Source organism: Hyperoodon ampullatus (assembly GCF_949752795.1).
Source record: "Hyperoodon ampullatus genome assembly, chromosome: 2".
Lineage (NCBI taxonomy): Eukaryota > Metazoa > Chordata > Mammalia > Artiodactyla > Ziphiidae > Hyperoodon > Hyperoodon ampullatus.
In genome coordinates this window covers 60,084,389-60,156,477 of record NC_136915.1, presented here as the reverse complement: position 1 = coordinate 60,156,477, position 72,089 = coordinate 60,084,389, and positions in this window count along the sequence as shown.

Below are 72,089 nucleotides of genomic sequence, written 5' to 3'. Positions count from 1 at the left end.
AAAGAGGGACAGAAGAAGACATGGGGGACTCCCCTGGTGGTCCAGCAGTATAAAACACAGGGGACGCGGGTTCGATCCCTGGTCAGGGAACTAAGATCCCATATGCCATGGGGCAACTAAGCCTGCGTGCCACAACTACTGAGCTCAGGAGCCTCAACTAGAGAGCCTGCATGCTGCAAACTACAGAGCCCCCGCGCTCTGGAACTTGCGTGTCACAACTACAGAGTTTACGTGCCCTGGAGCCTATGTGCCACAAGTAGAGAAGAGAAAACCCGCATACCTCAACTAGAGAGAAGCCCATACACCACAACAAAAGATCCCTCATGCCTCAATGAAGATCCTGTGTGCCGCAACTAAGACCTGATGCAGCCAAAAATAAGTAAAATAAATAAATAATAAATAAAATCTAAAAAAAAAAAAAGGAAAAGAAAAGAAAAAGACATGGGAGGCTTCTTGGAAGAAATGTTACTCACAGTGAAACTTGAAAGATGAATAGAAATCTGTAGTGTGTGTATGTAGAGGGTAGAAGGTTTATGTGGTTAGAGGGGAAAGGTCATAAGCATTGTGCACCATCTCTGAGAGAAGCACTATCAAAATAAACAATGATCCACTATGCTTCTATAACTCTTTGCCGTTTAACAAAGCACTTCCTTCTTGGCTATAGACATTGACAGAAATAGAAAAGAAGTGACAGAATCTCAATCTCCAAATCCACAAGGAGCTACCTGCTGGCTTCGGACACTTCAGCAGGGCTCTGGAAGTAAAAATCATGCCGAAATGTAGATCTTAGAAATATAGATCATACAGACCTAGAAAATATATGGTATTTACTAAAAGCCAGGGCTATGGCTCTAGATCAATGAGTATTTTCCTACCCTAGAGAACTGGACTAAGCAAAAGATTCCTTTGGTGTAGACCACTGATTTTCATACTGTGTGCATTGGGGCCCCAGTGTTCTCAAGAAGGGCCACAGACAGAGTGGGACACTGAGCAGGCAGATGCCCAATACTTTACTCAATAGTTTATTGGTTTATGTATCAGAATTTTGCGTAACACTTTTCTTAAAAAGGGTTCTGCTGCTCTTTCAGAAAAAGTTTAAAACCATTGTCCCAATGCCTTATATATTGATTGACTCTATTTTTCAAGAATGGTATCTGGAATATCCTTAACCTCTAATAACATTTAGAAAGATAAAATGGTGGATACTGTTGTCTTAAGGTCTTTCCTGAAATCCTCTTCTTCCTTTGAGCAACCTCTCTCTATATCCAACCCCTCTGGATCCCCATTTCCATATCTTTTAAAATTTTTTTATAATAATATCCTTTTTTTTTTTTTTTGCCACACCACACAGCTTGTGGGATTTTAGTTCCCCAACCACGGATTGAACGCAGACCCTCACCAGTGAAAGCACAGAGTCCTAACCACTGGACCACCAGGGAATTCCCTCTCCATATCTTTTTGATTCATAACAGCCATTGCTAAATTCAGTGTGGTCTCAAGATGCTATTCTTTCCTGTGAGGAAGGGAACCTGTATTTATAACAAGAAATCCTCCAGGTGAAATCTGTGGCTTTGCACCATCTCCACCATCCAAGCCTCCTACTCTTTAGTTTATATTCAATGACTCTGGTAAGTTCCCAGGGCCTTCTTGTCCCATCTGGCCTTTTTCTGCCTGTCTAGCTGCTGCCTCTACCACCTCCTCTAGAGGAGGTGCCTGTAACTTTTGAGGCCAGCAGATTCACCCTTTGCTCCTATATTTGCCCTGGTTGTAGATTTTCCTCAAAAGATGTTTTAATTGTGCTTGCTACTGTTTATGCTTCATAAGCCAGTACATTAATAGGCCCAAAGAAAACTGATGTGTACTCAGCCATGTGCTCTCCTCCCAAACTCTTTTCTCTACCTTAAAATTACTCAGGACTATGTACTTTAAACAGTAGCATGCACATACTTTTCTGCCACTCCTTTCTACTGCTAGATGTACTTCCTCTGTGCTCACCCCATTCCTTTTATGTATGCTCAGCTGTGTTTTAAAAGTTCCAATCTGTTTCTTAATTTGCTTCTGCATTTTCTCTCAGCTTTTTTATTTTTGCAAGTAACAAAAACTGAATGCAAACTCTCATAAGTAAAACAATCTATGCAATTGGGAAGCCCAAGGGATGCTAACTTCAGGCATAGCTGAGTCTAGCAGTTTTCAATTCATGCTTTTTCTCTCTTCCCTCTTCCCTCTTCCCTCTTCTCTCTCTCTCTCTCTCTCTCTCTCTCATGCTCGCTCGCTCTCTCGCTCTCTCGCTCTCACTCTCTCACTCTCTCTCTTTCATTTTTCAGCTCATCTTTCTACTGTATTGGCTGGTTCTCAGGCAAACTCTCTCCATATGTCAACAAATGTGCCCCTTAGCACCTGTGATTTCAGAAGCAAAGGGACTTTTTTTCAGTAACCCTATCAGAAAAGGATACCAGTTGCCCTTGTCTAAGGCACATATAAATCCATGGACCAATCATGGGAGAAGAAGAGTGTCTACTGACCAGCCTAGACCCCCGACACCCACCTTCAACTCCCTCTCTCACCCTTGGCCTCATCACAGAGAAGGAAAGGGCTCTGCAATTATCAGTCAACCAGAATTATATGGCCTAGTGTTAAGGCAGTTCACAAAAAGAAGCAAATAAAATAAGAAACAGATATAAGAATTAGCATTATTTGTTGAATTGAATGTCTTCCTTCCCTTGTTAATCCTCTCACAGTTCCCTATTTTATTGCAAAATTTAAAACTTATTTAAGCTAATGCACTTCCACTCTGAGTTTCTGATATTCTCCCTCAAAAGCTTAAGCAGTAGCTTTAATTCTTATACCAAATTCTGAGCCTTTAATCAGCTGATTGTGTTTTCCCTTTGCCTGGAAGCAAACAGCTCTGAGATCCAAAGTGGCCTGGGTGCAATCCTTCTTAAAATTTCTTGCTTCATCTTTGGGTTTGCAATAAATCTGCTAATTTTATTTGGGGGGTGGGCATAGTTGTTTTACAATGTTGTGTTAGTTTCTACTGTACAGTGGAGTTCCCTGTAAATCTGCTAATTTTTTTCCCTCCACTCAGCCCAAGGGAATACATTCTTGATATAATATGAACCCCAACATTTCTCTATTTCTTGCTTCTTCTAGAAATATATATCAGGCATGGATGGATGGTTGATAAATGGTAGATGATAGATGGACAGACATATATACAAACAAATAAAGAGAACCAAATAGAACGGAAGCTATCCCACTAACCAGTAGTTGGCAATTACAATCCATACCAGAAGTAAGCCTAACCAGGCTCTAAAGCAGTACATTCCCACTCCCTAGCAACACCCAATGAGATCCCTTCCCAGTGCCAGACACTCTGCTTCTAGCCAATGCTCTTTGAAGCTCTTTGAGCAGATTTTCCCTGAATAGGGAAATGGAGAAATGACTCCCTATACCTTCCAAAGCCAGATTGCTCCAAATAAATGGTGGTTTTCCAGGTGATCTTACTGCATACATCTCCTGACTGAGCCCCAGAAAATAATCTCTCTTCTTATCATCCCATTAGTTAGAGGCCATAATCAAGATCATCTCCCAAATCAGGAATATTTTTCTCTCCACATAAGATATCAACCACCAGAAACTGCTCTAAGTCTTAAAATCCCTAAATGAACTTGCCTCCCAAAATTCAGTTCCTGATACATATCCTAACTCCCATTACATACTATGACTATGTAAATGATAGTCATACCTCTGAGAGGTAAGATCAGGCTCAGTCTGATTATATCCTCCCATGAACACAAGAAAGACAAGAGAGGCACCCTTCTTTTTACCCATACCATCTCTCTCTTAAATCATCCCTTCATCTCTATCCTGATCTACTTGATCTTTAAAGGGCCAAGAGACACAAACCAATAAGAGATACCACATGGGAATCACAGAAGAAAAATATAATAGAAATCTAAAAAGGAAGTGGTCAAAGTGAACACATCACCCAGAAAAGGGAGGCCTCAGGAAGTTTACCAAGGGACATCTCAGGAAAAATATTTGCCCCGTTATAAAGGTTTTTTCAGCAAAACTTACTGAGCAATCTAGAAGAACTTCCTCAGCCACCTTTGCTTTTCTACACATACAAACAAAAACTATTTTATTTAAACCCCAACATATAACAGTAATAAATATTGCATAGAGACCCTACAGTAATGAGGTAGAAAGTTTACTTAATTGAAAGAAATGTATGCTTACTTTACGCTCTTTGCTAAAGAAAAAATTATTTTTGTCAGTAATGTAGCCATTAGCATTCTTGAAGAAGATAATTTTGGAGAGGTAGAGCTCCATGTTCAAAAATGATTAATGCTCAATAAACAGTACAGAATGGAGATCAAATCAGTACATTCAGTCAGATCTTGTTTCAAATCCCAGCTTCAAATGGGGAATCCTGGGTAAGTTACTTAATCTCTCTGAGCCTCAATTTTCTCTCCAGTAAAATGTAAACTTCTCTCCTAGGGTTCTAGGGAGAACAAAGTAGAAATATGACACAGAGCACCCAATAGATAATAGATAATAAACAGTAGACTTTTATTATGTCTATTGCAGTTGAAGAACTGGAGAGTGGTAACACTTCCTTTTCTCCCTAGACCTAGTAAATAATCTTAAGTGTTAGAATGAACCATTAGCTCATTTAGAATCCACTGCCTAAACAAAAAGTCCAATTTAGCCAGGCAAGAGTTTACTCAAACCAACTCTACTATGAAATTTTATGTGGTAATATTTCACAGTCGTGCTATAATAGATTTACCCAAGTCCTATCAATCAACAACTCTTCAATTTCTCTATCCCCAATCTGAAGTATTTCAACAAAATGCAACTTCTTCTACCTTTATGTGTCAGCACTGTCTCTTCTCTAGATTACAAAATGACAGCAATAAACAGATAATTGTTTCTGAGTCACTCTAGCATTGTACTTTCTTAGTATATCAGCACTGGAACCAAAAACATGCTTGACCTCAAAACTTTTTCTCCAAGAAAATAATTAGAGCATCCAATTACTAAGAAATAATCAATGTTCCTGAAAAGTAAATTCTCAGATATTTTGCGGTTTTTCATTTTCTGCCCTTCAAGTTAAGAAAACATAAAAATAAAAGGAAATAATAACTCTATGTGACATAGTACTCACTAAAGATACTGAGAACATGCTCTCGAGTATAAGAAAGAAAAATTGAATCAGAGTCAAAAAACCTAGGGTTGAATCCCACCCTCACTGCTCATCAGCTTTCAACCATGTAAGCTCTCTAAACTTCAGTTTTCTCATCTGTAAAATGAGAATAATAAAATGTACCTCAGAGAGTAACATAAAAATTAAATGGAAAATGCCATCTCCATGCTTTCATATAGTAGGTTCTTTAAAAATATATATATATATATATAAAATGCCTAAATACTCCTGCAATTATCTCTCCTTCCTTAGTCATAAGAAAAAAAATTAAATCAGTTAATCACGGCATTTCCTAGTAGATCACTAGTTTTCCAATAGTTTTAGTGCCAGAACTATTTTCTCAAGCAAAACTTTATGTAGAAGCATAAAACATTATGTTAAAATACAGCCAGAAGCAGAGCTGCTTCTTTCAACCACCTACCCACCCATCCATTCACGCACTGAATATCATTGGTGTCAGGCACTGTGCTAGACACTGGGAATACAAAGAATAAGACATGGCTCCAGCTTTCAAGGATATTATCACGTTTACTGTCTTAGATGATGAATCTTAGATGCTGGTTGGTTCAAAGTGAAGGATCCTGGATAGCTACACAAAAACTAAGGTCAGAAGTAGGGGTACATGAAATGGGATATTTGCTGCAGACCCAGCATAATATAACCCAGAATCAACATCTTGAGTGAGACTGCTTAGAAACGAGGAACAAGTCTAAAACTTGAGTGCACAAGAACAGATGGAGAACAAGAAGTAATTACCATAGGAAGGCTCAACACTTAAGCCAAACAAGGCAAAGTAAGGATTCCAGAGGCAGACACTGGAAAGATCTCATGTGGTGATCATTTACTGCGGAGGGGTTATAATTCAAGGGGCATGGCTGCTTAAGGGTTGGGTAGAAGGAAGTAGTAAATGGCTTAGAGCCAGTTTGGATGCGGAGGTTATAAAAGTATAGGAAAACACATTCAATAATATAATATGTGACATTTTAGAAGTATAAGGTTCAGTAAGGTACCGCATCCTAAGTGAAACATTGATGATTTACAGTGTATTTAGAGGAAAGAACTGCATGAGTAAAATGGTTCAGATATTATTTCATGCAAGGCTTGTGAGACGCAACTGAGTTTATTTGGTCTGGAGAAGAAAGGGTTAGGGATGCCGTGATAGCTGACTTCAAATATCTAAATGGCTATGGAGGAGAAAGGAAATATATTCTGAGCAACACTACAAAAGCCATTCCCAGAGCTTTCACTATGATCTCTAGTCTCTTCTGAGATCCAAACAAATAAATCTAACTATTATATAAACTGAAAAATCTTGGTTGTCCACTTGAACTTTAAACATAGTTGCCTAAAACTGACTGTGTTATACTTCCCTCCAAAACTCCTACTCATTCTATAATCCATATCCTGTTTTATTGGCATGTCCATCTTAGCCACCATGAAAGAAACCTGGAAATTTCTATAGTATGTCCACATCAATTTAACTATTAAATTCTCTTCATTCTACTTCCTTCACATACAAAGGGAGTTTTCTAAAAAACTATGACAATAGAGTAGTTCCCTACCTAAAACTTTTGAATGGATCTCAGTAGAAGGTAGAGTAGACTTTCCCAAGGCACATGGTATCAAGTATAGTCTTATGGACAGGGTTTGCATGAGTGGGTAGGAGTGTCTCAGGTAGAGAAGTTTGGGAAGCAGTTTAATCAAAATCTCTCTTAATGATCACAGTCAACATTAGCATACTAAAGTCTGAGAAATATTTCAGTAAAGAATATTGTTCTAAATCTGTGCGATCAGTATCTCTTAGTTGTTTTTTCTTTGACCACAATATCTCTTAATTTTCCAAACAGTTACTATCCTATAAAATATATTTCAGTGAACATTGGACTATAAAATGAAATGGCCTACAAAGCCATTTGTAAGAGGTTTTCAACTTTATCTACTACTGTATTTATCGATTAATCAATTCAGGATATATTTATGGAACAGCTACAATATTATGTGCTAAGGATACAGTGGTGAACAACTAGACATGGTTCCTGCCCTCAACTATTTACTTATCATTTCCAAAAATTACAACAATTTTTATTTCTCCAAGCCTTTGCCCATACCATGCCTACTAAGTGGAATGCCTTTCACTTGACAAACTCTTCCTCATTCTTCATCTACTTACACCCTTAACTATTGCTCCTTGACCACAGAATGTATCTTGTTTATTTCTATTTTTCTATGCCTAGCAGTGTACCTGACACATAGTTCTATTCAATAAATTGTATTAATAAATAGATAAATGGATTAAGATATTAAAATGTCTTATTTTAATATTTTGAGAAATTACATTTTTGAATGAAAACATGTACTTTTGTAATAGTTACTTCAAGTGTAAAAATATTAATAATTTATTACTTTAGGGAGATGTTTATTAGTGTTTCTTTTTAAATTTTATCTTCTGACTTCTTACCATACTTGTTTGGCATAAGTTATAGGTACACCTGTCATGTTCATAACTGTACATGAAGTACTTATTTTCAAGAGTTTTAAAACTTTATGTTACATGGAAATTGAAGTAAAATAGCAATTTAAAAACTGAAGTTAAATTTTAAATGATCTAATCTCAAAAAATCACAAATATACTTGTAAAATTGCTTTGTCTTATCACTAACATACACTAAGCATCACAAATGTTCACCTTTTGGCATTTCATATGCTTGATGAAGCTAATTGGAACCAGCATGATTTGTCAATGGGTTGAGAAGTTGGAGAGGTAAATTATTTTTTTACACTAACAACAGTGAATATGCTAGTTTTTTATAGACCATATATGGTTAGAATGTTACCTAAATCTATTACAGTCAACAAATGGATCACTCTGGTGAACGGGGCCAAAAGAATACAGAAAATTCATAAAGACATATTTATATACCAGTGAAGATAAAGAAAGAGACATGGTATAAATGGGGAGAAATAAACTTGAAGAGGCTAAAGACTGATAAAAGGCAGGCAACTATAGAAGCTAGATGCCAGATATGTGGGGGTCATTATACCAGTCTATCTACTTTTGTGTATAAATTCTTCCATAATAAAGTTTAAGAGCAGGGAGTGAGGAAAGCAGGGAATGAAGCAAGGAAAGGAAGGAGGGAAGAAAAAAGAAAGGAAGGAGCAGAAAAGAGGAAAGTGTAATGAAAAAGGAGAAAAAGAAAACAAACATAAGGAAAGAAAAATATCTTCTAACCAAGCTTGACTGTATCATGGAAACATTTGGTTGGCCCATGATTCAGTACACTTGATCATGTGGGTCCCTTTTGAAACATAATAATGGCTAGTATTTATTGAATACTTCTTGTTTGTATGCTGGAGCTTTACATGAATTATCACACTTAGTCTTTGCAAGAACCCCATGAGATTAGTACTATCCACATTGATAGATGAGAAACTGAAAGTTAGAGAGAAGTGACTTGCACAAGGTCTCACAGTTGATAAGTGACTGCCAAATGTCAAGCCAGAAATGTCTGACTACAGGGACAGAATTATCACATGCTGCTGTATGTTTTATATACAGTTCATCTGCACATCTTGCTCTAACTTGTATTTTGATTTAGGTTGATCCAAGGCTGTCACGGTAAAGTGTTGTTGAGTAATTGGGGTACCTGGAACCAGACTGTAAACTAAAATATACTTCATAAGAGAAATCATTTTACTTTCAAATTAAAACCCATTTATATATTAATGGGCCCAAGAGAATATTTTTATTTATTTACTTATTATAAATTTATTTATTTTATTTATTTTATTTTTGGCTGCATTGGGTCTTCATTGCTGCACATGGGATTTTCTCTAGTTGTGGCGAGCAGGGGCTACTCTTCATTGCGGTGCACGGGCTTCTCATTGTGGTGGGTTCTCTTGTTGTGGAGCATGGGCTCTAGGCACACAGGCTTCAGAAGTTGTGGCACACGGGCTCAGTAGTTATGGCACGCGGGCTCAGAATTTGTGGCTCACAGGCTCTAAAGCACAGACTCAGTAGTTCTGGCGCAAGGGCTTAGTTTCTCTGTGGCATGTGGGATCTTCCCGGACCAGGGATTGAACTCGTGTCCCCCACATTGGCAGGCAGATCCTTAACCACTGCGCCACCAGGGAAGCCCAAGAGAGAATATTTTTAAATGGCATTACATTTAAAAGCTTACTGATGCCTACTGCAGATATTCTATTTTAATAAACAAGTTTTTAAACACACAGCAATGACAAATTTCAGTTCAAAATTGAAATGTGCCAGCAATACAGCATTACTTCTATATAACAAGTCTTAAATTATACTTTGGGTGCCCATTCCACCATGTGTAGGCACCTATGTTTTCAGATAATTTGAGGCCTCCCCACCCTCTCTCTAATACTACATCTACATTCAGAGCATTTCTGTAGCATGGCAGCATAGGAAGGAACTAGTGAAGAGGTGTATCTGATCCTTCAGTGCCATCAAAAATTCACAACGGCATCCCGTGAGATATTCCTGCCTACTCTTCAGTCATCAGTACACATGGATCTCTGCAGCTCTCCTCCATGTCAAGCTCACAAAGCTTCTTCAGGTCCTGTTTACTTTCTCTCGGTGGCTTCTCTGTCCTCTCCAAAGTTTCTTCACTACTCTGGAGCAATAAGAAACTCAAAGGGGCTACCTAAGCATTCCTGTTAAACCACCAAGCAACTATTTCAACTATACTGTGTCCCCTATCTGCTAGATAATGAGCATTATAAGATTTTGTTAGCTCCTTGCACTGTACCCAGAGACAAAGGTTCTCTTGTCTGCCTGTTATACCAGCCCAATCTTAGATCTCAGTCCAGGGTTGAGGTGAGTAGGACACAAGGCTACTTCACAGTGATCCACTAGCATCTAAGCTGTATTATGCCCCTCAATATAAGAAAACTTTCCCAGTCTCCAGGCGGGGGAAATACTGGCTCTCATTGGTAACACATTTTTCTGTGTACGCTGGTTTTACCAAGAGTCTGAATTTCAGACAAGTGTTTGATTCGTTGTTATTTTTACTTTCTGTTTTTCCTTTCCAAAGTAGAGAAAGCAGAATTCCTTAGCTGTTTAGGTTGGGTAAAGGTCTGTGGAATTCAAAAAAACCCATAGGGAAAAAACCGTAATTAATATTTCAAAATATTGCATACCACACAAGAAAAATATGTTTTGCTTTGTATATAAAATATATCTCAGTTCCTTTATCACAAAACTTTAAAAGTACATGATATTCTTAAATCTAATCTAGGCTCTTTCTGTAGGTAATAGAAAAGAACTGTAGAAGGAAAAATTAAAATTCAGTAACATACTCTTAATGATGGAGGTGATATACAGTATCATGATGTACTAACTCATTCTGCTGCTATTCCTGCTGTCCTAGTCAATTATGGGGATAGGAATACATGCATATTGCATGTATTAAATATTTTAATTATTGAATGTCTGATATGTGCCAAGTACTCTGCAAGGCACTAGCAATATAAAAATCAGTTGCGAAGAGACTTCTAGCTTCCACTCTGTGACTTAGAGAATTGAAGAGAGTATTCCTTCCATCATTATAATGAAAAAAATTGTGTTAACTTCAAATTTATAACTTTTCTCCCAATCCAACTGAGATAAGTTTTCTGAACAAACAAATGACCTAAAATCTGGAGATATAGGCAACTATTGGAAGAGAAGAAATGTGAGCACTTAACTTGGGTAAATGCAACCAGACACCAATAAAAATAGTTTACCTAGAATAATTGACAGGTAAATGAAAGCTGTGTGTGAAACTAGGGAACAGTGTGATGTCCACAGAGACTGCAGAAACTGAGGGAGTCTATACTCTTTTCCAGGCTCTTTCTCTATGAATACTATGGAACACTCACAGAGTAGATCAGAAGGATCCCAAAGAAGTTTCTTTTGTGGTTCAAACCCAGGAGAGGGAAACAGCAGCCATGCTGAAGGGGCAAGAAATTCTACACAGACCCTTCTCTCCTATGTCATTTACGGAACAAAAACCTTAGTCTGTGAGGAGTAGGGCAGCAAACATTGCCACCCTCAGGACAGTGGTAAAAACTCATTGCAGCTAGAGGAAGGGACAGAGGGGAGAAAAATCTACTCTTAAATAATGGGTAGTAGAACTGAGAAGTCCTTACCTCCAAGAACCAACAAGAATGCCTAAGAATGAGGCTTCATTTAAATATAAAATACACCCTATAGCTAAGCTAACAAGATTTGGCTAACCACAGAAGAATCCCAGGAGAGGGAAAGGAGAGAAAGAAGAGTAGGAAAGGAAGCCCTTTCTGAGGCACAACATAAAGGAACAACCTACAGCTTAAGGTCTTCCCAATAATGCATAACCTGAACCTAATCATGAGAAAACATCAGACAAACCCAAATTGATAGATATTCTGCAAAATAACTGGCCAGTACTTTTCAAAAGTGCCAAGATCATTAGAGACATTTAAAGAAAGACTGAAGAACTCTCAATATTGAAGGAATAAGAAAACATGAAAACTAAATAATGGATTAGACCCTGGAAGAGAAAAGGAACATTAGAGAAACAACTGATGAAATCCAAATGAATCATGTAGTTAATAATATTTTACCAAGATTAATTTCTTAGTTTTGGTAAATGTTCTATGGTTATGTAAGATTTTAATACAAGAGGAAGCTGGATGAAGTTAGAAGTTGCAGAAGTTGCAATTTTATAGAAGTTGGAACTCTTCTATAAATCTAAATAAATCTCAAATTTTAAAAGGTGAAAAAATAGATTATTGATTAGTCTAGGTCTCAATGAACTCAAAGTCTATTGGGAAAGAAAACACACAATACAATGTTATAATGTGATAAGTGTAACTAGAGATATAAGGTATTAGGAAAGCCAAGGACTAACTACTTAGCAGATGAAAGACTGTTTCTAGGAGAAAGTATTTGAGATGAGCCTTATACAATGCTACTGATAAGAAAAGGAAGCTAGAATTTCCAGAAAGAATTGTCTTAATGTATGAAAGACTACAGAGTGTCCCAGAAACTACAAGGGGGTTGATACAGTTGAAACAAAGGTGAAGTGGTAAAACTTGAAATACAAGTAAACATTAAGCCTTGACGAATGTTATCTTCTATCCTAGGTAACTATGAGTAACAAAAGTACTTTATATCAGGGACATGACAGAGGCAGTTATGTGTTTTAGAAACATCATTTTGACAGTATTGTGGAGAATAAAATGAAGGGACACAAAGTGTTTACTTACTAGTTCAGTGTTCATTCTTCCAATTTAACTTTTATCTAGATTGATATATTAACGCAACCTATGATATCAGTTTCATAGAACCTTAATAGAAATATTTGAAGCCTTCAAATGCCAACACATTAATAATCCTCATTCCTCAAGTGAATCAACCCAGAAATGTCTATCCTTACTACAGAAAATGTATTTAAAATTCAAATATTATGCCTACTTAATACATCAAAAATATTCTTTATATTTATTTTGACAACATAAATAATAATATAGCTAACACTATCATTTGTGTAGGCAATAATATTTATTGATCATCCACTATGTGCCAAGCACTATTATAGGTTTTGAAGATTTAATATTAAAAGAAAGATACAGACCAGAAATGCCTATTCTTCATGGAGCTCATGTTCTAGGGATGAGTGGTAAGATAGAAAAAATAATTAACTAAATTATATATTTATAGTATATTGGAAGGTGATAAGATCTATGGGGAAAAATAAAACAGAATAAGGGTGATGAGGAATGCTGGGAAGGAGGAGGATGTAAAATTTTAAATAGGGTAGTTGATTAGTCCTTATTTAAAAAGTGGTATTTTGTGGCCAACCCTTATAAATATCTGAGGAAGCAAGCTTTCCTAGTATAGGGAAAAGGTAGGACAAAAGCTCTGAAAAAGAGTATGCCTAGAATATTCAAGTAAGAACAAGGAGCTAGCTCAGCATGGCTAAAGCTGAGGGAGCAAAAGAGAGAGTAGTATATAATTTTGGAGCAGTAGCATGAGGCAAGGTCTTATAGGACTTGTCTGGCCATTTTAAGGACTTTGGCTTTTATTTTGAATCAAATAAGGACTATTGGAGGATTATGAGCAGAGAAATTAAAGTATCTGGATTATGCTTTTAAAAGAATACCCTTGCTTCCATATTGCAAATAGCCCAAATAGGGGAGGCAGAAAGGACAGAACCGTAAAAATCAAATAGGAGGCAGTTACAGTAATTTAGGAAAGAGATTATGATGACTTATACCAGTCATCATATAAGTATATGGGACTGGTGGTCCCACGGGAGAAGTGGTCGGATTCTGGATATATTATGAAGGTAGAGCCATCAGGATTTCCAGACAAATAGAACACGGAATATGAAAGGCAAATAAACTTCAAGGTTTTGACCTAGTCATCTAGAAAGACAAAGTTGACATTAACTGAGACAAAGACAACTGTAGATGAAACAGATCTGGAGATAAAGATAAGAAGTTCTATTCTGAACATGTTAAAATCAAACATATTTACTATTTCTACTATTAGACATCCAAGTGTATGTCTTACCAGCAATTGGATTTATAATTCTGGGGGTTTGAGGGAGTCTGGTCTAGAAATACAAGTTGAAGAGATATCAGTATATAGTATCTGAATCATGCATCTGAATGTATTCATGGAGGGGAAAAGAGTAAATGTAGATCATGTATTAGCATGCTTTTCCTGAAAAAGGCCATAGAGTGAATATTTTAGGTGTTGAGGGCCATTTGGATTCTGTCACAACTACTCAACTCTATCTATGCAACTCAAAAGTAGCCACAAATAAAACATAAACAAATGAGCATGGTTGTATTTCAAAACAACTTTATTTATCAAAACAGGCACAGGTTGGAGTAAGGCCATGGGTCTTAGTTTGTTAATTGCTGGTATAGATAAACAATAAAGAAGGATCAAGAACTGAGCTCTAGAACACAACAAATTTAAGAGGTCAAGGAGGAGAAGAACAAGGATCTGGCACAGGAAACTGAAAAGAAGTAGCCAAGGAGGTAATAGAAAAACCAAGAACAAGTGGTGTTGACAGCAAGAAGTAAAGAAAGTATTTGAAGGAAGAAAGGATGATTCAAGTCTATCAAGTACAGCTAATGATTCAAGTAAAATGAAGACAGAATTGTCAGCAATTTGAGGGTCACTGGGATCTCAGCAAGAACAGTTTTAGTAAAGTCATTAGGAGCAAAATCTAACTGAAGTGGCTTCACTATAGACAAAGAGTAAAGAATATAAGAATAGGGACTTCCCTGATGGCTCAGTGGTTAAGAATTCACCTGCCAATGCAGACGACAAGGGTTTGAGCCCTGGTCCGGAAAGATCCCACATGCCGCGGAGCAACTAAGCTTGTGCACCACAACTTCTGAAGCCCGTGCACCTAGAGCCCACGTTCTGCAACAAGACAAGCCACCGCAATGAGAAGCCCACGCCATGCAATGAAGAGTAGCCCCCACTCGCCGCAACTAGAGAAAGCCCGTGCACAGCAATGAAGACCCAATGCAGCCAAAAAAAATTTTTAATTAATTAATTATTTTAAAAAGAATATAAGAATATTAAACTCTTGCTGGGAGTTTTGCTGCAAAAGCAAGAGAAGGTGAGGTCAAGAATTTCTTGTAAAAATGGGACAAAACTGGAATATTTTTATGTTGATAGGAATGACCCAGTAAAGAGAAGGAAACCATTAGTATAGAAGAAGGAGGAGAGAATTGCTGAAAACATGTCCTCCTGATTTTGGAAAAAATAATGGAATATAGCCTACAAATAGAGATGCCATCCTTAGATAAAAGTGGGACAGTTCACCCATAATAACAGGCAGCAGTAAAGAAATGGTGGCAGGTAGTTAGGACTGACTGTGGGAGACTATGAAAGCCATGTTCTGAAAGTCAATAGCTGAGAGTGAAGATTGTAGAAGAAGGTTTGGAGATTTGAGGAAAGAGAAGAAGGTATGAATACTTTAAGGAAGTGGGAAAGTGGATGGAAAAGTATTGTGATTGACAAGCAGCATTAAAAGTTCATATAATATGGACTTCCCTGGTGGCACAGTGGTTAAGAATCTGCCTGCCAATGCAGGGGACACGGGTTCGAGCCCTGGTCCAGGAAGATTTCACATGCCACAGAGCAACTAAGCCCGTGCGCCACAACTACTACGTCTGCACTCTAGAGCATGCGAGCCACAACTACTGAGTCCATGCACCACAACTACTGAAGTCCACGTGCTCTAGAGTCAATGCTCTGCAACAAGAGAAGCCATCGCAATGAGAAGTCTGCACACCGCAACGAAGAGTAGCTCCCACTCGCTGCAACTAGAGAAAAGCCCACACACAGCAACAAAGACCCAACACAGCCAAATATACATAAATAAATTTACTTTAAAAATTTCATGTAATAAATTCCAAGTGAAAGCAGTCAGCCAGGTTCTTTTGATTTTTTTCCTGCCTTGTTCATCTACAAAGGAGTAAACAAACCTATGTTAAATTTAACAGGTACTCAAGTTTCACAAAAGTATATGGCATAAAGAAGAGCTAATACCTATCCTTCTCAAACTATTTCAAAAAATTGAAGAGAATGGAACACTCCCAAATTCATTCTCTGAGGCCACCATTTACCCTGATACCAAAACCAGACAAAGACACTGCTAAAAAAAGGAAAATTACAGGCTAGTATCTCTAATGACTATAGAAATCCTCAACAAAATATTAGCAAATCGAATTCAACAATACATAAAAAGGATCATACACCATGATCAAGTGGGATTTATTCCAGGCAGGCAAGGATGGTTCAACACTCACGAATCAATCAATGTGATACACCACATTAACAAAGGGAAGGAAAGATAAAAATCACATGATCATCTCAATAGATACAGAAAAGCATTTGACAAAATTCAACAACCATTCATGATAAAAACTCTCGTCAAATTGGTATAGAGGGAACATATCTCAAAATAATAAAGACCATTAATGACAAAACCCACAACTAACATCATACTCAATGGTAAAAGCTAAAAGCTTCTCCTCTAAAATCAGGAGCAAGATAAGGATGCCCAGTCTCACCACTTCTATTTAACATAGCATTGGAAGTCCTAGCTACACCGATCAGCCAAGAAAAAGAAATAAAAGGTATCCAGATCGGAAGTGAAGAAGGAAAACTGTCACTATTTGTAGGTGACAAGACACTATATATCAAAAATCCTAAAGTCTCCACCAAAAAAACTATTAGAACTAATAAATGAATAAAGTTGCAGAATACAAGATTAATATACAGAAATCAGTTGCTTTTCTATATATTAATAATGAACTATCAGAAAGAGAAATTAAGGAAACACTTCAATTTACAATTGCATCAAAAAGTATAAAATACCTCAGAATAAACTTAGTCAAGGAGATGAAAAACCCATACTCTGAACACTATAAAATATTGACGAAAGAATTTGAAAACAATACAAAGAAATGAAAAGGTATCTCACACTCTTAGATTTGAAAAGTTAATATTGTTAAAATGTCCATACTACCCAAAGCAATCTACAGATTTAATTCAATCCCTATCAAGATACCCAGGTCGGGGTTTCCCTGGTGGCGCAGTGGTTGAGAATCTGCCTGCCAATGCAGGGGACACAGGTTCGAGCCCTGGTCTGGGAGGATGCCACATGCCGTGGAGCAACTAGGGCCGTGAGCCACAACTACTGAGCCTGCGCGTCTGGAGCTTGTGCTCCGCAACAAGAGAGGCCGCGACAGTGAGAGGCCCGCACACCGCGATGAAGAGTGGCCCCCGCTCGCCGCAACTAGAGAAAGCCCTTGCACAGAAACGAAGACTCAACATAGCCAAAAATAAATAAATAAATAAATAAATATTTTAAAAAAAAAGATACCCAGGACATTTTTCAAAGAACTAAAACAAACAATCCTAAATTTATATGGAACCACAAAAGACCCAGAATTGCCAAACCAATCTTGAAAAAAAAGAATAAAGCTGGAGGTATCACCTTCCCAGATTTCAGACTATACTACAAAGCTACAGTAATCAAAACAGCATGGTACTGGCACAAAAACAGACATGTAGATCAACGGAACAAAATACAGAGCCCAGAAATAAACCCATGCACTTACAGTCAATTAATCTACAACAAAGGAGGCAACAATATACAATGAAGAAAAAACAGTCTCTTCAATAAGTGGTGATGGGAAAATCAGACAGCTACATGTAGAAGAATGAGATTAGAATATTTCCTCACACCATATACAAAAATAAACTCAAAATAGATTAAAGACCTAAATTTAAGTCCTGAAACCATAAAACTCTTAGAAGACAACATAGGCAGAATGCTCTTTACCAAAAATCATAGCAGTATTTTTGGGGATCTGTCTCCTAAGACAATAAATAAATAAATAAAAGCAAAAATAAACAAATGGGACCTAATCAAACTTAAAAGCCTTTGCAAAGCAAAGGAACCACTGACAAAACGAAAAGACAACCTACTGAATGGGAGAAAACATTTGCAAATGATATGACCAATAAGGGGTTAATATGAAAAATATACAAACAGTTCATACAACTGAATATCAAAAGAAAAAAAAACCCAATTAAAATATAGGTGGAAGATCTGAATAAACATTTTTCCAAAGAAGATATCACATGGCCAACAGGCACATGAAAAGATGCTCAACATTGTTAATCATCAGAGAAATTCAAATTAAAACCACAATATCACCTCACATCTGCAAAATGGCTATTATCAAAAAGCCTACAAATAACAAATGTTGGTGAGGACATGGAGAAAAGGGAACCCTAGTACACACTGTGATGGGACTGTAAATTGGTGCAGCCACTATAGAAAGCAGTATGGAGGTTACTCAAAAAATGAAAAATAAAACTACCAGAGATCCAGCAACTCCACTGCTGGGTATATATCAAAAAAGATGAATTAATTCAAAATATTAATTCAAAAGATACATCTACCCCAATGTTCATAGCAGCATTATTTACAACAGCCAAGATATGGAAGCAGCCTAAGTGTCCAGTAACAGATGAATGGATAAAAGAAGATTGGTATATATATTCAATGGAATATTAGCCATAAAAAAGAATGAAATTCTGCCATTTGCAACAATGTGGATGAACCTAGGGAGTATTATGCTAAGTGAAATAAGTCAGACAGAGAAAGATGAATATTCATGTTATCACTTATATGTGGAATCTAAAAAATAAAATAAACAAATGTATATAACAAAACAGAAACAGACTCACAGATATAGAGAACAAACTAGTAGTTAACAGTGGGGAGAGGGAAGGGGGAGGGGTGAGGTAGAGGTATGGGATTAAGAAATACAAACTACTAGGTATAAAAGAAATAAGTAACAAGAATATATTGTACATCACAGGGAAATATAGCCATTATTTTGTAATAACTTTAAATGGAGTATAATCTATAAAAATATCACTATATTGTACACCTGAAACTAGTATAATATTGTAAATCAACTATACTTCAATTTAAAAAAAAAGAGGTATATGGCAGAGTATTAAAAAGGTAAGAGAAATAACTATGTGCAGGAGGATGACTGTCATGAATCATGTCACTTTCCTTTTTATCTAGGAACGTTACATTATGAAAGCGTGAGGGACAGTGGAAAAGGTGGTAGGATCAAAGGATTGTAGGTCCCAGTAAGGCTGAAAAATTGTTAAATTTGGAGAATTATATGGAGTAACCCAGAAAGAGACGAAGTACTGACCAGAAAGTGGGATGCATGAAACTGAGATTATGGGGGTGTATAATTGCAAGTAATGATAAGGTCACTGCCTTTTTACCAAGACCCAGACCTTATTCCAGGCACTTGACATGTATTCACCCATTTAAATGACACAAAATACTGATGACCTACTTACTATCAACAAGCATGATTAAACCATTGCAACAAGGAGTAAAGTAGTAATTACTGACTTTTCTTCTCTGTGTCAATCCAGAGTTTTCTTTAGAGGCAGATCATCACAGTTCCTCCTATTTTAACCTTGGATAAGCAAGGACAACATTCTGGGGGATTTCTGTGTACCTCTAAAGAAGACACTAATCACTTCACAGCTTGCACAGAAGTATCTGTCTGATCTTTAAGACTTCCTGATGTTATCAAAGACAGTATTTACATCATTTATGAACAATGATGGTAAATTCTGCAGCAACAGTAGATTGGCTACTTGGTGATTTAATGAATCATCTTCCCTAAAGAAGAAATAAATATATCTTAAAACTTAGAGGAAAACACAAAATTCAACAAAATAACTAAAGAGGTTAATATACATAAAATATATAATTCATGAATTAACCTTCTTAGAATACACTCAAGTTTTTCTCTAAACCTACCAAACTTCAGAACACTGTTTACTTCTCAGTAGAGTGTCTGGAATTCAGTTGGAGCTTTGTAAGTATTAAATGAATGAGTGAACACAAAGTGGGACTGTCCTCTCTTGGAAACCAGTGACCATATCCAACATATATTCATTTTCATTTTCCTTATGATATAAAATGTGTAAGTCTTGTTTTTTCTTCCTCTGGGACTATACTTACACAAGTTATTCTCCAACTTGCATTAGGTAACAGCCTTGCTTCATGAATACAATACTGACAGAACTGTACTATTTATAGTCCCTTGGCTTCAAAAGACATTTCCCCTCTCATTAATTTGTTTCCTTTTGGTCTCAAACCTCACTCTTTATAGGATGATATGTAACAGGGACAAATCTTCCCCAGCTTTGCTCATGCTCAGGAGGAAGATGAGAGCCTGGAAAGCTATACTTCATATACCAAGATGATGCCAGCCAAGTCCTGGCAAGAGAATAATGGAACATTCTCAGATTAATTTCATGGTTATTTGTTCCATCTTAGAATCACATCAAGCACAGGCCCCCAAGTTGAAATTGTATCACTCTCTCTTTGCTGCCCAAGTAAATGAAAAATGAGCATATTCCCCACCCTCTAATGATAAATAATGACTTTTCCCTTCACAACTGAGATACATTTTATACCATCATCAGAGAAGTCTAATTACCAAACAAAATGATAAGATATATCAGGACACAGGGAGCTTAGATTAAACTCACAAGAAATAGGCATTTGCACCTTCACCATCCTTCAGACTCACTGCAGTAATAGAAAAGTGGCAACTGGAAGTTGCATCACGAGTATTCCATTAAATATCATTTGGATTGTAAATAACTTAAAAATCTAAACTACCCAGTAAAAGATTGTAAGGGAAAGATGCAAACATGTCAAGCTGCTAAAGGAGAAGTGACAAGCAGAGCTGGAGGGGAAAATAATAGAGGGACATTTACCGTGAATTGGGTAAAAAAAATGCTGCTGTGGGCCCACAAAGACAGGAAGCGAAGCATTCATTTTTAAGAATTTGACAGGGCAAATGTGGCTTTCACAAATTTTGATCTGTAATTATCCAGGTGGACTAATATTATGCTTTCTGCAATGGGGTCATTCTTGTAATCACTTTTTTTTACACTAATAGTCCCTTAACCATATGCGTGGTTTTCAGCATTTGGAGGTTTTCCTGGTTGTGAGTTTATTCCTTGTTTTAGGTTTTCATGACTCATTGAACTAGGTACTGAATCGAGACTTTGGTTCTAGATTCTTGTGTATTGAGATCAGCCTAGTCATTCCAGCATCAATAAAAGAGAAATGGTAATAATAACTTGTTGGAGACAATGGTGGGGGGAGATTGAAAAAGAAGGTTGAAGACATGGCATACAGAAGGGATTTAACATTCACTGAATCACAGTGTCCCTACCAAGAACCAGATATCATCTAAGTACCTAGCAGTTATATATATATAAAATCTTACTTTTTTCAACAACCACTCTGCCTGGTTGGTATTAGCATAATCCATCTTTAAATGAGAAAAATGAAGTTCAGAAAAATTAAGAAACTTACCAAAAGTCACACAGTAGGAAAGAGGTAAAACCCAAATATGAACCTATGTAAACTCATAGGCCTTATTATTCTCATTATCTCATATAGTTTTATTTGTCCTGTGAAAGCCATTATAGATCATAATAAAAAATGTAAAAATTACAGGCAGATTCAGGTTGGATTTTGCATACCCAGTACCTCTTAAAATGCCTGGCAAAAAAAGTATGCAACCAATTAATACTTGTTAAACAAGGAAGGAAGAAAGGGAGAGGGAAGAAGGGACAGAGGAAGAGAATCATCCTGCCACATTAAGCTATTTTAGTAAGATCATAAGTATAAACAGTTAAAGATAATTTTTAAGAAGTAAAACACATGTAAATATAAAATGAGCACATGGGCCAAAGATTTTATTTAACTCATTAAATGAGGGAACGAGTAAAATGTTACAAATGGCACAAAAGGGAATTGAAGGAACCACGCATATGTAGACCATAAAGAATGCTGAAATGAATTTGCTTAACAGATGTAAAAATGGTTAATGCCCACAGAGCAATAATCAACTGAATTTCCAGCGGGACACAATTTCCATTTCTATGGACAAGAATCATTTACTATTTGCATCACGCAATGCTAAGAATTGTAAAATAGCTCAAAGAAAATGAAAGGCAGTGATAATCCAGAAGGATACACAAGACAGGAGACCCTCAAAATCCTTTTTTGCCATTTTAGTCTTTCACAGTTTTTTCCTGACAAACTATATACACACACACACACACACACACACAGAGTAATTTCAGTTTTACAAAGTATCTCAAAAGTTTGTCTCAAAGGATAACCAATGTCTTGCTGATCATTACCATTAACTTGTTAGAAACCATTGGCTATCTATGAAACAAAAGTTCTTAGAGCTATTGTATAAATCTCTTCATAAGGGTATACCATTAAATGGAATATTTTCTCTAAAAATTTGAACTTGCAGAATTAAGCAGCAAGGAATTCTAATGCCAGAGCTAGAACGCAAACTCTGCCAGCTGTCATGGCTGGACAGCCGTTCTTTCATCTTGGGCTCTTTTACCACTGCCAAAGCAAGCTAATAGAGTTCACGTCTGCCTCCAGGTTTGCTGGTTGGAGTCTGTCATCCTTAACTTTTTTGTTTGTTTTGCTAGGTCTTTTTTTTTTTCTTACCATCTCTCTCCCTTTCTTCCTGCAGAGCTTATATGCTATACAGGTCTGTATTTCTAAAACCAGAACTCAGGACAAACATATGACTCACAGAAATGTGTTTTATAAGTGACTTTTCAGGAATATACGTCATCCACAGGTTTAAATATAAGTGTACCATTCCTTTAGAGCCTGATGTTAATGCCTAAGATTTAGAACAATTGAATTCTTAAAGTTTATTGCCACTGGCTTACTGGTTGTTACCATACAGATTTCTTTGTGGGTGGTGCATTAATCTCCCTGTTCATAGATATTTTCCATTCATCAGTGAACATTATATACTGAATGTAGTACATTATATCATTCAAAACCACTTAGCAATTTATTGTTTAGGAATGATTAACAATCATCAGAAAATATCTCCCCTGGGTTTAGGAAATATTTGATAGAGAACCTGGTTAAGTATGAAATGGCATTCACCTACTTAGCATGAATGTTTGTGCTGTGGTTTGTCTAGTCTTGCCTTCTACTTCAGATGCAGGAATAGTGTAGGTGGTGGAGTATCTCAGAATGGTGAAAAGAACGTCTGTTCATCTACAGCTTACACAGTCTAGAAAGAGGCAAACCATGGCCAGCACATGTCAGCACAATACTGAAAGTTATGTATGAGTGGCAATTTAAGGGCTTTTATAGCAGCTACTAGAGTGCTGCCCATCTAGGATTTTGCTTTGATGGTTTTGAAAAGGCACTACGAAACTTTATGCCAGAAATCACATTAGGCTATTGGCAGCATAGGTATTACTCTGTCCTAGAAAATAACAGGAGCACAATGCAAAGATGCTCTTCTATTTCACCACAGTGCTCTCCTCAGCACAACAGAAGACTCCAGCTTTTTTTGTTGAAGTGTGTCCAGATCTTTGGGTGAAAGATACTTCAAGTGTGTTTTAATTATGCATGGTAAATGAAAACAATGGTCCTTTGATAACTGAACACCTGGATGATAGGGAAAAACAGTTGCTACAACGTTATTTTTATTACCATACAATTTATATGCAGATATGTCCAAAAAGGATTTAAGATGATTCAAAAGTCATTCAGCTAGCATTTTGCTGAATTAAAATATGACATGGTCTCCCTTTGAAGAATCTATTTGGAAAAGAGAGTCATAAACTAACTAGGTAAAGTACTAAGGGAAGGCAGAGAAGGAAGAGATTAATTTGCTCAGAGATAATCCTGGAGGGTTTCACACAATTAATCTGAACCTTGAAGGACGAATCCAAAGACAAAGAGGAAGAAAGGCTTTACAGGATGTTTTCAAGTAAAGGATATACTGAGGGAATTACAAGTACAAGAACCAAGGGTATCAGAGGGCAGAATGGGGAGCTGGAACAGAAAGGGGAGTGTAATGCCCCAAATCCAAAGAGCATTATTATGAAGGGCATTAAATTTCATGTTAATTATTTTATACCTAACCTATTGGTAATAGAGAGACATCAAGATTAGAAAAGCAGGGGAGTATCTAGAAGTATCTGGAAGTAACAGATTCTAGAAGTCAGGTAAAGAAAAGATTTCAAGAAGGGAGTAGATAATGGTACCAAGGTCCACAGAGTGATCATGATGTGGTCTGTTGTATTTTACTGCTCAACATCTAAGGCACTTTTTTAATGTTGGGGAAAATCCTATTTTATGTGAAGGGTAAAGGGCCATGTATCCACTAGAGAAGGTAAAGAGCAGCCAGGGTTTCTTGAGACAAATGACCCAGGTTCAGGTAATTGGATATTCCACCCAGGATTTTCAGTCTCAAGTTGAGGATGCAAATGTATAGAAACAGCTCAGAATGTATACTCAGTGGCTGTGGAAGAGTCCAGTGTTCCCAAGCATTTAGCTGAAGTATGATTTGGCCTTGGTACCTGTTACTCAGTTTCCTTTGCTTCTTTGTACATTGCAAAGAAGTGAGATAAAACAGAACGTGCATATATCTCAATTAAGGAAGATGGTAAAAGGTTAGAAGAGTTTAAGACCAAGAAAAGATAATTACTTATGGAGAGTATGAAGAAAATGTTTGTTAAATAATACTCAGATTGAAAAATCAACATGAACATATGATACCAATCAAAAACATTTTACAAATAACGCAGCCATATTCTTCTTAAAGCCATTTCTTAGGAAAATATGTGACCATAATTTTGAGCCAATCCAGTGAAGACTTTTTTGCAGGAAGCTAAGACAGGACACTGTAAGCATTGAGATTTCTGGTCACCTAACTTTCTAAAACATAGAAATTAAAATCAATAGATTAATGAATCATATGTAATATATCTCATAATATTTTCTCCACTCAAAATGCCTTCACTCTTATCACCTAGAAAATGCCTATTCATTCTTCAAGAATCAGTACAAGTGTGACCACCTCTCTCTAGAGCCTTTCTCTACCCATAAAAGACAATACTCATCCTTCTTGTCTAGTGTTTTTGTGGCACCATGTTCAAGAAATAATTTAATACTTCTCACATGATAGATCATTACTAAGTCTACCTCCCATGACATAGTGTGAACTCCCTGGAGATAGGGATGACATGTTATTTTTTTTAACATGTTACTTTTTAATGGAACCCCCAAATCTACAACACTACCCAACATATAACAGGAGCTCAACAAGTGCCATTTGAGTGGGTTAATGGGTATATGAAATTTTATTGAATACCTTTATGCTAGTCAAGTGATTGATAGGATCTGACTAGTTCAAGGAAATCCCTAAGGTAAAGATTTTGAGCACAGATTCTCTGCAGTTTGCTAAAGAAGGATCCATACTGCCTCTGTGGTTTTGTTCTCTGAAGTTTTGGAAAGTGCAATAGAGTATGTTCTGTTAGTTCATATTAAGGACATAGTTTAAGTAAGGAATGTTACAATTGCGACTCTAACATCTTGGACAATAAATAACTTTATATATCATACAGAAATAGCATATATTCTACTTCTGCTGCAGTGACTCCTGCTTTATATCATAAATAGACTTCCATATAGTAGCAGATTCTGGATTTCTGAATATGAGGAGCTTTGGAGCCGCACTCTGGTTGGATGAGTTCATGTGTGTGTGGTGAGCAGAGAATAGGTTCTGAGGGACTTGCCTGAAGCTGTAACCACATTCCAAGAATATTGTTTTTATGCAGATTGTATGTTTAATGTGGGGTGGTTTGGGGGAGACATTAAAAATTGGGGAGGTTATTGCTACATCATTACCATCCCAATGGTAAAAAATAAACTGTCTCCCTTTGGGGACCATAACTTCCAAAATTAAAACCTTGATTACACTGATATGCTAACATACATAATAAGTGCATCTCATCTCTAAGGACAAGTATTTATTTTATCTTTAATCATTTAGAACAAAAGGAAGATTATGGAAAAGTATAAAAACATATTGACTAAAATATGCTTTCCCTCCATTATTGAGAAACATAACAGAGAGCTGGGTTATGAACACTTTCATGTGTATCGGTAGCACCTTGTACTTCTTTATATCCTACTTAGCACTGCCTGTTTAGTTGTTAGCCTCTCCTACTAGGTTGCAAGCATCTTGATATAGAAACTATGTCTTATTTATCTTTGTCTCCTTCATGCCTAACACAATCCTTGGCATTTAGTAAGCACTTCATAATTTTTTGAGTGAACAAACATATATAAGGTAGATGCCCTTCATCAAGTGAAAAAAGGTCAACACTGATTCTTTATAGAAGATGTACATTATGTGAATCTTTACTTGGCTTTTAATTTGAAGGCAAAATTAATTGTTATTTAACTCTGGATTCTCACATTACTATTTCATTGTTTCACCCTTTACATCGTATTTAATCACAGTGTCTGCCATATCTAATCAAAATATGAAGAAATTAAAATGTTCTTCCTCCCTTTCTTGATCAAAATGCTATGTAGTAACAGGAAAATAATTACAAATGGCATGCATTTGAAAAATATATGATTCATATTTGATTTCTAGATTTAGACATCACAAAATTTACAATCATAAAAGTCTACGTACTTGCCATAAATAGGTGGCTTCAGGACTCAAGTAAGAATTTGAGGTCAAGGTTTAAAACATAATTCTCTGGGGGCTTCCCTGGTGGCACAGTGGTTGAGAGTCCGCCTGCCGATGCAGGGGACATGGGTTCGTGCCCCGGTCCAGGAAGATCCCACATGCCGCGGAGCGGCTAGGCCCATGAGCCATGGCCACTGTGCCTGCGCGTCCGGAGCCTGTGCTCCACAACGGGAGAGGCCGCAACAGTGAGAGGCCCACGTACCACAAAAAACAACAACAACAACAGAAAAAAAAACATAATCCTCTGAAACCATAACCAACAAGCATGAATACAAAGTAGAAGTGACTAGCCATCTGCCAAAGTAGCATATCCCATGAGGTTTTTTTTTTGTGTGTGTGTGTGTGTGTTATGTGGGCCTCTCACTGTTGTGTCCTCTCCTGTTGCAGAGCACAGGGTCCGGACGCGCAGGCTCAACGGCCATGGCTCACAGGCCTAGCTGCTCTGCGGCATATGGGATCTTCCTGGACCGGGGCACGAACCCGTGTCCCCTGCATCGGCAGGGGGCCATCCCATGAGGTTTTGATCATCTATACCTGGCACAGTGACCCTCGGGGAGCTGATATTATAAAACCTACTGAAATAGTAGAGCATGGGCTACGACCACTGTAGACTATTCTGCCAGGTGCACTTCTCATGGGAAATGTAATAATGAAGCACCTCGTGTTTATATCTCACTCTCTTCTCCTATCAGTTAGTGTAGCGGGTTTCAAAGAGCATAATCAGCCCCTTGCTGAACTGATAAGCGGACATTCCTAAATCTACAAACCTGAGGAATGCATTTAGGACCCCTGGTGACACCCCTGCCATTCAGATCCCTGTAAACTCAGTCTAAATCTTTCCACAAACCTCTCTCTTACCATCTTACCTTCAATAGGTTACAGAGTCACTGGATTACTGGGTGAGGAGACAAGTGTCCCCTGAGAAAATAGCCAAGGCCCTGCTGAGACATGTGTGCTTTCTCACATACCACCACATTTGGCAAGGTGACAAAGGAATTTATTTCCTCCACTAAACCTGCTGATTGTAAATTTTAATGTTAATGGAAACTGTACTTCTGGGAACAGGGCAACCAAAAATCCTAATTGAATATTTCAGTAAATCCATGATGGTCATGAGGAAAATAAATAATTTCTGACATGTTAAACCCAGATCACTCAGAGTACAAAATGTATTGTAGCTTGTTATATTTCTTCAATATTTTATCTGTGGACAGACTGTGACTGACTACGGTATGCAGCAAACTACATTTCATAATTTTATCCTATGACTCATTCTCTCAACAAGATGGTTGCCTCTAGACAAATGAAATGGTCTTGAATTCAAGCAAACAGAAGCTTCACAGCTTCCAAGCAACACCACATTATGTTGAGCATAAAGCAAACAAGTTCCTTTTCTAGGAGTCCTCCAACGAATAGAGGCTGCCTTGAAGGGCATCCTTAGAGGCACTTGAGAAACTGCATGGCCATCTGTTCTGGAGATGCAGAAGAAATTACTGCATGCAAATAGAGGGTCACACTAGACAACTTCCAAATTGGCTTCTAATCCTAAATCTGCTATAAAAGATTATGTAGATTACAATTAACATAAGTGCCATTTAAAATTTCTCTTCTTCAAAATAAATATCTACATCAACTTAGAAGGAAAAAATTATATTAGTCAACCCAAGTAAAAGGGGCAGTAATTTGAAAGAAATCCTAAAACAAGATTCACCTAAGAAGAGAGATAATGAGAATATTCCTGACATGCAAAGATCTGTTTCCTAAGGAAGAAATGGCAATTCTCCTCAGGAAACACTGGCATTGAGGTTTCCTGCTCTTTAAAAATAACATAAATGTGTAGGTGTCTTTTTTCTTTATGAAACTAATGTTTTATTGTTAGATCTCCTTGGAGAAACATAATTTTTATGATTTTAACTGGCATCTGAAATCTATTTTGGGGGCTTAACAAGAGAAGCAACACTACCATCCTGTGGCAAAAGAGATTAAATTTATTTTTAAAAAAGGAATAGTTCCAGTCAGAGATGAAATTTAAATCCCCAAATAAAAGTTCTAACCAAATGCATATTCATTCTTTTAGCATTAGCATAGCATTTCTGTCTTTCATTAAAAAATCTGCAACTTATCCAATTTTTTGTAATTAAGGCAAAATTAATATGAAAAAGGAAACTGTTTAAGTTAGAATGTTAATAGTGGCTTCCTGTTTCCTTGTGCCTAATCAGTAAAACAAAAGAAAATATCTGAAGGCCCATAAAAGTATCAGTGACTTTACTTCAATAATGCAAGTCATATATACATAAATAAAGAACTCTAGAAAGATAATCAAGCAAAGAACAAAGGCTAGATTGTTTAATATTACCTTACATTTGAAGTACTTTTGCATGAATTATCCTAGTTGATCCTAACAACAACCCTCTGATATCATTATTAACATCCCCATTTTACTCTTGAGGAAACTAAGATCCAAAGATAAAAGTTTATTCCCAATTAGTTCACTCAGCCAGAAGGTGAGATCAGCTCACTTGTCTGTCAAGGTTCTCATGACAAATGAAGGAAAAATTGGCCCTTTTCTTCTGCAACCCTGCTAATACTTTGCAACTAACGTCTTAGAGCTTACTGCATTGCATTGTAATCGTGTACTTTCTCCCTCAGTTGGAAGTAGGATACTTGAACTTGGTGCTATTCATTCAGTAAATATTATCTAACTTTATCTACTCTGAATGAATGCCCTGGAGTGGCATTTCAAATACACACTTCTCTGCATCAGTGGTTCTCAAAGTATGGATCCTGTGGCAGCAGCTGCAGCATCACCTGGGAACATGTTAGATATGCAAATATTAGGCCTCTCTCAAGATCTATTAAATCAGATAATCTGGGGATGGGGCCCAGCAATCTATTTGAAAAAGTCCTCCAGGTGATTCCAATGCACCCTCAAGCTTGAGAGCCAATGCTCTACCCAGATCACCAAGGTGGCTACAGCTGTGTGTAGCCCAGCACTGCCTGCAGGATGGAGGCTCTCATTTTGCCAGCCCCTAGGGGCATAGACAGCTGACAGCTCTCAGCTCAGTCCTTCTCAGAGCACAACCCACAGAGAAAAGAGTGTCCCCTTACCCAAGGTCACACTTGAACATCACCTCATCCAGGAAGCCTTCCTTAAAAATATGTTCTCTACGTGGGTTGAGGGTCCCTGCTGTGTGCTCCCATGGCACTTTGTTGATTATTTCATCATAGAACTGTGACTGGCACATAAATGGCACTTGGCAATAAAGAATTATTTAATGAATATTACCTGTCAAGATATAAGTTGTCTATTGAAGTCTCTATTAATGATCTTCCTGTCTGGGCTGTATGCTCCTTGAAGGCAGAGACAATACTTCGTTTATACACTAATGTACAGCACCTGGCACACTATCAGACTGATCAATGCTGCATGAATACTTGTTGAATTAATAAACATTCTATCTTCTGTGGATTCAAAGATGAATAAAATATGGACCTATCAATGAGGAGTTCACACTCTAGTTGAAAAAAGAGATATGTGAATAGATAAATCATGGTTCCACCTGCTACCAGTTACAAAAGAGCCATGAACAAAGTGCCTTGCACTGCACCAGGCATAATCCCATCTCCTTTCCATTTATTTCAACCTTTTCTTTTACAGCTCAGCCAAAGAAGACAGGTCTCTCCCTGCCCTAAATTCCTATAATATGTGCTCTCTGCTTCACACATTTGACCCAGACAATATGTATATTGCTTAGCAGTGTTTAACACATATGCCCTGCCTACCCATAAAAACTTACATCAGAAAATATGTTTTTCTATCTCCAATGCCTATCTCAATAACTCAACAACTGTCATACAGTTTCAATTTAGTAGATGTTTGTCTATGGAGATTAAAAAGAAATCACCCCCACTCAGGGTTCTCTGTGAAATAGATTCTGAACAGAGATTTGCACACAGAAGAGCAACTGAGGAGTGTTTGCCTGGAACAACACCTGTAACTGGGTGACGCTGTCACAGCAGAGGCCTCAGCACATCCTACAAGGAGCTGTGGAGCCAGGATGGCCCTTCAGTGCTGTCCCACAGTGAAATTTGAGACTTTGTGTCCCCACATCAACCACTGGATGCAGGCTGTCCCCAGGGAGGGGAATAACCTTGGGCAAGACAACTCCCTTCTGCAAAGGATAATTCTTAGAGAGGGACTACCTGTGAACCGTCATCAGACAGTACTCATAACAGCTGGGGGAAGGAGAATTTTGGTCCTGTAGAGGGGATCTAAGCAGGGCACCTCTGCAACACTACTGTACTGATCAATTCTTTAGTTGTGAGAACTAATTATACATGTGGAGAGACATACTCACTGTTATTTGTACTTTGCTTACTGCTTGATGTACTGGATTCACATCTCCATTAGACAAATTTTGAAAACCAATTTGTCGCAATAATTTAAATAGTAACCACACTCAATAAATTCCTTTATAAAGCAACTTAAACTGCTGTTATTATAGCTGGGTCTCCAAATACTTTCCTTTAAACAACAAACATGCACAGACTCAAAGATTCTAAACTCAGCTTTGCAAGATATGCCTAACTTGATCTAAAACACCAACAGCACAGATATAAATTATTTCTTTATTATTCTCATACTTTTCAGAGTTATTGCTTTATTTATATTGAAAGTTTCCTAAGATTTCTGAATTATTTTCATTCCTTCATAAAAATCCAGGTTGCAGAATCTGGTTGGGACATAAGACCTGGTAGCTTATGTATAAATAATTCAAAAATGCCATGGTTGGGCTTCCCTGGTGGCGCAGTGGTTGCGAGTCCGCCTGCCGATGCAGGGGACGCGGGTTCGTGCCCCGGTCTGGGAAGATCCCACATGCCGCGGAGCGGCTGGGCCCGTGAGCCATGGCCGCTGAGCCTGCGTGTCCGGAGCCTGTGCTCCGCAACAGGAGAGGCCACAGCAGTGAGAAGCCCGCATACCGCAAAAAACAAAAACAAAACAAAACAAAAAAAATGCCATGGTCATTAGATTGAGCCCATTCTAATGTGAAGATTTACATGTCACAACATCAATTTTTAAAGTTTCTGCCAGTTGGTTTTAATTTTTTGAAATTTGGTATCTTTCCCAAAATGATGTGTTCTTATTTTGCATAGCTTATAATTGCTAACTCATTGTCCTTTTGTTATCATTATCAGTACAAAATACATTTTGTATTTTTTAATACCTGAATTTACTATTAGTGTTTTATTATAATTATCAGAGACATTTAGAGGACTCATCTTTATAGGCCATAAGGAACTGAGTGTTTCAGTTAGCTCTCCTAGTCAGGACACTTGTCATTTTGGAACACCATATTGAAATTTCTTTACAAAACTGAGTCTTCAACCCATGAACATGGTATATCTTTTTTATATATTTAGGTCCTATTTAATAATGTATTTCAATAAGGTGTTCTGGTTTTCTCCATAGTAATCCAACTTTTTGTTATATTCAAAAAACATTGTGTTGCTTTTGCAAGTGATATCTTCTTAAATTACATAAGATTAGTTTTGATGGGATATAAAAATAAAATTGACTTCAATATCAATATTATATATTACAGCCTTGAAAAACTCTCATTAATTTAAATAATTTATCTGTAGGTTAGTTTTGGTTTTTCAAGTAGACAATTACATTGGCTGAAAATAATTTTGTTTTTTTCTATGTATTCCAAATTTCTTTTTTTTTTGGCCGCACCACAAGGCTTATGGGATTTTTAGTTCCCCAACCAGGGATTGAACCTGGGCTCTCCGCAGTGAGAGTGCTGAGTCCTAACCACTGGACCACCAGGTAATTCCCAGATATTATTCTTTTAATTGACTTATTGAAAAGGCTGGTAACTAGAAAAATGTTGAATTAAAGAGGTGATATCAGGAATCCAAGTCTTCTTTCTGATTTTTGAGGATATACTCTTAGGAGTGATGTTTCACGTGAATTTTTGTGTATATCTTTATCAGCCTAGGAAGTTCTCTTCTATAATTTGCTTTCTAAGAGGTTTTCTTTTTTTTAGTATTGAATTAGTGTTACAATTTTCCATTATATTCTTGAGATGATTGTATCATTCTTGCCCTTTAAATTATTAGCATGAAATACATTGATTTTTTCTAAATCTGAACCAATGCTTATTCCTAGAATAAATCTAATCTCATAATAATGCATTAGCTTTTAATGAATTATATTCACTAATATTTATGTTTTGTGTGTTTCTGTGTGAAATAGGTCTATAATTCTTTTTCCTTTTTTTTCTCCCTCATTTTGTTTTGGTATCAAGGCCTTACTAGCCTCACAAAATGAGTTAAAAAGTGTTAGTATTTCCCAGTAGAATGGTATATTTGTCAGTTCTCTCGTAGCTGTGCCAATTGTTTTCATGTATATTTAAAACTAGATATTAGGTGCATGCAAGTTTAGAATTTAATATTTTCATAAGAGAAATTTTTATCAAGGCACACTAGTTATTTTTCCCTAGTAAGGCCTTGTTGTAAATTCCACCTTGTCTGACATTTAAATAGCAAGCAGTTTATATGAAAGCTTTTTGGTGTGGCATCAACATACAATACATATGAAATTCCAAAGTAAAGGGTACATCAAGTCTAGATTTTCAAATGATGGACCTGACAACTGATTCACATATTTAAAAACTATTTGCTCACAATAAGGATCAAATATATCAAAAGTAACCAATAGGTAGGATTTAACAAGGACGATTTTGAAGTTATTCATTGTACTGCTAGGAGTCAACCCTCCCACTATCACCACAGGCAGAAAAACAACGTTCGAAACAATTCTCCATGTATCTTTCATATTTCTAGGTGTCTAGGCATTAACAATCCATTTGTTCCATGACTATTTTTTTATGAATGTTTGCAAGGGGCCTTGGCAGGATAGAAACAATGACTCACGCTGGAGTATAGTTTTTTACATTAATGTATAATAAAGATATAGATATCTCCTCTCATGGAGATATTACAAGGTAATATAGATGTCTCCCTCTTCTCCCCAGAGAGATTTGTTTATAGTCCAGGGTAACAAAAATAACCTCTAGCAAAGAGGATGGGTAGATTTACCATCAGCCCCTTATAAGATTTTATAAGATCAGTACTCCTCAGCTTTGACACAGATCCACTGTGGGTGGAGAATCCACCTAGGTCTACTTCCAGATCACTTTCTGGGACTTGGAGGAAAAGGGAAACTGATGTGAATGTGGAACGTATGCTGCCTGCTGTGCTGTAAATAATAAACTCTAAATCTATGTGGGCTCATTGTCTGGTGATCAGCCAAAACTACTGAAGACAAGCTAGCATGTCACTATGTTTCTGTTTCAGAGCTGCCTGAGAGGAACTTAATGTCTGATAAAGGAGTTTGCAGAAGCTTTAGTAACTTGTCTCTTACAAAGGTATCAATACTTGAATCCCAAGGATAAGACATGAAATTTATGGTTAGAATGTTAGTATGGGATCATTTTTAAGGGTCCCTAGTCAAGAGAGCTTATTGCTAGGATAAGATGACCCTAATAGAAAGGAAATGTGGAAAGTATTGTCAGGGGCACATGATGAAAGGGCATCATCTGAAGAACCACTGCCCACTAAGAAAGTTGTAGTTCAATGGGCAAAGCAAGTAAGTTTCCACAGAAGCCATGACAGGGTCCCACAAGAGAAACACTGGTCTGAATATCAGTCGAGCCTATAGAACCAATTTATGATAAAATCAAATAAAAAATTTTATATACCCTTACTTTTCCAACTCCGATACAGTTTTCACAAAAACTATTCAATTACAACTAAATATTTAAATGAATGTGAAAGTGTTCATTAATGTTTGGAAGGGAATCTGCTTTGCAACTTAATATAATTTTTAATTTATTTTCTAAGAGTAAATATAAAAATTAAAGGGAGTAGAATTCTCACTAAGTAGAAGGGAAAGGATTAATCCACTTCAAACCACTGAGCATGTTTAAAAAAAAAAAAAAATAGGTGATGACAAAAGTAAAGTTGGTTTCATGATTAAACCCCATAAATCCTGACTGTTCAATATAGACAGTACATTAACAAGAGTTAAACTAGCTTCCTTTTACTTTGCATTTGCCTACTATAACTTTTACTAATCCTTTTTTAACCCTAGTTTGAAAATTTTTGTCTTTTACCTAAGTAACTGAATCCATTTACATATATTGTTTTGTAATTTTTTTCTTATTTTTCTATGTGATTTTATTTCTTCTTTCTTATGTTCCTTCAAATTGATTGAATTGTTTTCTTCAGTTTTTGAGTTTTCGCTCATTCCACTTTTTCCCTGTTTTGAAGTTAAGTTATTCACTCCACTTTACTCATTTTAATAGTAACTTTAGAAATTTAGAAATTTTAACAACAAAATCTAGAATTTAAGGAAAAAAGCATATAAGTTTAAAACCTCAACTAACATTTATTGAGTGCTTACTAAATGCCAGGCATTGTGTTAAACACTTTTATACAGATCATCTTATTTAACCCTCTCAACAATCATGTGAAGCCACTATTATTATCCCTTCCTACCTGATGCGGACATTGAGGCTTAATAAAAGGTAAATTACCTGCCTAAGATTATCTCATAAGCAGCAGAACAGGAAATCAAACCCAAGTTTTTCTGGAGCTCTTAAGTATTTTGCTTTCCATTTAACCCTCACTCTCCATCTCCCAAAAGGCTGTGAGAGAAGAATTATTGTCTCCATATAAGTTTAACAAATTTCCAGTCAATTTACTGTTATTTTTTTATTGCTAGTATGTATGTGTGTGTACTTGCATATAGAAAAATTGACTATATGCCATAGTATCAAGTATGATGCCTTGAGCATAGTTAGGGTTGAGTAAATACAAGTTAACTGATTTTGTGCTGTGTTGTTTCACGACATCATCTTACACCACATGCAGGGTCAGATTCTACTTCTTCATGCCCCCAGAGTGCGCAATGCGTAGTGTGTACTCCAGGAATCTTATCCACAGCGTATGTTTGTTACTTAATCTATTTCTATGTTTGTGATTCGGCTATGACTCTTTCAGTTCTCACCCAGATATTTTGTCTGCTATGACGTTTTTTAAATTTTTTTTTTATTGGAGTATAGCTGCTTTACACTGCTGTGTCAGTTTCTGCTGTATAGCAAAGTGAATCAGCCATACTTATATATATATATATATATATATATATATATATCCCCTCTTTTTTGGATTTCCTTCCCATTTAGGTAACCACAGAGCACCAAGTAGAGTTCCCTGTGCTATTCAGTACGTTCTCATTAGTTATCTATTTTATACATAGTAGTATATATATATGTCAATCCCAATCTCCCAATTCATCCCCCCCCCCACTGCCTTTCCCCCTTGGTATCCATAGGTTTGTTCTCTATGTCTATGTCTCTATTTCTGCTTTGCAAATAAGATTGTCTTTACCATTTTTCTAGATTTCACATGTGTTAATATATATTTGTTTTTCTCTTTCTGACTTACTTCACTCTGTATGACAGACGCTAGGTCCATCCACGTCTCTGCAAATGACACAATTCCATTCCTTTTTATGGTGGAGTAATATTCCATTGTATATATGTACCACATCTTTTTTATCCATTCCTCTGTTAATGGATATTTAGGTTGCTTCCATGTCCTGGCTAATGTAAATAGTGCTGCAATGAACACTGGGGTGCATGTATCTTTTTGAATTATGTTTTTCTCTGGGTACATACCCAGTAGTGGGATTGCTGGGTCATATGGTAGTTCTATTCTTAGTTCTTTAAGGAATCTCCATACTGTCCTCCATAGTGGCTGTATCAATTTATGTTCCCACCAACAGTGTAAGAGGATTCCCTTTTCTCCACACCCTGTCCAGCATTTATTGTTTGTAGATTTTTTGATGATGGTCATTCTGACTGGTGTGAGGTGACACCTCATTGTATCAATAGTTTTGATTTGCATTTCTCTAATAGTGATGTTGAGCATTTTTCATGTGTTTTTTGGCCATCTGTATGTCTTCTTTGGAGAAATGTCTATTTAGGTCTTCTGCCTGGCATTTAGTAAGCACTCAATAAATATTAGCTAATTCATTATATTCATTTAAAGTGCTCAGTACAGGCCTGATTTATGTAATTGTTAAACACGTTATGTCTTACTCTTTTTTCCATAAGTGTCAACAAGAAATAGTTATTAATAAGAAATAACATGCACAGCTATTTTATACAGAATGGATAAACAACGAAGTCTTACTGTATAGCACAGGGAACTATATTCAATATCTTGTGATAAAGCATAATGGAAAAGAACATGAAAAAGAATGTATATATATTTATAACTGAATCCCTTTGCTATACAGCAGAAATTAACACATTATAAATCAACTATAACTCAACAAAATTAAACCAAAAAAACCCTTAATTAAAATCATTTTCTTTTGACTTCCATTCTATTGTCCAGAAGCTTAGTCCTTTTTTTAAATGTTCTATAATTTCATCTTTTTATAACCTTAGATGTTAGTACATTTACTCACACGGTTATCATTTTCTTCTCTCATTATTTCAAACCACCTTGCATTATTTTTCTTATAACTGAAATATCTTTCAAAGATTCTTTAGTGAGGGCTTGATAACAGTAAGTCTTCTCTCTCTCTCACTTTTTTTGTATGCCTGAAAATTCCATTAAGACAATTATTTTCTCTCCAATCTTTAAATATTTTATTCCACTCCCTTATGGCTTCCCTTGCTGCAACTGAGAAATTAGTTGTCAAGCCAGCTACAGTTTTTTTGTAAGTAATCATTCTTTTTCTCTTTGGTTGCTTTAAAGATGTTTCTTTTGTTTTAAAAAATTAGAACTCTGGTTAGATACAAATAGACCTTCTCAATCTAGTCACCATATTTCTTAATTTCTCTTTACTATCTACCATTTCTTAGTCTCTTTTTGTTTCATTCTTTAATTTCTTCAGATTTATCTTCCAGTCCTCTAAGTTATTTAACTTATCCACTTTATTTTTAATATCAAATTCTCCATTTAATGAAATTTCTGAAACTTTTTTCAAATATGACTGATAATTTGTACAGTTTCTTGTTTCTGTAAGTTCAAAAATATTTGTTCTACTTATATTTGAAGAATATTTGGGCAGATATATAAGTCTAGAATAACAATATTCCAGTATTGGATGTTATGGTGAAATCTGTGGCCAGATTGATATATTTTGTACTTGAATAACTTAATCTCTTTGTGTGTATACACAAAAATTTTGTGTTTATCATTGGCATACATTAAATGTGAAAGAAAATGTAAAAGACTTTTTTCTTCATTAAAAATGTGTAAGATAATTGTAATAAAAAATTAGATAAACACATTATGGAAGTTATGACCTATGTAGAAGTAAAATATATGACCAAAATAGCACAAACAATGGGAGGTGGAATGGAAGTACACTGTTGTAAAGTTTTTACACTATTTATAAAGTGGTCTAATATTACTTGAAGAAAAATGTGATAAATTAAAGATGTATATTTTAAAGTCTAGATCAGCTACAAAAAAGTATATAGTTGATAACGTACTAATGGAGACAAAATAGAATATTTATTAAAATACACAATCTAAATAAAGACAGAAATGAAGAAAAAGAACACAGATAGGAAATTAAGAGCAGAAAGCAGACTTAAATCCAAATATATTGAAAATTACGTTAAATATAAAGAGTCTAAACATGCCGATTAGAATGCAGAGACTGTCACAATGATTAAAATCCTGATAGGGATTTTTCTGTAACAATTTCCCTTGGGATATGGTATGACTTTTTAAATTTATTGATTTCAACCTTTTCATTTCAGAAGATTTCTTGAACTATATTTTTCAATCTTTTTAGTTCTGTTCTTCAGTCAAAATAATTATGGGTAACTGGAATCTCCTTTGTCTCTCTTCCATGCATATAAATTTCTCTCCAATCCTATATTATTTTCCTATGGCTGCTGTAATAAATTATCACAAACTTAGTGGCTTAAAACAATACAAACTTGTTCTCTTATAGTTCAAGGGGTCAGAAGTCTGAAATGGGTTTCACTGGGCCAAAACCAAAGCGTGGGTGTAGTTGTGATCCCACTGGAAGTTTTAAGAGACAATCTGTTTTCTTGCCTTTCCAGATTCTAGACCTGCATTCTTTACATTCTTTGGGCCATAGTCACTTCTTCCATCTTCAAACTCAACAACATATCATCTTTAAGTCTATCTCTGCTTTGTTATTACACCACCTTCTCCTTTTCTGTCTCTGTAGTCAAATCTCCCTCTGTCTTCCTCCTTTAAAGACATTTGTGATTACATTCAGGGAGCATCAGGATAAGTTCCCCATCTCAAAATACTTGAATCATATTTGCAAAGTCACTTTGTCATATAAGTAATATTCAACAGTTACAGGGATTAGGATCTGGATATATTTGGGGCCATTACACAATTTACCACAAATTCTTTTTAATTACTCATTCATTTCCAATACATTTTTCTTGCTTCTCCCATTCTCACTGTGTTTTCAACAGTTTCTATTCTCTTATGTTATAAGTCACATGTGATCTTCATTTGAGGGCTCATTTTATTTTAGTTCTTCTTAAGATCTGAGCTCATGGATTTTAAAAAATTGTTATATAATATTTGAAGCCTTCAAAAAACAGTAGGATGGTTTTGAAATATTTGAAAATGCTTCATTTCTCATCCTATAAAAAGTAAGAATCTAATTTCCCTTTCTTTTAATGTAGATTGGACTTGTTGACTCACATCCAGATAGGGTATGGCATAAGAGATACTATTAGCTCTCAAACTAGGTCATAAAAAGCATTGTTGGGTCAGAGTCAAGATGGCAGCATGGGAAGAAGTGGAGTTCGCATCTCCCCACAACTAGGGCACCTGCGGGACACTGGTGGGGGACCTCGATGACCAAGGAGATGAAGGGACCCCCAAGTGAACCGGTAGGATGTGGGGGGACTAAGAGGGGAGGAGAAGTGGAGGCCGGACGGGACAGGCACCCCTGAGGGGAGGCTGAGGGGGGGAGGGGTTGTCACGCCTGGAGGGACACTCGGGGGCTCAGACCAGGGGGTAGTGCACTGAGCGTTTCCCCTGTCCAATCGCCTGGGAAGTCTGCACTGCTCTTCAGCCAGGTCCTACACCCTCAGAGGCCCACTCCAGGCCATGTAGGTCCTGGGGGTGTAGGAGGGAGGCTGGGGGAAAATGGGAGAGGCAGATGGGAGGGGCCGTCCATAACCGGAGGAGCAGAAGAGGAGCAGAGGGCAGCTGCCACACCCACTCAGGCACGGAAACCTACTGGGCTCCCAGGCGGGTTCCCCTGCCCTCTGAGACCAGAGGCATGCCTGGGCCCCTTCTGTTCTGTTGTGCCTAAGCACCACATGCCACACCCCCCAGGGCCTTTTCCAGCCCTGTGGGTCCTAAGCATAGGGCCTGCCCACCTCAAAAACCACCCACTGCCTAAGTACCATCCTCTACAACCAAGGCCTATTCCACCTTTTTTTTTCTTCTCCTCTTTTTTACTATTGTGGTTATGTTTTACTCTCCGGTTGTTGTTTCATCTATATTTTTACTGTAATAATCTTTCCAACATATCTGTTACTTTGCTAGTCTAATTTTATTTTTACTCTTTGTTATTGCTCTCCTTTTATTTTAAATATATTTTTTGCCACCCCCCACAGCTTGCAGGATCTTGGTACATGAGCTGGGGGTCGGGCTGAAGCTCCTGCAGTAGGAGCTGCAACTCCAAACTACTGGAATAAAGAGAAACACAGACTCCAGGGAATATTCATCGGACTGAGGTCTCCCAGAGGTCCTCATCTTGGTACCAAGAGCCAGCTCTACCCAACAGCCTACAGGCTCCAGTGATGGAAGCCTAAGGCCAAACAACCAGTGAGACAGGAACACAGTCCCACTCATCAAAATAAATAAATTTAAAAAATGAGAGGGCAAAAAAATATGGCACAGATGAAGAACCAAGATAAAAACCAACAAGAATAAATAAATGAAGAGGAAATAGGCAATCTACCTGAAAAAGAATTCAGAGTAATGACAGTAAAGGTGATCCATAAACTAGGAAATAGAATGGAGACATGGACTGAGAAAATATAAGAAATGTTTATCAAAGATCTAGAAGAACTAAAGGACAAACAAACAGAGATGAACAACACAATAACTGAAATGAAAAATACACTAGAAGGAATCAATAACAGAATAACTAAGGCAGAAGAACGAATAACCGAGCTGGAAGACAAAATGGTGGAAATAACTGCCGAGGAGAAGAATAAAGAAAAAAGAATGAAAAGAATTGAAGACAATCTCAGAGGCTTCTGGGACAAGAATAAATGCACCAACATTCAAATTATAGGGGTCCCAAAAGAAGAAGAGAAAAAAAAGGGTCTGAGAAAATATTTGAAGATTGTGTAGTGGAAAACTTCCCTAACATGGGAAAGGAAATAGTCACCCAAGTCCAGGAAGCAGAGAGAGTCCCATACAAGATAAACTGTAGGAGAAACACACCAAGACACATATTAATCAAACTAACAAAAACTAAATTCAAAGAAAAAATATTAAAAGCAGCAAGGGAAAAACAAATATTAACATAAAAAGGATTTGCCATAAGGTATCAACTGATTTTTCAGCAGCAACTCTGCAGGCCAGAGGGAGTGGCAGGATATACTTAAAGTGATGAAAGAGGAAAACCTATAACCAAGATTACTCTACTCAGCAAGGATCTCATTCAGATTCAACAGAGAAATCAAAAGCTTTTCAGACAAGCAAAAGCTAAAAGAATTCAGCACCACCAAACCAGCTTTACAGCAAATGCTAAAGAAATTTCTCTAGGCAGGAACACAAGAGAAGAAAAAGACACACAAAAACAAACCCCAAACGAACCCAAAACACAAAAACAAAAACAAAACAATTAAGAAAATGGTAATAAGAACACACATATTGATAATAACCTTGAACGTAAACAGATTAAGTGTCCCAACCAAAAGACACACACTGGCTGAATGCATACAAAAACAAAACCCATATATATGCTGTCTACAAGAGACCCACTTCAGACCTAGGGACACATACAGACTGAAAGTGAAGGGATGGAAAAAGATATTCCATGCAAATGGAAATCAAAAGAAAGCTGGAGTAGCAATACTCGTATCAGATAAAATACACTTTAAAATAAATATTGTTACAAGAGATAAGTAAAGACACTATATAATGATCAAGGGATCAATCCAAGAAGAAGATATAACAATTATAAATGTTTAAACACCCAACATACGAGCACCTCAATACATAAAGCAAAAGCCGTGAAAAGGGAAATCAACAGTAACACAATAATAGTAGGGGACTTTAACACCCCACTTACACCCATGAAAATATCATCCAAACAGAAAACAAATACGGAAACACAAGCTTTAATGGCACAACAGACCAGATAGATTTAACTGACATTTATAGAACATGCCACCTGAGAGTGGCAGAATACACTTTCTTCTCAAGTGCACATGAACCATTCTCCAGGATACATCACATCTTGGGTCAAAAATCAAGTCTTGGAAAATTTAAGAAAGTGAAATTTTATCAAGCATCTTTTCTGACCAAAACACTATGAGATTGGAAATAAATTACAGGGAAAAAAAACTGTAAAAGAAACAAATACATAGCAGGTAAACAGTACACTACTAAATAACCAAGAGATCAATGAAGAAATCAAGGAAGAAATAAAACAATTCATAGAAACAGATGACAACAAAAACACAACAACCTAAAACCTATGGGACTCAGCAAAAGCAGTTCTAACAGGGAAGTTTATAGCAATTCAATCTCACCTCAAAAAACAAGAAAAATCTCAAATAAAAAATCTAACCCTACACCTAAAGCAACTAGAGAAAGAAGAACAAAGAAAACCCAAAGTCAGTAGAAGGAAAGAAATCATAAAGATCAGAGCAGAAATAAATGAAACAGAAATGAAGAAAACAATAGCAAATATCAAAAAAACTAAAAGCTGGTTCTTTGAGAAGATAAACAAAATTGATAAACCATTAGCCAGACTCATCAAGAAAAAAAGGGAGAGGACGAAAATCAATAAAATTACAAATGAAAAAGGAGAAATCACAACTGAAACCACAGAAATACAATGGATGATACGAGACTACTACAAACAACTATATGCCAATAAAATGTACAACCACGAAAACATGGGCAAATTCTTGGAAAGGTACAATTTTCCAAGACTGAACCACGAAGAATCAGAAAATACAAACAGGCCTATCACAAGTAAAGAAATTGAAACTGTAATTAAAAATCTTCCAACAAACAAAAGTCCAGGACCAGATGGCTTCACAGGCACATTCTATCAAACATTTAGAGAAGAGCTAACACTGATCCTTCTCAAACTCTTCCAAAAAATTGCAGAGGGAGAAACACTCCCAAATTCATTCTACAAAGCCAACATCACCCTGATACAAAAACAAGAAAAAGATATCACAAAAAAAGAAAATTATAGACCAATATCACTGATGAACATAGACGCAAAACTCCTGAACAAAATACTAGCAAACAGAATTCAACAACATATTAAAAGGATCATACACCATGGTCAAATGGGATTTATCCCAGGGATGCAAGGATTCTTCAATATGTTCAAATCAATCAAAGTGATACACCACATTAACAAATTAAGGAATAAAAACCATATGATCATCTCAACAGATGAAGAAAAATATTTTGACAAAATTCAACACCCATTTATGATAAAAGCTCTCCAGAAAATGGGCATAGAGGGAACCTACCTTAACATAATAAAGGCCATATATGACAAACCCACAGCAAACATCATACTCGATGAAAAACTGAAAGCATTTCCTCTAAGATCAGGAAAAAGACAAGGATGTCCACTCTCACCACTCTTATTCAACATAGTTTTGGAAATCCTAGCCACAGCAATCAGAGAAGAAAAAGAAATAAAAGGAATACAAATGGGAAAAGAAGAAGTAAAACTGTCACTGTTTGCAGATGACATGATACAATACATAGAAAATCCTAAAGATGCCACCAGAAAACTACTAGAACCAATCACCAATCAATGAATTTGGTAAGGTTGCAGGATACAATATTAGCGCACAAAAATATCTGGCATTCCTGTATACTAACAATGAAAAATCAGAAAGAGAAATTAAGGAAACAATCCCATTTACCACTGCAACAGAAATACCTAGAATACCTAGGAATAAACTTACCTAAGGAGGTAAAAGTCTTTACTCAAAAGAAATCAAAGATGTCATAAACAGATGGAGAAATATACCATGTTCTTGGATTGGAAGAATCAATATTGTGAAAATGACTATACTGTCCAAAGCAATCTACAGATTCAATGCAATCCCTATCAAACTACCAATGGCATTCCTCACAGAATTAGAACCAAAACTTTAACAATTCATATGGAAACACAAAAGACCCAGAATAGCCTAAGCAATCTTGTGAAACATAAACAGAGCTGGAGGAAGCAGGCTCCCAGACTTCAAACTATACCACAAAGCTACAGTCATAAAGACAGTATGGTAGTGGCACAAAAACAGAAATATAGATCAATGGTACAGGACAGAAAGCCCAGAGATAAACCCACGCACATACGGTCACTTAATTTATGTCAAAGGAGGCAAGAGCATACTATGGAGAAAAGACAGCCTCTTCAATAAGTGGTGCTGGGAAAACTGGACAGCTACATGTAAAAGAATGAAATTAGAACACTACCCAACAACATACACAAAAATAAACTCCAAATGGATTAAAGACTTAAATGTAAGACCAGACACTATAAAACTCTTAGAGGAAAACATAGGAAAAACACTCTTTGACATAAACCACAGCAAGATCTTTTTTGACCCACCTCCTAGACTAGTGGAAATAAAAACAAAAATAAACAAATGGGACCTAATTCAACTTCAAAGCTTTTGCACAGCAAAGGAAACTATAAACAAGACAACCCTCAGAATGGGAGAAAATATTTGCAAATGAAACAATGGACAAAGGATTAATCTCCAAAATATACAAACAGCTCATGGAGCTCAATATCAAAACAACAAACAATTCAATTAAAAAATGGGCAGAAGACCTAAATAGACACTTCACCAAAGAAAACATACAGATGGCCAAGAGGCATATGAAAAGATGCTCAACATCACTAATTATTAAAGAAATGCAAATCGAAACTACAATGAGGTATCACCTCACACCAGTCAGAATGGCCATTATCCAAAAGTCTAGAAACAATAAATGCTGGAAAGGGTGTGCAGAAAAGGGAAACTTTCTGAACTGTTGGTGGGAATGTAAACTGATACGACCACTATGGAGAACATTATGGAGGTTCCTTAAAAAACTAAAAATAGAACTACCATACGACCCAGCAATCCCACTACTGGGCATATAGCCTGAGAAAACCATAATTGAAAAAGAGATATGTCCCACAGTGTTCACTGCAGCACTATTTACAATAGCCAGGACATGGAAGCAACATAAGTGTCCATCGACAGATGAATGGATAAAGAAGATGTGGTACATATATACAATGGAATATTACTCAGCTATAAAAAGAAATGAAATTGAGTTATTTGTAGTGAGGTGGATGGACCTAGAGTCTGTCATATAGAGTGAAGTGAGCCAGAAAGAGAAAAACAAATACCGTATGCTAACGCATATATATGGAATGTAAAAAAAAAAAAAAAATGGTACTGATGAACCTAGTGGCAGGGCAGGAATAAAGATGTAGACATAGAGAATGGACTTGAGGACACAGAGTGGGAGGGGAAGCTGGGGCAAAGTGAGAGTAGCATAGACATATATACACTTCCAAATGTAAAACAGTTAGCTAGTGGGAAGCAGCAGCATAGCACAGGGAGATCAGCTCGGTGCTTTGTGACCACCTAGAGGGGTGGGATAGGGAGGGTGCGAGGGAGGTTCAAGAGGGAGGGGATGTATGTATGCATATGGCTGATTCACTTGGTTGTACAACAGAAACTAACAGAGTATTGTGAAGCAATTATATTCCAATAAAGATGTGTTTAAAAAAATAATAAAATAAAATAACAAACAACAAAAAAAGCACTGTTGTTTTTGCCATGTGATCTCTGAATTATTCAGCATGAGGGAAGCCAACCACCATGTTATGAGGACATTCAAGCAGCATGTGAGGAAGCTCACATTGGAAGAAACTGAGGCCTCCCACCAACAACCAGCACCTATTTTCCAGCCATTTGAGTAGGTTACCTTGAAAGCCGATTTTCTAGTTCCATTTAAGCCTTTAGATGCCTACATCCTCAGCTGACAACTTGACTACAAACTTCATGAGAGACTTCAAGCTAGCTAAATTGTTCATGAATTCCCAACTCAGAGAAACTGTGAGGAAAATAAATACTTATTATTTTTTAAGTCACTAAGTTTTGAAATAATTTGCTATCCAGCAAAAGATACTTAATACATGCATGTAACATATTATAAATTAAGAAACAGAATAAAATGGACATCCATGAAGTAACCACCAAATTAAAACCAGAATATTGCCAATATTATACACCAGAGGTATTGGTGATCTTTCCTCTCTCTTTCAATATGCCTCACCTTCTGACTGTTTTCTTAAAATACAGCATATCTGTGTAATTCCTCTTTCAACTCTATCTCATGTGATTCCCCTCTGTGCTAGTCTGAATCCAAGAAAGCTTCTGCAGGCAGCCCAACCATCCCAGTCCTCTTATTTAAAAGGGATTGTTTATATTTCCCTTCAGGTTATGATACCAATTTTGGAAAATAGTAACCTAATTTTCTTCTTCTTTTTCTTTTTTTAAATTGCTCTTCAAAAGCCCAGCTTTCAGAGCTGTTATATAAGAGATGTGCACTAAGGAATATGTTAATTTCTCAATTTTTTTAAGATTCCTAAAATTTTAACCATGTATTAAGACAAAGCATTAAAAGTAGCAATCCTGAACCACTACATTCTCTATTTTCCCTTTGCCCCATCCATTCACCAACTACTATCTATTTGCAGACCTATGCTTTCTCATTATTTCATTCACTTTCACTGAAGGCCATCATAAAGGACAGTAAGTGGAGAAACATTGATGCACTTCTTTTAAAGTTGCTCTCGATTTAATTTTCTATTATGCTACTTATGCTCCTTACCCCCAAAGACCTTTAATGATAAATTTATCATAGGATTCAAGACCAAGGAGGAAAAAATAGTTTTATGATGAACTAGTATATAATTTCTTACTGGTAAATGAGAATTTTCTGGTTCAGAGTTTATAAAAATGGGATCCATGTGCATATATTTGGTGTTAGTATTACATTAGTACCAAGTAGAAAGGAAGGTTTAATAATAGATATAATAGGAAAAAAATGGAAGAATTGAGTCTTCACAGGAGAGAAATTAAATTAGTAAAAGCTTCCTTCTGTAAACTAAAATGGTTCTCCAGAATAGTGTTACTTACAATAATGTATATCCTTTTCTCAATTAAGGCTTTTTATAGTAAGGACAATATGAAACTTTACTTCTAAATCTATGTATCATACTTCTTGCTCCTTCTATCCATTTTGAGATTCTCAAATGGGAATGCACAACAGCAGTCCTGGCATTAGGCAGCATCTACACAACACTTTAAGTAAGTCTTTTCATTTAATGTCTTTTCATCTTGTGCCCTATTTTGGAGGAGAGAGGATGGGAGAAGAAAAAGAAAAACAGGTATTACAAAGATACCACACTCAGAAGAACCAGTGTGTTAGTGGTAATACTTTCAAGTTGCAATTTTATGTTAGTAAATGTCCAAAAATACTTTTTTATTGTTGAATTATCATTAATTTATACATTTATTTTTCTAGTTTTATCTATTTATAAGTTCTAAAACATAGAGTACACACTTTGTAAATTGTATTTCAGTTCCATTTAAGTTACATTATGAGGCAGTTAATTTAAATCTTCCTTATGAATCTATGAATATGTTTTTCCTTTCCTCTAAAATACTGATATTGATCATTGTTCTTCCCTCTTTGCCCTGGATGCTAAGAAACTCAGAGCTAAGCTTTGTTATCAATTGTTACTCCATCACAGATAGTTCCCTATACAGTTTTCTTCTTCCTTCCTTCCTTATGTCTCCATTTCTTTTGTCTTTGGTAAATTTTTTTGACCTCATCATATTTGTTTTTTACAAGATTCCTAAAATAAATTTAACACATATACAAAGTAAAAGTAATCAATAAAGTATATACTAAAGTGCTATGCAAAAATTTTAGTCTCTATTTCTATAATAGTACAATCAAATTTAACTTTCTGCAATGATGGAAATGTTCTATATTGTAGCCACTGTTCAGTATGGTAGCCACTAGACACAAGTGCCTACTGAGCACTTGAAATGTGGCTGTGTGACTCAGGAACTGAATTTTAAATTGTACATCATTTTAATTAATTTAAATTTAAATAGCCATACATATCCAGGGGCTACAATATTGGACTGCAAAGGTATAACTTATATTTATGTATTTCTTCCCATAAGATATAAACTTCATGTGGAATATTATATATTTTATATAATGCCTTAAGCACACCAAGGCAAGTTCATAAATAAAAAGTAAGATAGTATACTCTTTGCAATGGACTGAATGGTTATGCTCCCCCAGATTCATGTGTTCAAACCCTAGCCCCAATATGATGGTATTAGGAGAGAGGGTTGAGCACTCATAAATGGGATTAGTGACCTTATAAAAGAGTCCCTAGGGAGTTCCCTTGCCCCTTCTGCTATATGAAGACACAGCAAAAAGACAGCTGTCTATGAACCAGGAAGCAGACTCTTACACTGAATCTGCTAATGCCATGATCTTGGATTTCCCAGCCTCCAGAACTGTGAGACATTCTTCCTGTTTCAGCCACCCAGCTTATGGTATTCTTTTACAGCAGCCTGAACCAAGATATTCTTGTTCTGTGAAAGACCATTAAACCATGAAACATTTTTGAGTTTTTACACCTAATGCAAATCAATACACCACTATGAGTTCTTCATCTATAAAGTCCAGATATAATGTGATTCCTACTATATCTCACAAAGTTATGTTAAGAGTTGATAAAAATACTTTATTACTATGTTGGAGACTTAGGAGAAGAAGCTTGGTATTCAGAGGGCAACACTTTTATTGTGTTATGACCTCCCTTTTATGGTTTGAGTAATGAGTTATTTAATTCACATAATATTAAACAATATAAATAAAACTTTTGGAGATGGCTAAATTAAATGGTTTGATGGCATAATGTTTAGAGTTAAGCAACTGAATAAAACTGTAGGGAGCATGTGTAATCAAGCTAGATTTAAGTAACATCTGAGGCACATTTATGGAATAATAGCCTTGATGATAAGCTAATTTGAGAAAAGTTGGTCCAGCTGTATATTCATTAGAAAGAAGGAAAATGCTCCCGGTAAAACATAAAGCAACACACAAGAGGCAATCTAGTAAAATATCCATTAGCTTAAGGGTATGTATAATTTCAACAGTAGTCTTAGTTCCCTCATTGACTAAGCAAGTTCATTTCAGTTCCTTCATTTATGTTCCAGTGCCTCAGAAAAATAGAGGGGAACAATAGTACATTTGTCTTGCATGTTTCATGAATACATTGTGATTATAAGTATACCAATATGGATGAGGGAACAGTGTATACTGAACATTTTAGGTAATGTATAATATTACTTCAATTTATTAGGAAAAGAACTTCAGAACTTTTCAAACCATACACAATGTGAAAGAAGAGTATGTTATCATTAAAGAGTTATTTATATGCAGTCCAAACTTACTTGCACTTACTGACTTTAATAAGTACCTGTAAAATTCTTTTAACACCTGAGCAATTTCATAAAATGTTTTCAGAATGAAGTTTTAAAAATGTTTACAAATCCATGTTGAGGTGTACAGTATTCCTCACTTTGTTCTATGGAAGATCACAATGTGATATATCACAAAGATGGGCTTTATGTGCCCAAAAAACCTGAGTTTGAGACTCAACAAATAGTTTGTTACTTAGTAATGTTACCTCTTCATGTCTGTTTTCTCATTTATAAAATGGGTATTATAAAACCTATCAGTATGTTTTACAAAATTAAGCGAAAAACATACGTATTTAGCATCTGTGATAACATAGATGCTTATAAATATATTTTTTACCATTAATTCTGAAGTTATTTGTCAATTTGTTCTCCCTTACTCCAATTGCTGTGCATATTTCACCCTCTTTCTATAACACAATCTGATCATATGATTCAATCACAAGAGGATGAAGAAAGAACATTAAATCTCCTTTCATTTCCTTTCGGGATTATAATCATGGGTTGGAAAACTACAGCTCAGGCCAAACACAGCCTGCAGCCTGTTTCTGTATGGCCCATGAGCTAAGCATAGGTTGCAAAGAAGAAGGAAGAAGAGGACAAGGAGCAAAAGAAGGGGAAGGAAGAAGAGAAGGAAAATGGAAAGGAGGAGAATATGTGACAGACTATATGTGGTCTCTAACTCCTAAAATATTTACTCTCTGGCCCTTAAATGAAAACGTTTGCCAACTTCTGGACTATACCCCGAAGTCTTTATGATTGAAGGTCTCCTCTTATTGTGTAGTATTCAGAATTCAGCATAATTGTTTGTAAGGAAATAATAAATAAAAAACCTAGATTTGGAAATAACAATGTTCATTAACAATATAGAAACCATAGGAAGATTAAAGGTATAACAAATCTGTGATTATTCTTAGATATTCGTAAAGATAATTCTTAGTTTCACAGAGTCTGAGTTAAAATTAAAGTCATTTGAAATGTTGCTTAAATTACTGAGGGCTTCCAGTTTTGCAACCAAAATGGCTCACTGGATCATGCATTATTTGAATATTATGCCAGTGAAAGTTAGATTAAAAAGCCTAAACCATGATATTAGTAGTTATTTATTGAGCTGTTATTTCAGAGCTTTGGAGGAAATACAATTTATATCTTAAGCAGGCAATAAAAATTCCAGTATCAGAGCGGAGTCAAGATGGCAGTGTGGGAAGACACAGAGTTCACATCTCCCCACAACTAGGGCACCTTCCAGAAGCTGGGGGGGACCCTGACGCCCAAAAAGACAGGAAGAATCACCAAGCGAACTGGTAGGACGTGTGGGGACTGAGGGGGGAGGAGAAATGCAGGCCATACAGACCAGAGCCCTGGAGGGGTGGCTGAGATGGGGGAGGGATTCCCATGCCTGGAGGGACCCTCAGGGGCTCAGACCAGCATTTCCCCTGTCCAATCGGCCAGGGAAGTCTGCCAGGCTCTCGGGCCAGGTCCTACACCCTCAGAGGTCCCCACTGAGCCAGATTGGTCCTGGGGACATAGGAGAAAGGCCAGGGAGATCAGGAGAGGCAGGTGGGAGGGGTCTCCCAAAATGGGAGGATTAGGAGATGAGCAGAGGGCAGTTGCCCCACCCACTCAGGCTCGGGGAGCCTGCTGAGGTCCCAGGACAGTCCCCCACTCTCCAAAGCCACCTCCAGGCTGCGTTGGTCCTGGGGGCATAGGAAGTAGGCCGGGGAGGTCAGGAGAGGCAGTTGGGAGGGGACCTCCAGTACCAGAGGAACAGGAGAGGAGCAGAGGGCATTAGGCTCAACAGAACAGAAGGGGGCCAAGTGTGCCTCCTGCCTCTAGTCTCAGAGGGTGGAGGACCCCACCTGGGAGCCCAGCAGTCTTACTGGGCTCAAGTGGGTGGGGCAAATGCCTCATGTACACTAAAAGATCTTGGTTCATGAGCCAGGGGTCAGGCCAAAGCTCCTGTGGTGGGAGCTTCAAGTCTGAACCACTGGACTAACAGAACCTCAGACCCCAGGGAATATTCATCCGAGTGAGGTCACCCGGAGGTCCTCATCTCAGTAGCAAGACTCAGCTCTACCCAACAGCCTACAAACTACAGTGTTGGAAGCCTCAGGCCAAACAACCAGTAAGACAGGAACACAATCCCACTCATCAAAAAAAAAAGAAAAAAAGAGATGGCAAAACAATATGTCACAGATGGAGGAGCAAGGTAAAAACCGACAAGACCAAATAAATGAAAAGGAAATAGGCAATCTACCTGAAGAAGAATTCAGAGTAATGATAGTAAAGATGATCCAGAATCTCCGAAATAGAATGGAGGAAAACATTGAGAAACTACAACAAATGTTTAACAAAGATCTAGAAGAACTAAAGAACAAACAAACAGAGATGAACAACACAATAACAAATGAAAAATACACTAGAAGGAATCAATAACAGAATAACTGAGGCAGAAGAATGAATAACTGAGCTGGAAAGAAAATGGTGGAAATAACTGCCAAGGAGCAGAATAAAGAAAACAGAATGAAAATAATTGAAGACAATCTCAGAGACCTCTGGGACAACACTAAACACATCAACATTCAAATTATAGGGGTCCCAAAAGAAGAAGAGAAAAAGAAAGGGTCTGAGAAAATATTTGAAGATTTTGTAGCAGAAAACTTCCCTAATATGGGAAAGGAAATAGTCACCCAAGTCCAGGAAGCACAGAGTCCCACACAGGATAAACCCTAGGAGAAACGCACCAAGACACATATTAATCAAAGTAACAAAAATTAAATTCAAAGAAAAAATATTAAAAGCAGCAAGGGAAAAAAAAATTACATACAAATGATTCCCCATAAGGTTATCAGCTGATTTTTCAGCAGCAACTTTGCAGGCCAGAAGGGAGTGGCAGGACATACTTAAAGTGATGAAACAGAAGAACCTATAACCAAGATTACTCTACCCAGCAAGGATCTCATTCAGATTCGACAGAGAAGACAAAAGCTAATCAGACAAGCAAAAGCTAAGAGAACTCAGCACCACCAAAGCAGCTTTACAACAAATGCTAAAGAAACTTCTCTAGGCGAGAAACACAAGAGAAGAAAAAGACCCACAAAAACAAACCCAAAACAATTAAGAAAATGGTAATAGGAACATACACATATTGATAATAACCTTGAATGTAAACAAATTAAATGCTCCAACCAAACGATACACGCTAGCTGAATGGATACAAAAACAAAACCCATATATATGCTGTCTACCAGAGACTCACTTAAAAGCTAGGGACACATACAGACTGAAAGTAAAGGGATGGAAAAACATATTCCATGCAAATGGAAATCAAAAGAAAGCTGGAATAGCAATACTCATATCAAATAACATACACTTTAAAATAAAGACTGTTACAAGAGATAAGGAAGGATACTACATAATGATCAAGGGATCAATCCAAGAAGAAGATAAAACAATTATAAATGTTTATGCACCCAACATAGGAGCCCCTCAATACATAAGGCAAATGCTAACAACCATGAAAGGAGAAAATTAACAGTAACACAATACCAGTTGGGGACTTTAACAGCCAACTTACACCAATGGAAACTTCATCCAAACAGAAAATAAATAAGGAAACACAAGCTTTAAATGACACAATAGACAAGATAGATTTAATTGATATTTATAGAACATGGTACCCGAGAGTGGCAGAATACACTTTCTTCTCAAGTGCACATGGAACATTCTCCAGGATTGATCACATCTTGGATCCAAATCAAGCCTCGGAAAATTTAAGAAAATTGCAATCATATCAAGCATCTTTTCTGACCACAACACTATGAGATTGGAAATCAGTTACAGAAATAAAACCTGTAAAAAACACAAATACATGGAGGGTAAACAGTACACTACTAAATAACCAAGAGATCACTGAAGAAATCAAAGAAGAAATTAAAAAATACATAGAAACAAATGACAATGAAAACACGACGACCTAAAACGTATGGGACACATCAAAAGTGGTCTAAGAGGGAAGTTTATAGCAATTCAATCTCACCTCAAGAAACAAGAAGAATCTCAAATAAAAAATCTAATCCTATACCTAAAGTAACTAGAGAAAGAAGAACAAAGAAAACCCAAAGTCAGTAGAAGGAAAGAAATCATAAAGATCAGAAAAGAAATAAATAAAATAGAAATGAAGAAAACAATAGCAAAGATCACTAAAACTAAAAGCTGGTTCTTTGAAAAGACAAACAAAATTGATAAATCCTTAGCCAGACTCATCAAGAAAAAAGGGAGAACACGCAAATCAATAATATTAGAAATGAAAAAGGAGAAATCACAACTGACACCACAGAATTACAAAGGATTACAAGAGACTACTACAAACAGCTATATACCAATAAAAAGGACAACCACGAAGGAATGGACAAATTCTTGGAAAGGTACAATATTCCAAGACTGAACCATGAAGAATTAGAAAATATAAACAGACTTATCACAAGTAATGAAATTGAAACTTTACTTAAAATCTTCCAACAGGGCTTCCCTGGTGGCGCAGAGGTTGAGAGTCCGCCTGCCAATGCAGGGGACGCGGGTTCGTGCCCCGGTCCGGGAAGATCCCACATGCCGTGGAGCGGCTGGGCCAATGAGCCATGGCCACTGAGCCTGCGTGTCCGGAGCCTGTGCTCCGCAAACGGAGAGGCCACAACAGTGAGAGGCCCACATACTCCAAAAACAAAAACAAAAACAAAAATCTTCCAACAAACAAAATTCCAGGACCAGATGGCTTCACAGGCGAATTCTATCAAACATTGAGAGAAGAGCTAACACTGATCCTTCTCGACTCTTCCAAAAAATTGCAGAGGGAGAAACACTCCCAAATTCATTCTACAAAGCCAACATCACCCTGATACAAAAACAAGAAAAAGATATCACAAAAAAAGAAAATTATAGACCAATATCACTGATGAACATAGACGCAAAACTCCTGAACAAAATACTAGCAAACAGAATTCAACAACATATTAAAAGGATCATACACCATGATCAACTGGGATTTACCCTAGGGATGCAAGGATTCTTCAACATATGCAAATCAATCAAAGTGATACACCATATTAACAAATTAAGGAATAAAAACCATATGATCATCTCAACAGATGCAGAAAAATATTTTGACAAAATTCAACACCCATTTATGATAAAAACCCTCCAGAAAATGGGCATAGAGGGAACCTACCTCAACATAATAAAGGCCATACATGACAAACCCACAGCAAACATCATACTCAATGATCAAAAACTGAAAGCATTTCCTCTAAGATCAGGAAAAAGACAAGGATGTCCACTCTCACCACTCTTATTCAACATAGTTTTGGAAATCCTAGCCACAGCAATCAGAGAAGAAAAAGAAATAAAAGGAATACAAATGGGAAAAGAAGAAGTAAAACTGTCACTGTTTGCAGATGACATGATACTATACATAGAAAATCCTAAAGATGCTACCAGAAAACTACTAGAACCAATCAATGAATTTGGTATGGCTGCAGGTTACAATATTAATGCACAAAAATATCTGTCATTCCTATATACTAACAACGAAAAATTAGAAAGAGAAATTAAGGAAACAATCCCATTTACCACTGCAACAGAAAGAATAAAATACCTAGGAATAAAATTACCTAAGGAGGTGAAAGACTTTACCACGAAAACTATAAAACACTGATGAAAGAAATCAAAGATGTCATAAACAGATGGAGAAATATACCATGTTCTTGGATTGGAAGAATCAATATTGTGAAAATGACTATACTGTCCAAAGCAATCTACAGATTTAATGCAATCCCTATCAAACTACCAATGGCATTCCTCACAGAATTAGAACCAAAACTTTAACAATTCGTATGGAAACACAAAAGACCCAGAATAGCCTAAGCAATCTTGTGAAACATAAACAGAGCTGGTGGAAGCAGGCTCCCAGACTTCAAACTATACCACAAAGCTACAGTCATAAAGACAGTATGGTAGTGGCACAAAAACAGAAATATAGATCAATGGTACAGGATAGAGAGCCCAGAGATAAACCCACACACATATGGTCACTTAATTTATGTCAAAGGAGGCAAGAGTATACTATGGAGAAAAGACAGCCTCTTCAATAAGTGGTGCTGGGAAAACTGGACAGCTACATGTAAAAGAATGAAATTAGAACACTACCTAACACCATACAAAAAAATAAACTCCAAATGGATTAAAAACTTAAATATAAGACCAGACACTATAAAACTCTTAGAGGAAAACATAGGAAAAACACTCTTTGACATAAACCACAGCAAGATCTTTTTTGACCCACCTCCTAGAGTAATGGAAATAAAAACTGAAATAAACAAATGGGACCTAATTCAACTTCAAAGATTTTGCACAGCAAAAGAAACCATAAACAAGACAAAAAGTCAACCCTCAGAATGTGAGAACATATTTGCAAATGAAACAGCGGACAAAGGATTAATCTCCAAAATATACAAACAGCTCACGGAGCTCAATATCAAAACAACAAACAATTCAATTAAAAAATGGGCAGAAGACCAAATAGACCACAGAAGACATACAGATGGCCAAGAGGCACATGAAAAGATGCTTAACATCACTAATTATTAAAGAAATGCAAATCAAAACTACAATGAGGTATCACCTCACACCAGTCAGAATGGCCATTATCCAAAAGTCTAGAAACAATAAATGCTGGAAAGGGTGTGCAGAAAAGGGAAACTTTCTGAACTGTTGGTGGGAATATAAATTGATACAACCAACCACTATGGAGAACAGTATGGAGGTTCCTTAAAAAACTAAAAATAGAACTACCATATGACTCAGCAATCCCACTACTGGGCATATACCCTGAGAAAACCATAATTCAAAAAGAGACTTGTCCCACAATGTTCACTGCAGCACTATTCACAATAGCCAGGACATGGAAGCAACCTAAACGTCCATCAACAGATAAATGGATAGAGATGTGGCACATATGTACAATGGAATATTACTCAGCCATAAAGAGAAATGAAATTGAGTTATTTATAGTGAGGTGGATGGACCTAGAGTCTGTCATACAGAGTGAAGTAAGTCAGAAAGAGAAAAACAAATACCGTATGCTAACGCATATATATGGAATCTAAAAAAAAAAAAAAAATGGAACTGATGAACCTACTGGCAGGGCAGGAATAAAGATGTAGACATAGAGAATTGACTTAAGGCCACGGCAGGGAGGGGGAAGCTGGGGCAAAGTGAGTGTAGCATCGACATATATACACTACTGAATGTAAAATAGTTAGCTTGTGGGAAGCAGCAGCATAGCACAGGGAGATCAGCTCGGTGCTTTGCGATGACCTAGAGAGGTGGGATATGGAGGGTGGGAGGGAGGCTCAAGAGAGAGGGGATATGGGATTTATGTATGCATATGGCTGATTCACTTTCTTGTACAACAAAAACTAACACAGTATTGTGAAGCAATTATATTCCAATAAAGATCTATTAAAAAAAAATTCCAGTATGAAATTTGAACTTTCAACCCCCTTTCACTCCAGCAGAAATTTAACTTTCTTGCCAAACCCAACTTATTTTCATATATCCAGGCAAATGGATATGAGCATAGAACTTAGTCAAAGTACAAAAGAATCAAACTGTGGACAAGAAATTTAATAAAAATTAGAAATGTAATTCATTAATATTAGTGGCCTTAAATCTTGAGTCCTGATGTTCACTGTGATACATAAGCCCTTGTCCTGAGTGACTCGTCACACACAAGTGTGAGTCCCCTTCAGCCCTGTTTGTCCCATATGATTCTGTCAGCATGGCCAAAACTCATCCAAATTGACTTGATCAAATCTTTCTCCTAAAATTGGGTTTCTAATTCATTAATCAATCTCTATTAACCCCTTGAGCTCTTGTGGAGCTAAGGAAGGGTTACTTTTCAGCCATATGTATAGAGAAGCAGACAAAAAAATCTTTAAACAAGTAAAGCTTCAGAAGATTCACAGAGTAAATCCAGCACAGACCATGCCACCTTGTATGTAAAGAGTCTGTGTCATTGCCGTGTGTCCTGATGGCTTTTGTGTTTCTGTTTCACATCCTTCATGAGGCCCACCTGACCTACCTGTTCCCCGGTTGCATGAAATACTATGGCTCCTTATGTGGTACATATAAGTTTGCTCTATAGACTAGTCACTAGAGTTTCTAATTAGTAGGCCTAAGAATTTGTATTTCTAAAACGTTTAGAAGTGAAAATAAAGTCTGAGAATCAGTTAATAGTAGTATTGGTTTATTAGTTTTGTCAATTTACCAATGTTATGTGACATGTTACCCATAAGGGAAACTGTGTGAAGGGAATATGGAAATTCTCTGTATTATCTTTGCAACTTGTCTGGAATTCTAAATTATTCTAAAATAATAAGGTTATTGTTTTTAAATCCTCTGACATAACAGAATAAAAAATTAATGTAGAAAAAATAAAATAAATAAAACATTTACAAGTGATTCTGACATATGGAAAGAAACCATACTTCGAGAATTACAACCCTAAGTTCATACACACAAAAGTCTTGGTTTGGAGTGATGGGATGGGGTGGTTAATGGAGTGATGGGATGGAGTGGTTAAGTTATTGGATGGAGTGGTTACATACATAGTTCAACAAATTGGGGGAAAGGGACTATGGTCTTCACTTCCCCTGTGACATGAATTGTCCCATCATCCCTTTATAGACTAGTGTTTATACTCCCTCTGTGATAACTTTGGATTCAAAGAATAATTAATAAGTGTCTCAAACCATGACTTCTAGTGCCACAATACATTCAGTCTTATGGAAGATCCATTACTTCCAAGAACTATGGGTATGAGGGGAACAAGATGCTGGTCCCTATTATTCCAAACAACCTTCCATTATCTCTGACACCTAAACACAAGGACTCTAACACTGTCTCTCCCAGGGTGGAATACTTCCATTGGAATCCTTCCAGCCCAAAACAATCAATTTGCATTGCCTTGATGACTCTAGGTTTTCAAAAACAAAGGTTCCGTTTGATATCCTGTAAAGACAAGAGGCTAAGTTTCTGGAGGAGGAGGGGAAAATCTCTGAATATAAAATGCAGGTAGTTAGCTTTAGGCAGGTACTGGAATGGAAATATAATAAATTTGTACAGAGCAACTTCATAAAGTACAGGGTCTTGAAAGCATTTCCTCTAAGATCAGAAACAAGACAAGGATGCCCACTCTCGCCACTTTTATTCAATGTATATTGGAAGTCCTAGCCACAGCCATCAGAGAAGAAAAAGAAATAAAAGGAACACAAATGGGAAAGGAAGAAGTAAAACTATCACTGTTTGAAGATGACATGATACAATTCCTAGAAAATCCTAAAGACACCACCAGAAATCTACTACAGCTCCTCAATGAACTCAGTAAAGTTGCAGGATATAAAATTAATACACAGAAATCTGTTGCATATCTATATACTAACAATGAAGTATCAGAAAGAGAAATTAAGGAAACAATCCCATTTACCATCGCATCAAAAAGAATAAAATATCTAAGAATAAACCTACCTAAGGAGGCAAAAGACCTGTACTCCAAAAACTATAAGACGCTGATGAAAGAAACTGAGGATGACATAAACAGATGTAAAGACCTACTGTGTTGTTGGATTGGAAGAATCAATACTGTTAAAATATCCACACTACCTAAGGCAATCTACAGATTCAACGCAATCCCTATCAAAATATCAATGGCATTTTTTGCAGAACTAGAACAAATAATTTAAAATTTTACATGGAAACACAAAAGACCCCAATAGTCAAAACAATCTTGAGAAAGAAAAACAGAGCTGGAGGAGTCATGTGCCCTGACTTCCAACTACAAAGCTACAGTAATCAAAACAGCATGGGACTGGCACAAAAACAGACACATAGATCAATGGAACAGAATAGAGAGACCAGAAGTGAACCCATGCACTTATAGGCAATTAATCTATGACAAAGGAGGCAAGAATATACAATGGAGAAAAGACAGTCTCTTCAGCAAGTGGTGCTGGGAAAATCGAACAGCTACATGTAAAAGAATGAAATCAGAACATTCTTTAACACAATATACAAAAATAAACTCAAAATGGGTTAAAGACCTAAGTGTAAGACTGGATACTATGAAACTCCTAGAGTAAAACATAGGCAGAATACTCTTTCATGTAAATTGTACCAATATTTTTTTGGATCTTTCTCCTAAAGCAAAGGAAATAAAAGGAAAAATAAATAAATGGGACCTAATTAAACTTAAAAGCTTTTGCACAGCAAAATGAAAAGACAACCTACTTACTGAATGGGAGAAAATATTTGCAATATTTGCAAATAATATGACTAATAAGGGATTAATATCCAACATATATAAATAACTCACACAACTCAACATCAAAAAAACAAACAACCCAATTAAAAAATGTACAGCAGAACTAAATAGACATTTTTCCAAAGAAGAAATGTAGATGGCCAACGGACACATGAAAAGATGCTCAGTATCACTGATCATCAGGGAAATGCAAATCAAAACCACAATGAGATATCACCTCACACCTGTCAGAATGGCTATCATCAAAAAGAACACAAATAACAAATGTTGTCAAGAATGTGGACAGTTGGGAACCCTAGCACACTGTTGTTGGGATTATAAATTGGTGTGACCACTGTGGAAAATAGTATGGAGGTTACTCAAAAAACTAAAAATAGAACTACCATATGACCCAGCAATTCCACTCCTGGGTATATATCCAAAAAAAATAAAAACAAAAACACTAATTTGAAAAGATACATGCACCCCAGTGTTCATGGCAGCATTATTTACAATTGCCAAGATACAGAAACAACCTAAGTGTCCATCAACAGATACATAGATTAAGAAGCTGTGGTATTTATACACAATGAAATACTACTCAGCCATAAAAAGAAAAATTCTCCATTTGCAGCAGCATGGCTGGACTCGGAGGGCAATATGCTAAGATAAGTCAGACAGAGAAAGACAAATATTGTGTGATATCACTTATATGTAGAATCAAAAAATACAACAAATTAATGAATACAACAAAAAAGAAGCAGACTCACAGATATAGGGAACAAACCTGTGGTCACCAGTGGAGGGGGGGAGGTGCTTCATAGGGTGGAGGAGTGGGAGGGACAAACTACTGGATGTAAGACAGGCTCAAGGATGTACTGTACAAAATGGGGAATAGAGCCAATATTTTGTAATAACTGAAAATGGAAAGTAACTTTTAAAATTGTATAAAAAGGTTTTTTTTAATTTTTTAAAAATAAAATAAATTGCTTCCATTTCAAACAGAAATAAAATAAATAAAGTACAGGGTCTTTCTCCCAGCCTTGAAGAGAAACTCCACCCACAACTACTTAAGGTGAGAACTTCAGAATATCAAGTCACCTTGGCATCAAAACCAATTCCTGAAGATGCTTTACTCATTCAACAAATATTTGCTGAGCACACGTACTTCAGCGGAGGGTATATGCTTTATGAGGCCTTAATCTTTCACAGTTTAGGAGATAAGGGCCTCTTTAAAAAAATAATATAAAATTATAAATACAAAAGCATCTAGGAAGGTATTTATTTGAAATGATAAAATAAATCAAAAAATTACAAATTTTATTAAGTTGTAATACCAAAAACATAAAATGAGAAAAATGGCATATTTCTATCAATTAACTTCCTTTACTAAATTAACTTTCAGGTTCACAAATTGTCATTGGTAACAAGATGTAAAATTTTAGGATTGTTGTCATATTTGGGAAAACCTCTATCAAGAAGAAGACTATTTTGACTAGGTTTCATGAGTACCCATTTCTCTGCTTATACTTTATTCATCCAATGTATGGAAGAATTTTCCACAAATTAGCTTCTGGTTCTGAACATTTCTAACTTTGTCTCTCCCCACATACTTTAGGTGCTGAGGCTGTAGGACAAATTCATATGATAAACAACTGCCTATGATGCAGTTTTATGTCTCAACCCTAACTGAGTGAACACAACAGGCTATAGTAATATTCCTAAAAATCATCTCTGCATCAACATGGCTAGCAGTGATTTAACTATATGAGGGAGCAACTGCAAACCACATAAATAAATCTTATTATTCAAGTGTATTACCAAATCAATTTCCTCTAAGCCAGATCCCAAAACTGCCCACGGCTACTTGAATGCCAACTCAGTACAAGGGGAAGTAAGATAAAGGTGAAGATGAAGTGGACAGACTGAATACAGATATTTTAAAATATTACTTTAAAAAAATATTGCAAAATTTTACACAAATGTATGAACATTTTTAGGGCCTCTCCTTAGACTTTGGAATGAGCCCAGGCAAAATAAGAGATCCTGAAACTATGCTTCCTTTAATTCATGCTAAACCTGCCTCTGCATCCTCGCACAAGCAAGACTAGGACTTTATTTTAGAAAAATGGGTGATGTGTAAAGAGTAAATGCTCTGGAATCAAGAAGGCTGGCAGGCTCCTATTTAACTGCTGTTGGCAATAGGCCGTGTACTTGACTTTAGTTTCCTCACCTCTAATATGAGGCTGATGACAATAATGTCTCCCAAAAGATATAATTTAAGTATATGCAGTTCTTAAACTATAGAGTACTCTATAACTGTTCATAATTATTCTTATTAACATTATCAGTACTAGTATTAGTAGTACTCTTAGTATGAATAATCAACTTAAGGTTATAAAAATTGCTTTTGCCCTTCTGAATTCTTAGCATCTAGACTTTAATGTTTGCTCTTCAGTTGCTAACCTAGATGAAATGGAAGCACAGCAAGATTACAGCCTTGTTATACATGGACTCCTAGTACACAACTATCCTTTACCAGTGAGGAAAAAATTTCCTTCGTAACTTGTCTTACAAAGCCCATTCCTCATAGATACCTGAAATAGCCAAGCAATAGGTTGAATATGCAAGTTATTTCTTTAGCAATCTCTATAAATTCCTAGCAATCTTTTGAACAGGACTTCTTAAAAAGATTATATCTCCTTCCCTTTTCTAAACATTGTTGAAATGCATTGGAATGGTACCTTATGATTATTTTTGTGTTTTTAATAAAGATATGTGTTAATCTGCTCATATCAAGTGATCAAGCAAATGTAACTCATGACGGTTCATGGTTGATCTCCCAGGTAAATCTACTTGGAAACACAGAAATACTCCCAAAATTTGTAAGAAATTTATAAAACATGTCATTTAATACTTTATATCAAATTTCATTCATATTTCTCTAATGGACTAAATTTAGATTTAAATTTTCTCTTGAATACTTTGCTTGGAAATCAAGTTTTCAAAAAAGAAATTTTAAAAGCTAGGAAAATAATCTGGCATTTTAAAGTGAGTATAAAAGTCTTACAAAATCATTTAAGTGCAAGGGGACTATTTTAATATGATTTGGAAAAGAATGAACAAAAATAAAAATATTTCTTGGACAGTGCCTTTTAATAATCCTAAGTAAATCTGAGATCATTTCATAGTCATTATATTACAGCAGAACTCTCTGCAGAAATACAGTAAAGTTTTAAATTTATTCCCACAGTTCTCATAAAGTAATTATTTAACTAATAAATGGAAAGTGAAACCAAAGCATAAATGTATAGAAATCTACACAATAAATACAGTGGTATCAAAGGGACCAATTTAAGAATTTAGGTGTTTTAAGGTATAAAGATGATGTTAGCAATTTCTCTGGGTGCCTATTTCCAGGACTGTGTCTTCTCTAGCTGTTGTGTGTTACAGAGTTTAGGATCAGGTTTTCTGGGTATTACGTTTTTCTTTTAATTCATTCAACAAATATTTATTAAATCCTATTATTTTGCACATAGACCCTGCAGATACAATATCAGAACAGGAGAATAATGATCCCAGATCTCTGGTATTAATTTTTAGTTGAGTGTAACCGAGGTCCATATGAGATTTTGCCCTGTTTTCTAGGAATTGCTGCAAAGACTCAAAATTACATGCAAAACGTGCAAAGTTCTTGCATTCTAAGCTCAGAGATCACTAGGAGTTGGGGCCAGACACATCTTCAAGGTCTAATGAGAGGCAGAATCCAAGCATCTTCTCTTCCATATCTAATGCCCATAACTCTGACAGTCAAAACACATAGAAGACTGGTGGTAAGAAAATGAATTGCCTTTTCAGAAGCAGTGTCCAAGAGGAAAGACTATTTTCTTCCTTTTTCAGCATGAGCCTATAGGAATGCTTATCCTTCCAAAATCCACTGGAAATGGGGAGCTTCATGAGAATCACTTATTCAATAGTAGGATTTCTGCCAGAAAAGGAGAAAAGTATTTTGTCCCCCAGTTGTACACTGTGTAACCAGCAGACTCACTAATCTGCCCCTGGGTTACCATGAGCTGGGAAAAGTAAAAGAAGACAGGGCTAAAATAGAGGGAAAAGTGAAACTTCACATACTGTTAAGGCTGAGGTGAGTGAACATTTCAGAAGATAGCTGGGTTTGAGCTATCTTGAAAGAACTTCTCCCAAGAGGAACCTAAGCAGGAAGGTGTTGTGGGAGAAGCCAGGAGCTAAGAGTACAGGAGGTGGAAAATACCAAGTCAGAGCTAGATCTCCCATATCAGGGACTCAGCAGGATATCTGAACAGGGCCCTCCTGGGTCCCATGACAGAAATGACCAATGTGAGCCAGACACCTCTCATCAATGAACAAGTAACTGCTTTCACCTGCAGTCCAATAAGGAGAGGTTTGCCTTTTCCCTCTCCTTCCTCTCTACCAGAACCTAACAGAGAAGCTAGCACCTAGAAGGAGGAGGCAGATGGAGAAACTACTCCAAGCTGCTAAAGATACAGATAGTCCTACCTATGCTTTGAAGAGAAGAGAAAGCTTTGAACTGAGTTTCAGACAGAAGTCTTAAAATATACAAGACTGGATGTTAAATGCTGAAATAGGACTGTCCTAATAACTGAAAAGTGCCTGGAATGCGAAAAAGTCTATTCACAATTACATTAGGCAAAGTGAATGGCTTTGCTCTCCCCAGAGTTTGGCCCAAGTCTTAAGTAAAGCTATCAGCAATAAAAACTCAGTTAAGCAGATGTTTTGTTGAAAGCTAGATGTAGGGCACAGGCAGGCCTGAATCCCAGAAAAGGTATCTGAACTGAAGGCACAGAGTTGGAAGCTCTTAGCACTTAAATATAATACCACCAATAAATAATATTAACCAAAATATATTAACAAAAATAATGGTATTAACAATAATAATTAACATTTATTGACCTCTTACCACCGGCCAGGCACTATACTGAGAGTTCTATATGAGTTACATAATTTAATCCTTAGGACATCCTAATGTACCTAAGGTACCACTATTGTGCTTATTTTACATGGAAGTAAAATGAAAATTAAGAAAATTTGAGGAACTTGCCCCAGTTTCCCAGCTAGTAAACAACAGAACAAGCATCTAAATAAAAGTAGTTCTGACTCCAGTGTCCACTTGCTTAACTGAATTCATTAAACTGCCTTCTGAACAATTTTAACTGTATGAAAGTAGATGTTATCATTTAGACATGAAGTAAGAAGGAAGGGGAGCTCTGAAAAACAAAGTAGAAAAGACAGAAAATGAATAAAAATAAGTAAGGTTAATTTAGATACTTTGTAAGATGAGGGCAGTGAGATGATTACAGAAATATAAAAGTTTTTTCTTCCCAATCAGTGTTGAGAGCCAATTTAGGATGGAGAACATGAATTTATAATAGCACCAACTTTGCTGGTGGTTGCTATGTCTTCACAGGTAAAATGCTTGTTTTCTTTAAGAAATAACACTTCATCTACCAATTCCATTCTGTATTCTTTGATAGCAGCATAGGATAAGTACGTGATTAATAACTTCTATATATGTATACCTATATGGAAAAGCTTCAACTAGTGGATGAGTATATATACATTTTTAAAAATAGAAGTATAATTTGTAGATCACATTCTTTTAATATAATTCACTTTATGGGTTACAGAACTTATTTCCAGTAAGATGCAGGAAACTAAACTAAGACTGTTAAGGTCCATTTCATAGCTAAATATCCAAAGCTACTGCATTCACTATCCCTCTTGTTTTATATAGTCATACCTCATTTAACTGACACTGCTCAAGAATATGGTATGCAACATAGATCAATTTTCCAGATAGCCAAAGCTTGACCACTATAGTATCAAACTGACTCTATTTTAATGAATCTGATAGAAACCTTCTAAAATATATACTTCCTGTCCTTCTTACAGTAGGTATATTATATAAAATATATCCTTTTCTTGATGGTCTAGAATCATCCTTATACATATCAGTGTTTGTGCTGCACTATAATATAGCAATGCCCTGAGGAGCTATCCAGGTAGTTTTTCCTTTAGCCAAAGACTACTTCAGAGTTGGCATAATTATACTGAATAAAACAAAGCACAACGAATAACACCATGAGCCTTGAATCCAGCCATATATGAATTAAAATCGTGGGTCTCCCATTTAAGAGTTGCGTTACTCTTTAGGTAAGTTATTAACCACTTATGAGTCTTTGATTTCCCATTAGCAAGATGGAGGTAAAGTAAGAGCTAATATTGAGTATGTGCTAAGTGCTGGCCACTGTGCTACAGTCTTAACTCCACACTGAGAAGCATACAGTGCAGGAATCAAAAACAGACTGTGGAGCTGGACCATTTCCTAGCTTTGTGACGTTAGGCAAATTACTTAACCTTTCTATGACTTAGCTTCCTCATCGGTAAAAATGAGACCATAAAAATACCTTCTTTATGGAGTTACTGTGAAAGTCAGTATACTCAAAACACTAAAAGGAGTGCCTGAATCCTAGTAAGCGTTGAGTAAGTGATGATGGTGGTGATGATCTCATTTAATCCTCAGAGCGATCTTGAGAGTAACTTAATAACTCCTTATTTTGGAGATGAGGAAACTAAGATTTAGAGACCTTAATTAACTTGACAAAGTAACAGCATTAGTAAGGAAGTGCTGACTTCAGACACAAGGATGTAACCACTAAACATGGCCACTAGATGCACACTCCAACATGCTGCTCACATTGTTGGTAATGACCTGGGACTTATGCAGGGCACAACCCAAACAGCAGCTCTACCCCCTAGGCTAACTCTCTATTTCATGCAACATTTTTTTGAAGATTAAATGAAAGTATGAAGGCACACAACACAATTTTTTGCACATAGCCTTTCAATAAATGATAAATCCTTGTCACCTCAACATGCTTCAGTTTTTTAGCCATTTGAGCCGCATCCAATCTAGTACACTCTGAATCTAAAGAGAAGTGAGATAACTTGTCAATTCAATAATTAATTCGAAGCCACTTTCTGGCCTGAAAAATATACTCTTATCTCCTACAAGGAAAAGTTCATGGACTTTTTGACAGATATTTTATTCTGGGTGTTGTAGGTAGTTTCTAAAATGGTCCCCAACGATCCCCACCTCCTGCCTTTGGGTAATCTCTTTCCCTTGAGTATGGGCTCAACCTAGTGATTTGCTTCTAACAAACAGAACAGGGCAAAAGTGATGAATGTCACTTCCAAGATTAAATTATGAAAACTATAACTCCTATCTTGTTTGCACTCCCTCTCTTGTCCTCTCACTTGCTTACTCTGATGAAGTTAGCTGGTGTACTATGGGCTGCCTTACAGAGAGGCACTCCTGGTGAGGAAGTAAAGGTGGCCTCCTGGTAACAGCAGCAAAGAACTGAGGCCCTCAGTCCAACAACTCACCAGAAAATGAATCCTGCCAACAACCACATGAGTATGCCTGGAAACAGACCCACTCCTGACAAACCTTATGATGACTACAGCCCAACTTTATTCCAGCCTTGTTAGGGACCCTGGGTCAGAGGACCCATTAAGCCAGCCCCTGACCCACAGAAATTTCTAGATAGTTGCTTTAAGCCATTAAATTCTGGGATAATTTGCTACATAGCAATAGAAAAGTATTATAAATCTCTGACAAAACTTGCCACATGGTATTGTCATTATCTGACTCCTTTTTTGCCTATCCTACTAGACTGTGAGCTCCTTGAGAGCTAAAATTGTATCTTTTGCCTTTATTTTCCAAAATCAGGAGCCCTGCTATCTAACAATTAAAATATCTAGAGCAAGGTTAAAAGACATAGATGAAGTACAAGCCCAGGAGAAGCAACAATATTGGAAGGTAGGGGAAGAGGAGGCTGTGATCAAAGAGAGATTTCAGAGTTTGAAATCCTACAAACAAAACAGTCAGAATGATGATAATGTGTGAAATGTGACAGTACTCTGCTGGGCTGCTGGGCATATAAGCCATTCTTAATTAGCTCTTGAGTAGTAGCTTGTTAAAGGCAATGACCACACGAGGAAGAATTAGTGGTGAGCCAAGCTGCCTCCATTTTGAGAAAGCAGTCTAGAGCTAATGCTGACAGCCTAATGCCTCTCTAACATTTCCTGGCCTCAGTAATGAGATCCAGGATGAGAACATCACACCCAGTTCCATTTCCAGGTCCAGCAGGACAAAAGGAGTAGGGGCCCAAACCTTGACACATCACTTAGACTGCTAATCAAAAGAAAAAAGTGTCTGTATGAAGTCTCATGAGCAGAGCTTTGAAAGGTTACTATTACATTAGTGTATTTTATCTGCCCAAGTTGACCTGATCTTTGATGATAACTTTTTAAGACTAATTCAGAAATGTCATAACCAGTTTTTGTTTAATAACCACTCTACTTTTAGCAGCTTAACAAATAGGAAAGAGACTATATCCTGTGGAAACAACACAGATCAGAACACAGGAAGTTTGAGTGCAAATCTCAGATATTCAGTAAACAAAATGTGTCCTTAGGTAATACTTGACTTCTTCATGGCTTAGTTTCTTTATTAGTCCAATTGGTATGATAACTGCTACAGAATTTTTGTCTAGATAATATAGGATGATAAATGTGAAAAGCCTTTGATAAGGTTAAATGAGCTGTTCAGTGCAAATTATAACACAAACACCAATCTGCTTCTATGACCTCCTTCAAGAAAGAACTCACTTTCTTTAAGAAACGTTCTCTAACTCATCAGCAATCTCCCTCACTCTAGAATTATTCTGTCCTTCCTGTGTGGTTTATTTTATCATGTGCTTATTTATAGTTACAAAAATTTTCACTCAAGTTAAAGGTACAAAAGTAGAAAAGGTTTTAAGGTATATATCAAAGTGAAGTTTCACCTTCCTGTTAGCACCAAACCAGACTAAATGTGTGCCCCCATGTAATTTGTTAACCTCTCCAATAACCTGATTGAATGTTTTACATCTAGGATATTCCACAATGCCATCTCTCACCACCAGAAATAACTGGCCAATACTTTCAGAATCACGTTTTTCAGGATGTACAATAGCACTTCCAGGAGGTTGGTTTTGTTTATAGGGAATCAAAACCTCCTGGTTTCAGGAAAAATCCCTGCAAGAGATAAAGCCTCATGAAAGAAAGAAATGGAAACAAATGTCTCCACTCTGGCCCTAAGAAGCCCACGTCCCTCTATCCAACTTTACCTAACACCTGATTAGAGCTGGGCCATGGTGCAACCTTCCAAACACACAAGTCCACCCTGCCTAGAATTCCAGGCCAACTGTGAGCACACCATGCTGGACACTTTTCAATGCCATCTCCAGACACCCAGTGAGGTAAACTTTGCAGGTTAGAGGACCCAACATCAACAGGTCTTTTTCCTTTGCTGCTGTGGCAGGAGCTCCTCATTTTCTCCAAAACTCTTTTTGTATCTAGGGAGTTCCTCTACATCAGGCACATGTAAAATGAATTACAAGCATTTCGCAGCTTAAGCAAAACTTAGTTGATTCATATATCATCTCTACTCTTTTTTAGGGTTTTACTCCCAGTTCATTGTCCCAAATTTGCTTTCCCCTGTCTTTTGGTGACTGGTGTGGTGGGAGGAAAGGTGAAGAGGAGACAGTGACACATAGTCCACTAACTCCACAAGGGATCCTACCTCAACAGGAACATTACAGAGATGCTAAATCACTAGGTTGTTAGCACTGCAGTCCCTCAATTGTAATCACAGTGCCCTATCTTTGAGTTACTTCTCTGGCATGAAGGCATCTGCCAGTGCTTTCCAAGTCACCCAGCTTTCCAGTATAGGCACTCTTATCCCAGAGTACACTAGTCATCTCTTCCTATTATTGCAGCTTCTACAGAGCATATATATTCAAGACTCCCCAAAACTGTGCTCTCTTTCAAAAGGCAGGAAGCTATTCCTAGAGAAGACAGCATATTCCAGATAAGTTTAAGTCTCTCTTACGTGCACCTACAGCACACTGTGCATGCCCTTATTTAAGTACCTATCACAGCATTGTATTAAAATTATCCGTTTTCGCAGTTAAAGTGTAAACTCTTTGAAGACGCGTACCAGATCTTAGCATTGTTTTTTTAGAGCTATGCATCTGTCTTTTAAACTGAACTAAGTGAGAGCAATGTACTGGGAAGTTGTAAATCTCTGGGTTATCCTTGCTATATTTCATATGATCAAGATAGAAAATGCTCCTAAAACCCTTGTAATGAAAATTTTCAAATATAAAATATGCTCTAGGATATTGAATTTATAAATGTTAAAATCATTTTTTATTCTTTAATTTTTCTGTCATTAAGATTTTCAAAAATGTGTATATTTCTTAATATTGATATATATTAAGATTCTAATTCTTTGACTTAACTCAGTGTTGCATTATTCAACTACCATATTAAGATACTCTCACCAAAACAGAAAATCTAATACTTCTCATTTATAGAACAAATATGATAGTAGTACAAAATTGGATTATAAAAGATTGTGAGTGCTTGGATAAGCAGTGATTAGGAGGCAGAAATGTATCAAATTGTCTATATTAATTATGATTTAAGGAGATAATAAAGTCTTGAAACTAAGCAACTGAGTAATTGCATAACAGACTAGAAATTGCTTTAAGTGAAAAGCTAGTCATCTCATTTTTTGTTTTAGACTATTAATTATAGGGTATTCTTACTTTTTGCTTTATATTAATAGATGGTATCATAGTAATAAAAACAACATAAATTCAGCTCTGTGACTCCTGTAGGACCCTTGATTTCAGAGTAGACAAATCTCCTCAGTCTCTGTAAAACTGGCCATGCTCATAGGGACCAAGTGCTATCCAAGTGTATTTCTCTCTCCAACACTGCCCCAACATCCACCTAACCACAAATACACATAAAGAACCTCCACAGGTACATTTATTTTATTTCACATAAGAGTAAACCTAGCTCTCTCTAAAGAGACAAAGCTTGGTATTACAGCATGCCATGTTCCTTGACTCAGTCCACAACATTTACTGAAGAGCCACAATATGTCAGCCAACTCCTTCATTGAATGTGCAATCCAATAAGCATAACCCAACACTCAAGCTCATCACATCCTTAAGACTGTGGCCATTCAAGCACAACCTAAGCAACTTCAATTATTCTTCTCTACACACTTCACTTAGTAGAAGCCCATTTACTTGTATATTTTGTAATACCCAGGTTCTCCATCAGAGTATCTAGGTCCCCAAGTGCTGTCACTCTCCCAGAGGTCTGGAGTTCACTTGAAAATAACCTTGAAATAAATTATCTTGACCTCTCAAAGCCCTCTTGTCCATAAAGATAGAAATACTCATTGCCACCATTACCTTTAAGTCATGCTCTTTCTCTCCTGAAGGCTTTGGATTCTACAGTCTATTCTCCTTTAATTTTATTCAATCATCCATCTTGTCCAGCCAAACAAGATTATTTGTTTTTATCTCACTATGCTGTAGGAAAATATTAAAACACTAACTTGAAGGAATAAACTCAGAAATGAAACTTCCAGTGATAAGAGGAGAAAAAAAAGCAAAAGATATCTGAGAACAAGGTAGCAGAGACATTAAACTAACATATATTATACTTGAAAGCCATGCTGATTTTTCTGGAAAACTGAGGATAAACTAGGTAATGAATCTAACAAAAATGGGATTGACATTTCATAAGGACATTTCTTATCCCTTATCATAAGGGATAAGAAAGAATGGAAGGCCTCTGGAAACAAAACTGCAAGACAAGCAAATAGATACATGAATACACTGTCAGGTGAGAAAACAGTAAAGGAAAGCTGCTGACAGATTTCATCAAGAATCATTATAGAATGCTTGGTTTATTATGCTTTACCCATATAGAATTATTTATTAGTAACTGGTAATTATGCATGATAACATTTCTTTATGATCAAACATTGTTTCATTCATTTGCATCTGATCAGGATTATATATTAATTAGGTTCATAGCATCATTTAGAGTAGAGAAAAAGTATATAAACTTTTCTACGTACTGATTCTTTAGGAGATACAAAATAATATTGAATTGGAATAATAAAGCGTCTACAGGCTACAGGTGTCAGGAGATCTCCTTGTGCAAAGTTACTCAAAAATCAAAGACAGCTTCAATCATCTCTTCACTTGGCTGATTTGCTCTTGGCCTTGAGTGTTATTCTAGGCCTTCTTTGAGTTAGATGTTCCTCTTATGTACTCCTATAATATCTTATGCTTCTATCACAACACCAGTTAAACTTTATATTATTGGCTTGTATTTCCTGCTAGATTTCAAATAAGTGTGACTGAAACTATGTTTTACTGACTAATATAGCATTATCTAGCAAAGTCCCAGAACACAGTAGGCAGTCAATAAATATTTACTGAAGCAGTGTATGAAAGCTTAC